Below are 72,089 nucleotides of genomic sequence, written 5' to 3' on the forward strand. Positions count from 1 at the left end.
CCTCCTTCCACTTGCCCTTCCCTAGCCCCCCTTCTTATTGATGTACAAAATAAAGATAACGTTTCTTCCAACATTGACTCTGTCTTTATTGAAAAAAACTGGGGGAGACTGGGAAAAGGAGGTGGGAGAGGGGAAGAGAAAGGCTGGGAGAGGGGAGGGCAACTAACATGATCAGGGGTTGGGAACAGGTCCCAGATGAAGAGAGGCTACAGAGACTGGGACTGTTCAGCTTAGAAAAGAGGAGATGGAGGGGGGACAGGATAGAGGTCTCTAAAAGCAGGGGTTGGGTGGAGAGGGTGCATTCAGAAAAGTTCTTCATGAGTTCCCATAAAGAAGGACTAGAGGACACCAAAGGAAAGGAATGGGTAGCAGGCTTCAAACTAGTAAGAGAAAGTTGTTCTTGACAAAGCAAATAGTTAACCTGTGGAACTCCTTGCTGCAGGAGGCTGTGAAGGCTACAACTAGAACAGAGTTTAAAGGGAAGTGAGATCAAGTCATGGAGGTTGGGTCCATGGAGTCCTATTAGCCAGAGGGTAGGAGTGGTGTCCCTGCCCAAAGTTTGTGGAAGGCTGGAGAGGGATGGCACGAGACAAATGGCTTGGTCATTGTCTTCGGTCCATCCCCTCCAGGGTCCCTAGGGTTGGCCGCTGTTGGCAGACAGGCTACTGGGCTAGATGGACCTTTGGTCTGACCCAGTACGGCCATTGTAAGCTCAGGGCTCAGTGTCGGGGGTCTCAGTGGACCCCCTTGATTTTCATGCACACCTGGTCCTGGGTGGCCAGGCTGGCAGCTCTCCTGCCCTAGCCGGCCACTTTCCTGTGCCTAGTGCGGAGATCGTGGACGAGGTCCACGATGTCCGCACTAGCCCAGGAAGGTGCCCGCCTCTTGCGGTCCAGGGCAAGCTCCCGGGAGCCGCCAGCCTGGTCCCGGCAAGAGGGGGTGGGCTGGGGGGCATCGGGTGGGTGGCTCTGTGCCGTGCCAGGTGCAGGGTCTGCTAGCTGGGTGCTGGCAGGCTTGCACCTGGCACGGGCACCGTAGCCAGCCCGTGCCCCTTTAAGGGGTCCGGGGCCGGGAGGGGGGCATAGAGTTTCCCTGGTGTTGGCCAGAGTGGCCACCAGGGAAACCTGGGGAGGGCTAGCCTCCCACTAGTTCGAACTAAAGGGCTACACAGCCCTTAGTTCGAACTAGCTAGTTCGAACTAGGCGTTAGTCCTCGTAAAATGAGGTTTACCTAGTTCGAACTAAGCGCTCCGCTAGTTCGATTCAAATTCGAACTAGCGGAGCGCTAGTGTAGCGCATAGGAAAGTTAGTTCGAACTAACGTCCGTTAGTTCGAACTAACTTTCTAGTGTAGACATACCCTAGGTTAGTTTTGGGTTTTGACTCGTCTCATTTCTCTTATGCTTTAATTTATTTCTTTGAGTAGTGAGTTCTAAAATGCTGAACCTGTTGTGGCTGGAGTAATTATCCCTGTGGTAATTGTTGCTCCTGGAAGTGGCTGGCATGTCACTGCAGCCCCTGAGAAAGGCAGAACAAAGGGTCTCCACATGCTGTCCTTGCCTGCAGACACTTCTCCTATAGCTCCCATTGATCAATAGTCGGGATCCGTGGGCAGTAGCAGCTGTGGGCTTAGTGCCTTTTAGATGAGGGGCAGCACATGGCACCATTGCTGTACATGCCAGCTGCTTTCAGGAGTGGTGCAGAGCTACTAAACCCCACTGCTCCACCACCTGGAAGTCATCTCATTTAAATGGTGCCCAGCCAGAGTCTGCTTCCTGAATCTCTGTCCCAGCCTTGAACCTCCTACTATGCCCAACCTCCTGCCCCAGACATGAGTTCCCCTGATCCCAAACTCCTTTCAGAGCTTGCACCTGAAACCTCTCCTGGACCTCAATTCCCCATTTTTGGACCGGGGCCCACAATCCAAACTCCTTGGTCCAAGACCAGAGCCTGCACCCCAATTCCATACCCCAGCCAGGTAAAAGTGAGTGAGGATGGGGATGTAGGGGGATAGATTGAGCAGAGTGAGACCTCAGAGAAGGGGTGGGAAGGAAGTGGGGCAAGGATATTTGGGTTTGAGGTAGAGTGTATATTGCACTTAAATTGAAAAAGTGATCTTGTGGTTAAAAAGGTTGGAGACCACTGTCCTAAGAGCTCACAAGTGGATCGCATAACAATTTGCTCCAGTATCTGGGTATCAAAGTGAGGCTGACTTGTCTGTAATTCCGCAGGGCTGCCAATTAAGGCCCTGATTCAGCAAAGGATTTAAACCTGTTCTCAATCTTACATATCTGCACAAACCCCATCCATATTTAGCAAAGCATTGAAGTCATTGTAAGGTTATGAATTTTAATGGGACTTAAGCATGTTTTTAACATTAAATATGTTCTCAAATGTTTTGTAGAATCTGGGCCTATAACCAGGCCTGAAAAGGGTGGCACTCTTATGCATTTGTATCAAACAAAGTAGAGAACAAGGTCAGCAGGCAAATGAAACAGAAAAAAATCTTCAGCAAACCAACCCTATGCATGGAGTTTGAGCTTCCTGTTAGCAGAGCGCATTGAGGCTATGGCTACACTGCCAGGTTTTTTTGGAAGAAGATATGTATATCACACTCACATTTGCATATCTTCTTCCGATTCTTTTTGCGGAAGAGGTTTTTCCGATATTTGGTCCCGTGTAAATGGAGCCAAATGGCGGGGAAAAAAACCTCTTTTACAAGACTCTGTAAACCTCGATTTATGAGGAATAAGAGGTCTTGCAAAAGAGGGTTTTTTTCTGATATTTGGCCCCGTTTACACGGGGCCAAATATCAGAAAAACCTCTTCCTCAAAAAGAATCGGAAAAAGACATGCAAATGTAAGCGCAATTTGCATATCTTCTTCTGAACCGCCCCCCCCCCCAGCAGTGTAGCCGTAGCCTCAGAGTGGCTACAAAAATAAAATTAGAATTCCACATTTAAATTAAAAGTGGGAATAATTGTTGATGAAATCTGGTGGTTTCTATCCCACCTCTTCTTTTGTTTTTGTCCAAATCTACCACAATTCATCAAAAAAATTGTTTGTGATTTCTATTTTTTTTAAACAAGCTCCAGTTTTTCGTAGGTCCTAATGTACCTTCCTGGAGTATTTGCTTCATGATTTTTATTTAGCCTAGCACCATTCCTGACTTAGTTGCTAACTGTTACTTTACCGTTACGCTCCTAAGCTAGACTGTGAGGTTGGTTGGGACTAAGAGGCTGTCTATTAGCAGAAAGTCCCTAAAGGAAATCCAGTGTCTGGGTCCATCAAGCGAGGCAGTCTAATCACTAATTCCTGCCTTTCTGCAAGAGCCTTTTCCACAATTTAAGATGAGCTGTAGTGATGCTGTGCTACATCATCAGCAAGACAGCTGTTGAAAAATGATGAATACAGAGGTTAAATGCCTTTGTTCTGTGGGGAAATATTGTCAAGGTCAACTGCTTCACTGGTAGGAACCATGTTATATAGTGCAGTTAACTTGAGTGTATTTTACTCCAGTTAGCTAGTTCTGACAGCTTACATGATTCAGTCTTGTTGTCTGCAATGCCTTCTAGGCACCCATCCCAGAATTCCCAGTACTGCCTCAAACTGCAGTGCACTGTAGATGATTATGTCAAGCATTGTGGGAGATCTCATGGGTGTTCTTGGGGAGTATGGGAGAAATTCAACTCTCAAAACTCCCGCAATTCTTGGGGAAATTCCTAAGAGTCTGTGGGCGCTGATCCATTATTCCTCCAGGATTCAGAAACCTAATATATTTTCCCAGAACAGGCCCAGATGCTTGCTGCTTCCAGAAGTGAGCAACTTCTATTGGGAAAGAAGTTCCTGATTTCCTCTCCTGGCCTGAATCCTTCGTGGAGTGGAGATCCATTTCAGGGGAACCACCTTTGCTGGATCTGATGTTTAGAGAGCAGAGCGATAAATATCTCCTGTACACATACAGAATGAGAACAGAACACTCCTAGGGGATATGAATGGCAAAAGAGAGATTTGCCCCAAACAAAATGTGAATAAAGAGTGTGTCATTGCAGCTTCCTCAGATATAGAAAAAACAATAATAAAGTACATCTTAGAGCTTGTCTACACACAAAACTTGTATGACTTGAACTACATTGGTATAGGTCAAGCAGTATAACCCCTCATGTGGACATAGTTATACTGATGCAAAGGTTATATTCAGAGGTAGGATGACCAGATGTTTCATTTTTAAAGGGACAGTCCTGTATATAAGTCCTCCTGAAGCTATCCTGACTTTTTCTTAAATTGTCCCCTATTTTCTGTCTCTCCCCTCCCATCAGTACTGGTGGGTCCTACTGCTGGCTGAATCCTTGCTCGCCAACCGTCCCCCTGCCCATGAGTGGTGGGGGTCCAGTGGTTGACGATGGGGGTGGGTTGGCAAGGCTGGTGGTCAGGCAAAGATGCAGTATGTAGAGCCTGTTGCTTCCCCTGCTGGTCCATCAGTTTAGTCCCTGCTGTGTGCCGCCTCTTGGCTCGGAGGCTCCCTCACCTCTTGTCTCGTGTCCAGCCAGCAGTGGATGCTTGCTGCAGTGGCTGGTGAGTGCAGGTGTTGGTTGGTTACGTGTCACCTCTGCAGGGCCAGCCTACAACATTTTGGCCCCTGAGGTGGGGGGCTCAAATGATGCCCCCATGTCCTCTCGCTTGGGCCAAAACGTTGAAAGGTCTCAATTCTGCCTTCTTCCTGTTCTACTCCTCTCATGGTATTGCAGAGAGAATACATATGCACCAGCAGCAGACACAATTTTCTACACTCTGGTTCCTAGTGGCGCCCCTCCACAATCTGGCACCTGAAGCGGCTGCCTCAGTTCGCCTCATGGTAAGACCAGCCCTTCACCTCTGCTGTCCAAACATTGGCTCCTCACATGCTCTCCTCCCATTGTCCTCTCCGTGCGGTGCCCCCGCACCTCCCTCTGCTCCTCCATATCCCTCTGGGGGTGCATCCCACTCCTGGCCATGTGCAGAGAACTTGGTTGGACCACTTAGCGCCTTCCTTCCTCCACTGCTTCTGACTGGCACCCAGAGAAAGCTCAAGACCTACTGGCCAGGAGGAGCCAAGCCCTGCATACGCCAAAGCCCCACACAGCACTGGCATGGGGAAGCTTCTCTGCCCCTCAGCTAAGCTCTGGAGTGGTGGAGAAGAAGCTGTTTCCAGCCTGTTCGTGCCCTGACTCTTCAGGCTCCTGGGCAAGGCCTTAGCACCCTCTTCACATGCTACTCTCACCCTAGTTCTGCTCCCAATCAGTGTGGGGCTGCTCTGTCCCCAGCACCTCTCCTGCTGAGCCATCTTTCTGACTGGGTTCTCTGAAGCCCCTGCAGGCAGGTTCCCTGGGGCCTGGTGCACAATGCAGCCTTAGGGCTTAACCCCTTCCTGCCCACACTGTAGCCAAAGCACAGGAGGTGGCTGGGTTATATCAATGGCCAGCAGCAGCTTCTCACCACAGGGGACACGCTGCTTCTAGCTGCGGGAGGGAGGGGGGGAAACAGATGGTCTCTGCAAAGAAACGGACCCCACCCCCTGTGGCTGGAAGCAGCTCAGGTCCCTTCCCTCCTGCACAGTGCTAAAGGCTGCTGCTGGCCATTTTCTGGTATGAATCCTCACAGAAATCTGGGGTGGAAGGGTGACCCTATATGCCTCCTATACATTGCCTTAAGAAGAAATGGTACTAGGTACCAGGAAAGGTGGGTCTGTCTCAGGGGCCTAGACAGGAGGAGAGCACTGGGTAGGGAGGGTTGGATCAGGTTGGTTAGCCACCCCCATCCTTGGGTGAGAGGTGTGTGGGTGTGTCATCTCTCCCCATGCAAAGCTTAAAGATGAGGTGAATAAAAAAAAGACTCCAGCCATGCAGTGTTTCTTTTTAACAAGAGCTCAGTCAATGTCATTGTGACGGGGCGAGCCGCCTCCTCCCCACAGACGCCAGCCCGCCCCGCACTGAACCCGCGGTCGCCCTGACGCTCCTGGGAACCACCCGGAGAGCGGGGATAAACTGCCGTGTCTGTTCCGCCGCCATGGCCCAGCTGACGGGCGGCACGCAGGAGGTATGGCTGGCTGAGGAGCGGGGACAGGAGAGGGGGGCGGAGCCAGTCAGCGCGGCGCCTGATGTCATCAGGGCCAGACGCCGGCGCGGGCCCTTTGAAAAGCCCCATGGAGTCGGGGACGGGGGGGGAGGAGAACGGAGCGAAGCGGAGCGGAGAGGGAAAGGTAAAGGAGAGGAACCAGGAAAGAGAGGAGCAGGGTGGTGGGAAATAGGAACAACACCAGGAGGATGGGTGAAGGCAGCACGGATAGGTGGCGATCACGGAGGTACTAGATAGGGGGTAGGAAGGAGCCCAGGGCGGGTGAGACCCGGCGAGCTGGTGCGTTTCGGGAAGGCACCCCACCAGCAGGACAGGTCTCCGTGCACCTGTCCTTAGGGCCCTGGGTTGGGGTCCGGGAGAGAGGGTGGGCCCGGACCCCCCTACCCCACCTCGGGGAACTACAGTCTAGGGAATAACCGGAGGACCAGAGAAAACAGGGAGAGGGACTGGGCTCACCTGTTACAGTCATGTACATTTGAATGTTCGTACTGCATAGTTCTGATTGATTGCCATTCAGCTCTCTTGAATACAATTCATTTTACCAGGTGGCTAACAGAGGTGACATATAAGCAGCCACCACCTGTCTGCATTCACCAGCCACAACAGCAAGCAGCCACTGCTGACTGGACATGTTACAAGAGGTGAGGAGGACCAGAGTCAAAGGGGTTGGGACAGCAGCCCTGGTAGGGGGCCCAGGTCCATCCTACTCCACCAGGTCCTGACTCAGGGCCCTGTCAGTGGGGAAGTGTTCTTCCACTTACTCAGAGGGGAATGCCACCGCAACACTCTGAGTTCACTGGGGTGGGAGATACCACTCACACACCCTCTCTGAGTCACTTCCTAGTAGATCTGGTATTGGGATGATCCACGTGGTTTCAGGGTCCTCCAGTTACATAGCACCAATCTCCCCCTGAGGCTCCAGTAGCTCTAGAGACTTGATGCAGTTCTCCCAGTCTTTAGCTCCCATCATCTGGATCTTTGCCTGGATTACCTTTGGAGCTCCTATTCCTTCCTCTCCTGCATCCTGCCAGACTGAACTGAGCTGCTCCCTTTTATACTGCTCTAGCACTTGGATCACGCCCAGTCTGGATGGGATATACACACCCCATTCCAGTCCCCCAGAATGAAAATTCAAAAAAAAAAAAAAATATTTAGAACCATCAAAACATTTCAGGTGTGGCATGTTTGATTTTAATAACAATAATATGAAATTTCCAAAACCAACAGGCTCAGATGGAATCATCTATAAAAATACTAGTCAAAGATTAATACAGCAGCATACAGAATACAGAAAAAATATATTAAATATATTATCTCCTTCTTTGTAGAAAGTGGATGGATGGCAGCTTGTTCCCTTTGCTGGCAGTCTTCCTCCCTGTATAACTTCTCAAGCCTTTTTCCTTTTATTGGGTGAGAGAAAAATTTCTTTTTGGAGAGAAAAATTATTATCCCAAAATTAATTTCACTATATGTTCTGTTTTCAATATTTCATTTTTACCAAATTACTTAGGGAATTTCTTTTATGGTTCTCGTAGTTTACATGATTGATAAAGAGATTTCTAACCCAGTTATTATTATTAAGAACATCTGTTGCAGCAAGCATTTCCTAGTAAGCGAAAAACATTTTTCAATAAGTCATTTTTTCATTCGTCACAGAAAACATCTGCAACAAATACCCTTTATCAATAGCAGGCCATAACGGGATCATAAGCACAGTTATCAATTATCCAGTCTTGCCTGTTATACTTCTGCAGACACCTTTCATTAGTTTAGAGAGGTCCTTTTTCCTGGGCATCTGGATTCGGTGGATGGGGAATAATTAGCTATAGCCAATATTTAATTACATAAATCCCTGAGTGTTGCTCACGTACTAAGTTCAGGTTAAGGACAGAGCTTTCAGCTTCCTAAGTACAGAGGAGTAAATACATAATATAAGAAGAATTTTGCTTGCATATAAAAGAACAATGAAATTTTAATACATAAAATCATAAAAAGTTAATATGTACCTGGGCTAACTGGGGCTGTACTGGACTTATACACTCTGTGGATTCAGCAGAGAATGGATTCAGCAATGGGTGAATGACTAGGAAGATACAAGCAATTCCAATCACCCCAGTCAGTGTTGAGACACTCTGCCAAAAGAAGCAGTGTTGAGGATGCTTGAGCTAAAATGCCTGGGCTCCACTCATTCTGCGGATACAAAGAGGCTGTAAGGCTCTAGGGCCTCAATATGTCACATTTCATTTACTTAATATTTTAAGGAAAACCCCCAAAACCTTTAAATATGACTACCAAATTCACAATACAATTTGTCAATTTCATGGTTATAGGATTTTAAAAATGATAAATTACTTGATATCAGCCATTTTAATCTGAAATTTCACAGTGTGGCACCTGTAGGGGTCTTGGCCCAAAAAGGGGGGGAGGGTGCATATTTTCCCCGAAGATATTGATGCAGGGTTGCGATACTGCTACCTGTACTTCTGCACTACCGCTTGTGGTGATGCAACTGCCTTCAGAGCTGGGCAACTGGAGAGTGGCACCTGCTGGTCAGGAGTCCACCTCTGAAGGCAGAGGCCCAGTTAGTAGGGGGGAAGAAATAAGTATGGCATAGTATTGTATTGCCACATTTACTTCTGTGTTGTTGCCTGCACATGTGGGCCCTCAGCAGCTACCACTGTTGGGCTGCCCAGCTCTGAAAGCAGCTGCTCAGAAGTAAGGGTGGCATGGTCTGGTATTTTTTATTTTTGCGCTGCTGCAGGTTGGATGCTGCTTTCAGAACTGGGCACTCGGTCAGTAGCTGCTGCTCTCCAGCTGCTCAGCTCTGAAGACAGTGAAGAAGTAAGGGAGGCAATACTGCAACCCACCCCAAAACAACCTTGCAACCCCCCTGCAACTCCCTATTGTGTCCGGACCCCCAGTTTGAGAAATGCGGGTCTCCCCCATGAAATCGGCATAGTGTAGAATAGAAGCACAAAAAAGACCAGATTTCACAGGAGGTAGGTGGAAGGGGGAGATTCATGGGCCATGATGCATTTTTCATGGCTGTGAATTTGTTAGGGCCCTAAAGATGATGGAAGCAGAACTGCAGATTCATTAGGTCAGCCTAGACCGTGGAGTGGGATCAACCAAAAAATACCCTCTGGCATACACAGACAAATCAGCATTGTGCTTGTGGGTTTTCCATAGCAACATAGGCAGTACCTACCTAATTTTAAGAAGTCGTGGGGTTGCTGCTACAGCTAATTCCAGATAAAACTGTTTTAGCAAGGTACAATAGAAAGGTAGCTCAGACCTGTAGCCACTGGGTGTCACCCTTTCCTTTCTATAAATATTGGTCAGGCAAGAAGTCTAGCAACCTCAGCTGAGCCTAAAAGAAGTGTGTTGCCTTTTAGTCTTTGCTTTCATTATTTGAGCCCTTACTTGTGGTGTAGGACAGCCTGTGTACAGCCATCACTTGGACTCATATTTAACCAGATAAAAACCTGATCCAGGGAATTCCCACCAGCTGAACAATTTAATTCTGAACCCAGAATTAAATGTTATGCTGCACCCACTGTATTTTTGGGCAACCTACTGCTTCTCCAGGCACTGACCCATCCCAGTCAGCTTGTTATCCTGTTCTAGTTCTGAGGTGAGTAGTCACGGGAGGAAGAAAATCCAAAGGACTGTCAGCAAGCCAGTGTAACCCAGCCTCACTGAACCAGATTCCCAGCTGGTGTAGATTGGAGTAGCTCCATTGAAGACAATGGAGAAACATCCAAAAGTGTTGACGCTGCAGAATGGGCCTTTCATTGTACTGTGATGTACAGTGCTTCTGGCCTGTTTCATGGAATCTCTGCATCTTTGCTTTAGGGCTCCGTTTGTGAGTTGCACAAAGCTTCACAAAACTGAAAAAACTACGTTTTTTTACCTGACTTCTTCTGAACTCAGTGAATGTTCCCCTTGAGTTTGGATTTTGGACAAAACTTTAACAGGGTGTGTGTTCATTCATTTCTTTGAACTGGTTCATTCCTCCCTAATTTTATTATGGCAATTTTTGCCCAGCACGATAAATACGCATCAGTAGCTTTGGATGGTCACACTGCCTCTCTTTGAATGGCATCTGTCTGCTTTGGTAACTCTGATGGCATCCATCATCCTCATAGCTGAGTATCTCATAACTACGGTACCATTGTGAAGAAAAGAAGCAATTTTTTTTCATTTTATAGAAGGGAGATTGAAGATTAATAATATTAAAGTATAGAGAAAGGTAGGAAAGAGGTCCTGGAGGCCAAACTCAGGCTGTTAGAGAAGAGATTAAAGTCCAGAATCTCCATGGTAGTATTCTCTGAAATGCTTCTAGTTCTGCACACAGAGCCATTTAGGCCGAACTGCAAGTTTTTAATGAATGAATAAGACTTTGGTGTCTGGAAGTAGGATTTAGGTTTATTAGGAACTGCAGAATGCTTTGGGAAAAGAGGAGTCTGTAGTCTGTACATGTTCTATCTAAACTGAACTGGAACTAGATTGTTGGCATGTAACATTTAAAAAGCCACACAGGGACATTTAAACTAAGAGTGAAGGGAAAGCTGACAGGTGCAGAGGAGCACACCGTTCAGACAGACAAATCCCCTGGGGGAGCATTTATTAAAGAGGATACTCTATATCCTAGTAAAGAGATACAGTAAAGACAGACCTTGATAAAGAACAGGTAGGAACTGAAGAGAAACAGTCAAATGAAAAGAGCCCCATTCAATTACATCACATGAAGGCAGACAACTAAATATTGACAACATTTTACAAGTGTTTGTATACAAATGTTAAGAAATCTACCTACTAAAATTGATGAACTTGAGTGCCTAGTATTAAATGGAAATACTGATGTTGTAGACAATACAGAACTTTTGGAATGGGAATCATCAAGAGGATACAGTAATACAAAGATGCAAAATATATTGGAATAACAGAAGTCATTCGGGTGTGGATGTGATGCCAGATGTGAACAAAAACATAGCGTCAAATATGGTAAAAATATTAAATGAATCAAACACAACTATCAAATCTCTATAGATAATTAAGGTGCTAAAACACATTCTTAAGAATGATAAAGCCGCTGTGGAGAACCTAAATGATTTTTTTGCATCAATCTTCATTGTGGAAGATGTGCAGGAGAGTCCCACATCTGAGCCCTTTTTTTAGGTGACAGATATGAGGAGCTGTCCCATCTAGAGGGATAAATATGGGAGGTTTTGAAACAAAACTGATTAATGGAGGTAATGTCACAAGGACCAGATGGTATTCACTACCGTGACCATAGTTCCCTATGCTGAATATGGGACACCTGTTAAAATATTTGTATTCAAGACAGAAAATACTCCTGAATTCTGTGGCTGGGAACTGTACAGGATGGTGACGTGGGTTGGAAAACAAATAGCCAGAAAATCACTTGTTGGACATAATGGTTCACGGTAATACTTGAGTTCTCATACATTTTTCTCTTGTTAAATGCCCTAGAATGTTTCCCCATAGCCATCAATATGGAAGAAATCTAATTTGGAAGGATTGAGTAGTTCAGTTTCCATGGCCCCATTCACTGGCTCCTCTGCTGAAGCTACTGATAAAGGAACATTTTTTGCTTATTATGACAATGGATTTAGTGATGGTGTTACCTAACCACTACGATCCAGGTTAAAATACATGAACTCTCATGTCATCGCGTGTCAGATGTCACGAGAGCTACAGTCTTGTGCACCACAGTGAGAGATGGTCTACGAATAAGCATCTTAGGTTCTACCATAATAAATAATAGTAACAACACCATAGGACACTCCTGCCATGCTTAAAGCTGAGCTCAGACTTAAGGGTTCTGCTGATCAGGGCATTGGTGCCTTCAGGATAAGCTGCAAGAGTCACATGTTTTCCCAGGCTTTTTGGGAGGGGGGTGGTTTTGTTAGGGATTATTTGGGGGGCAGGTAGAGGAAGGATATATATTATGGCTGAAGAGCTTCTGAGGGTTAGGACTGATATGTTGTGGTTGTGTTTATTTCTTAAAGATAGCAGGGATTCTGGGACTATATCTATACTGCAACGTTATTTCAGGATACTGGAGGTATCTCAAAATAGCTATTCTGCATCTTTTGAGTGTGCCCATTATTTCAAAATATAACAGGCTCGCTATTCCGATATCCCTGTAAACCTCATTCCACAAGAAGTAAGGGGCGTTTCAGAATAGCTATTTATTTCAAAATAAGTGCTCTGTATACAGCACCAAATTTTGAAATAAGCTATTTAGAAGTAACATCAAAATAAGATTCGCAATTTATGTAGCTCAAATTGCATATCTTATTTCAACTTACAGTGTAGTGTAGACGCACCCTGGGATAGCTGTTTTGTTTTAAGGCTGGAGAGCTTTTGTGATGGTAAGCCTTTTAAATATGCATCCACTAGACACAACTGATTGAATTTTAAAATAATCTTCTGTAACCGGCCTGGTCAATAATCTCAGTGCCTTTATTTTGTAATTTCTAAGTACACTTCAGCCACAAAAGCCAACATATACCAGATATTAACAACAGGCACACTAGACCAGGGCCTCAGCTGGTGTTGATAGATATTGTTCTCTGGAGCCACATTGTTTTACACCAGCTGAGAATCTATCCCTTTGTTTGCCTCAACAATAATCAATAGACCTTGCAAACCATTAATAAAACTTAACAGCATATATAGTTCACAACACTTACACACACATATTACCTCTCTCTCTTTCCTCCAGCCCTGGCAAAATCTTGTTTTGTTTATTTGCATAAAATAACTTTTCTTTCTAGCATTGCAAAAAGCTGTTTGTTTTTAAGCAAAATGTTTCTTCATTATCCAGACAAATGCCTTTTGGTGACACTGTGTCAGAAGACCTTGTGTGTTCACTTCATGTATGATCTAAATAATAAACTGCATAGAGGTGGATCAGTAATTTTGTAGCCCAGCAAAGAGAGAGCTGGTGGTTGAATCAGCCTGCCAGAGAATAGAGGAGTTGTTATTATGGGGATTAAAAAAAATGAAAATCAGACAAACAGACACTTATTTTCAAACAAACGTATTTGCCAAAGGCATCCCACGCAGTCATTGGTCCTTCTGGAGCTGGGCTGAATCATGAGGCACTGCTGTACAGAAAATGAAGACAGCTAAGAGGGAAAAATATCCTTGTTCATAGCCGACTAATGACTAGAGGCACCAAATTGCTTTGTTGTTTTCCAAACAACTGATCACCTTAATTAGATGAGTCAGGGAACATTAAGGGTGGAAGATGCACGCCAAGGAGCCCATTGGCATCTGATTCAGACTTTTCAGCTAACAGGATTATCCATCTCCTTGGGGGAGGATGTTTCTCTCATTCCCCTGTACCTCAGAGTACTGTGGTCAGCTGCGCTGTGATTTTTTCACCTTCCTTTGGAGCAATAAGTATTGGTCGCTGCTAGAGGCAAATGCCAAACATGATGGACCAGTGCTCAGACCTAGTCCTGCAAACCCTATTTTCCTTGGTTGCCTTGGTGGCACCTCAGTCCCTCCTATTCTCTGCCTCTGGCACACAGTAGTTTAGGCTCTTGAGGGCTGTCCTTCTTTGGTCTCATTTGGGTTTTGTGTGCAGACTCTGGGTGGTATTGATGGCCTCTCATAGCAGGAGGTCAACTAGATGATCTGGTGGTCCTCTCTGGTGTTAAATTCCATGAATAACATGTTGAGTATGAAGATCCAGGTCACTCTTCTATTTCTGATGATGATCACACACTAAATACACAGAAAATAATTGTTTCCCTTCGGTTTCTTTCTAAGAACATTCCTGAAACCTTCCATCTCATCCGGTTTGGCCCCTCTCCTCTTATGTAGCTCCCCATGAAAAGGGAAGCAGGCTCTGTGACACTGACTACTTCTCACACACCTCCCTTGGTGGCTGCGATGGCAACATGCTCCCATGCTGCTCGGAAAGCTTGCCTAGCATGTGTATTATTTCATCTTCTCCTTAATTCTTCCACAGGGGCACTAAATCTGAACTAATTTGAAATCTGAGGACAATAACTCAATACACTGTGGAACATTAACCAAGTGTTAAGACAGCAATTTGTTGAATGTTAGGGATGCGGCTGTATTTAGTTTCCTCTCTGGAACTGCTGATTCACGGATGGAGTGATGTTCTTCCATGCTGGGATAGATTAACTGGAGATGACAAACTTAAAAGAAAGAAATAAGGCTGTACAACAAAAAGTGCCTGATATATTATTTGTCAAATAGTACGTAAGCATGTTATTAAAAATGGCATACACACATGTACTCATGTACACACACTGGGAGAAGAATTAAGGTTGCATCTGTAACCTTAACTTGGTCCGTTCCTGATTTTCAGAGATTAAACGTGCAAATCGCAAGAGTGTGGGGGATTTGTGGGAGAGTCATGGGGTTCTCTGTTCACCGCTAGAGTGCCTCCTTCTGACTGTCTTTGGACATCAGCTCTACCAGGCTGATGCCCCTTCCTGCTATTGCACTCTATTGCTCTCTCAGGATACATGTCTACACAGCAGAGCTAAACTCAGCAGGGCTTAAACTAATTGTGTAGCTTAAGTCAAAATAGCTTATTTCAGATTTGGGCACATCTACACAGCATGTATTTTGACATAGAGCATTCTCCGACTTCCCTTAAGCCTCATAAAATGAGGGTTACAGAAGTTGAAGTAAGTTCTCCAGCTGGACATTATTTCAACATTATGTAGAAATAACAGCTTGTGTGTAGACGCGCACACTGTTATTTTGAAATAATGTCACTTATTCCGAAATAACGGTGTTGTGTAGATATATCCTCATTCTCTCTGTCTTGGGACTTAAATGCTCCTACATTGTGGTTTGGCCCTCTGGCCGGGTCACTATAATTTCCCCTGCTGAAGAGTCTGAGTTCTCTAAGTCACTTGGGACCCAGGCAGGACTGCCAGGCAGTCTTCCCATTGATTTCCCCAGTGGCTGGGAGGGAAACCAAGGTTACCTACTCCTCCGGGTTTAGATATAACAAATCCTGCATTTTTGCTCTTATATATATATATTCAACTCTGGCTCGCATGGTTCTTTTACGCAAAATTTTCCTACCCATACATTCTTCCCCTTATCCCAGAGCACCTACTTTGTAAAATAAGCCTACCCTCTAAAGCCGTGGTCACCAACCAGTAGATCGCAATCAAACAGCACGGCTAGTCGATCGCCAGGAGGTGTTCCCAGCCCCCCCCCCCCCATACTTTCCCTCAGCCCCAACAAGGAGCCGCATTTGTTTAAAATGGCGCTGCAGGATCCAGAGCAGCTGGATTTTTTAAAGGAGACACACATGGCCTTCTTCCAGTACTTCTCACAGATCCTGCCCCAAAGATCTTCATCCCTGGAGATCCCCAGGTACCAGCAGAACGGCTCCTGCCCCCTCTCCCCTGGCCAGACCTCCCACCAGCACCTTGCTCCCTCCCCCTGGCAAGACCCTGTTTTGCCAAGAGGCAATGGTTCTTCCCTTAAGGGATTCGGGGGCAATAAGCACTCAGATTGGGTAAAGGCTTAAAGATTTTACTAAGCTAATATTAGGACAAAATAAAATGCTTAATATTAGAGTAAAATACAATGAAGCAAAATACAATACTTATTAAGCCTAAGCAAACCTCAAAATAAAATGCAATACTTACTAAAACAATACAATGTTTATTAAGCCTAAGCAGATCTTAGAATAAAATGCAATGCCTACGTCCCTTCTGCTGTCAGGAACCCTCTGAAGAAGGACAGCGGATGGACCCCAGTGGCCAGTATGTAGCACCTTCTGCAGTTTCAGTCTACGCTGATGTTCCAATGTTGGGAATATCCCCGGCACTTATATACTGTTAGATCTACAGTAATCACCCCTGCTGTTTTGAGAACCTAACAAGATGGTTGATACATTGCGTATTTTCCCACACCCAGTAATTAGCTTGTTGATACTTTGCATATTTTCCCAAGCCAAATAATTAGCATTATCAGATGGGAAACATTCAGCAAAGATAGCTATGTGATCTTCCCAAGCCCTCCTGCACTCCCATACCAGGTGTATGGCCTTGGGACCTGTCCCAGAACTTGTTGAAAGTCAACAGTGCATTCCTACACTGTACCATCTTTAGCAAATAGCTAACTCTTTGAGAATAACAAAAGAACAATAAGAAGCAAAAAGCACAAATGGCTGCCTAGAGCATCCAGGACTGTAAGAAAATGCAGGCACAAAAGGAATGATTGTGGTACACCACCTAATTTCCTTGACCTCACAAACGTCTTCCGCATTTCCACTATAGACCCCCACCAGCACCCTGCCCCCTCCCACTGGCCAAACCTCCCACCAGCAACCTGCTCCTGGCTTCTGGACAGACAACCACCAGCACCCTGCTCCTGCTCCCTCCCTCCTGACCAGACACCTACCCTCAGCTTGCTCCTGTACCCTACTTTCCACCCAGATTCTGTACCCCCAGCCCTATCCTACTCAAGGACAGCCCTGTCCCTCACACTGGATCTCTAATTTTGGCTTCACTTCAGAGTGTAGAGGGGCCCACAAAATCCACTAACCCTGGAACCCAGAAGAGTTAATCTGGCCTGAGGTCTTGAACCTCATTCTGCCCCGCCCCTCCCCCCATAGGGCTGTAGTTCCAAGGGAGTGAGATGTCTCAGTAGGGGCCACATCAGTGAGGCTTTGGGGCTTTTGGAGTGTTTGTTTTTTTGCATCTCACTTGTGCGGTCCCCGACTGATTTTTCTATGGGCCAGTGGTTCCTGACCCAAAACAGGTTCCTCGCCTCTCTCATAAATAAAGAAAATGCTGAAACATTTTGTGCTGGACATAATATTTTATCTAAAAAGGAAACCGGCCAACAAGCTCCCAGTTGGGGCCCAGCCCCCATCTGGCCGCAGCATTATAACACTCCTGCACCTCCCTACACCCCAACCCTGAGCCCATTGTACACCTGACCCCCCCTGCCCTGAATCCCTCTCATCTCCAGTCTTCTGCCACAACATTCCTGCACCATCCATACCCTGCAAACCTGTGCCCTGAGCCCCTCATACACCCCAACCCAAACTCCTGCATCCCCACATCCACAAGCCTGCAGCTTGCTCAGCACCCTGACCCTCCACCTGACCCCAATACTCTCCAGCCTGGAGCCTCCTTTCTGAGCCAGCATCTCCTTCGCCACCTCCCCCTGTACCCAAATTTCCTCCCAGAGCTTCACCTCTCATCCCTTCCCACACCCAAATCCCTGATTCCCACCCCAGAGCCCGCACCTCCTATCTCAACCCACTGAGAGTGATGAAGGGCTGGGGACAGCAAATGATGGAGAGGAGGGGAATGGAGAGGGCAGGGCCTCCAGGAAGGGGTGGGGTCTTGGGGAAGGGATGGGGTAGATCTTGGCTTGCCCTGACATTTAAAAAGTGATCTTGGGTGTAAAAAGTTTGGAGACCACTGCTCTAAAGCATGTCATAAGTTTTTTAACTATCTAGAAAGACAGATCTCACAAATTTCTCATGTCTGGGGGTATGTCTACACTACAGCGCTAGTTCGAACTAACTTAGTTCGAATTAGTTAATTCGAACTAAGCTAGTTCGAACTAACGCATCTAGAACTAAAAACTAGTTCGAACTAGCGTTTTGCTAGTTCGAACTAGTAAGTCCACATTGAGTGGACTCTGAACAGGGCTTAAGGATGGCCGGAAGCAGTGCCGGCAGGGCATCAGAGGAGGACTTAGAGCGTGGAGATGCTGTCTCAGGCTAGCCGAGGGCTGCGCTTAAAGGGTCCCGACCCCCACCCCGGACACACAGTTCTAAGGGGTGCCCCGTTTGCAAAGAAGTTCTGGCTTGGAGTGCCCTGAGTGCCCACACTGGGCACATTACACCACTCGGCCATCAGCCCGGCTGCACTTGCTGCAGGCTGCCATCTGGGGAGAGGGGGCAATTGGGGGGCTGCAGGAGAGCTTCCACCCCCAGAAGCCCGCAGAGCCAGCCCAGTCCTCCCCATCGGGGGCTCGTGCCCCATTCCTCCCTCACCTCCTTCCACTTACCCTTCCCTAGCCCCCCTTCTTATTGATGTACAAAATAAAGATAACGTTTCTTCCCACATTGACTCTGTCTTTATTGAACAAAACTGGGGGAGACTGGGAAAAGGAGGTGGGAGAGGGGAAGAGAAAGGCTGGGAGAGGGGAGGGCAACTAACATGATCAGGGGTTGGGAACAGGTCCCAGATGAAGAAAGGCTACAGAGACTGGGACTGTTCAGCTTAGAAAAGAGGAGACGGAGGGGGGACAGGATAGAGGTCTCTAAAAGCAGGGGTTGGGTGGAGAGGGTGCATTCAGAAAAGTTCTTCCTGAGTTCCCATAAAGAAGGACTAGAGGATACCAAAGGAAAGGAATGGGTATCAGGCTTGAAACTAGTAAGAGAAAGTTGTTGTTCTTGACAAAGCAAATAGTTAACCTGTGGAACTCCTTGCTGCAGGAGGCTGTGAAGGCTAGAACTAGAACAGAGTTTAAAGGGAAGTGAGATCAAGTCATGGAGGTTGGGTCCATGGAGTCCTATTAGCCAGAGGGTAGGAGTGGAGTCCCTGCCCAAAGTTTGTGGAAGGCTGGAGAGGGATGGCACGAGACAAATGGCTTGGTCATTGTCTTCGGTCCATCCCCTCCAGGGTCCCTAGGGTTGGCCGCTGTTGGCAGACAGGCTACTGGGCTAGATGGACATTTGGTCTGACCCAGGACGGCCATTGTAAGCTCAGGGCTCAGTGTCGGGGGTCTCAGTGGACCCCCTTGATTTTCATGCACACCTGGTCCTGGGTGGCCAGGCTGGCAGCTCTCCTGCCCTAGACGGCCACTTTCCTGTGCCTAGTGCGGAGATCGTGGACGAGGTCCACGATGTCCGCACTAGCCCAGGAAGGTGCCCGCCTCTTGCAGTCCAGGGGAAGCTCCCGGGAGCCGCCAGCCTGGTCCCGGCAAGAGGGGGTGAGCTGGGGGGCATCGGGTGGGTGGCTCTGTGCCGTGCCAGGTGCAGGGTCTGCTAGCTGGGTGCTGGCAGGCTTTCACCTGGCACGGGCACCGTAGCCAGCCCGTGCCCCTTTAAGGGGTCCGGGGCCGGGAGGGGGGCATAGAGTTTCCCTGGTGTTGGCCAGAGTGGCCACCAGGGAAACCTGGGGAGGGCTAGCCTCCCACTAGTTCGAACTAAAGGGCTACACAGCCCTTAGTTCGAACTAGCTAGTTCGAACTAGGCGTTAGTCCTCGTAAAATGAGGTTTACCTAGTTCGAACTAAGCGCTCCGCTAGTTCGATTCAAATTCGAACTAACGGAGCGCTAGTGTAGCACCTATTAAAGTTAGTTCGAACTAACGTCCGTTAGTTCGAACTAACTTTGTAGTGTAGACATACCCTGATTCTTTTTGTATTTCAGTTTCTCCTTTAGTGGCGTGAGCAAGGGTGCATCTTCCTTTCCTAAAAACATTCTGCACTTCATCTATAATACCATTATTTTTCAACTAGGAAGTCAGTCTTTCATTCATCCATCCATATTTTACACAATTTTAAAGACAATTGGCCCGTAGGCATCCACTTTTGTTGATAGTTTCCTTGCTTTCATATTGGAATAACTTACTTCATGTTCCCACTATCTTTATGATTCCTTTTTCCCATACAGTGATAGATAACTCCAGGATAACCCTCAAACTGCTTTCAGAGATATTTAAACGTTGTGGTATGTCTAGACTATATGCCTCTGCCAACGGAGGCATGTAAAATAGGCTACCTGATATAGTCAATGAAGTGGGGATTTAAATATCCCCAGCTTCATTAAAATAAAAATGGCCACCGCGCTGTGCCGGCTCAGCTGATCATCGGCACAGTGCACAAGTCAAGACGTGGATCGGTCGACAAGGGAAGCCTTTGTCGACTGCTCCCTTCTGCCTCATGAAACGAAGTTTATAGGATCGGTCGACAAAGGCTTCCCTTGTCGACTGATCAACATCTTGACTTGCGCATTGCGCTGACAATCAGTTGAGCTGGCCCAACACGGTGGCCATTTTTATTTTAATGAAGCTGGGGATATTTAAATCCCCGCTTCACTGACTATGTCAGGTAGCCTATTTTACATGCCTCTGGAGATATTCCACAGAGATTTCAACAACCTACACCCCACCATCAACCTCAGCCTGGACCATTCTACACGAGAGATCCACTTCCTGGACACCACCGTACAAATCAACAATGGAAAATTAGACACCACTCTCTACAGAAAACCCACTGACTCATACAGTTACCTACATGCATCCAGCTCCCATCCAGAACACACCACACGATCCATCGTCTATAGCCAAGCCCTTCGATACAACCGCATCTGCTCTAACCCCACTGACAGAGACCAGAAACTTCAGGATCTCTACCAAGCATTTATAAATCTCAACTACCCACCCAGAGAAACAAAAAAGCAAATTGAAAGAGCCAGACGAATACCTAGAAACCATCTACTTCAAGACAGACCCAAGAAAACCAGCAATAGAACACCACTTGTCATCACCTACAACCCCCAACTTAAACCTGTCCAACACATTATCAATAAACTACAGCCTATATTGGAACAGGATACCATACTCAAAGAGGCTCTGGGAGACAGACCCATAGTCTCCTATAGACAACCACCTAACCTCAAGATGATTCTTACCAACCACCACAGGACATACCACACTAATACCAACCCTGGTACCTTCCCTTGCAACAAACCCCGTTGCCAGCTTTGTCCACATATTCATTCTGCTGATACCATTATTGGACCTAACCAAGTGAGTTATAAGATCAAGAACACATATTCCTGCGCATCCAGAAATATAATCTACGCTATCATGTGCCGAAAGTGTCCGTCTGCTATGTACATTGGACAAACATCTCAGACACTTCGCCAAAGGATTAATGCCCACAAAACAGATATCAGACAAGATCACAAAGAGAAAACAGTTTCTTGCCACTTTAACCAGAAAGGACACTCTCTAAATGACTTAGCCACCTGCATTCTGCTACAAAGACCTTTTACATCTGCACTTGAAAGGGAATCCTCTGAACTGTCATTCATGTTAAAATTCGACACTTACCAACAAGGACTTAACAAGTCTTTGAACTTTCTCACCCATTACCAAGACAGTTTCCCCAATTATCACCTGTAATACCATTAACTCACAAACATCCCACTCTCCCTACCTTTAATATCAGCAATTCACAGACACTTACCTTCCTTCCTCCCCCTTCCCACCCCCCCGCATCCCCCTTCTGTTCTGCAATGTGATTTGTCCTTTTCATATTTGTTCATTTTTTTAAATTGTATCCTTTGGTATATATGGTTGTGACTACTTTCTTCCACTATTTGATCTGAGGAAGTGGGTCTGGCCCACGAAAGCTCATCATCTAATAAACCATCTTGTTAGTCTTTAAAGTGCTACATTGTCCTGCATTTTGCTTCAACTACCCCAGACTAACACGGCTACATTTCTATCTCTGTTGGCAGAGGCATGTAGTCTAGACATACCCTGAGTTATCTCCACCTGGGGATGTATTATTACTGATATCAATAGTTTTCTTAAATTCTCACATATAAAATCATGTATTCAATATAGTAACTTCATGTTTGCTCCAATAACTTAATAGGACATTGATGAATCCTCTTTTAATCTGGTCAAAAACCTTACTTAGGTTTTCATCATTATTTGGAAAGTTTCATCTAAAACTTCTACTTTCTCGTTATCAGAATTTCTAACTATGTTGCCAGTCCCAATATGACCAGGGATGTGGCTACTTTTAGTCTGAGTTCAATTCACTCTTATTTGCCTGATGTCTTAATATTTTTGTTTATCTGTTCACAATACTTCCTCTAATTCTTCCTTTGATCCTTTTTCATTTCTTTGTGTGATTGCCTTACTTCTTTTATAAGCCATCAAGTCTTCGCTATTCTTTGTCATTTTTTGTGTTGTTTTTTCTTTTACTGTCATTTTGCATTTCACCTCAGAAGTGAGCTTTTATTTTTGGGTCCTTCAATGACACAAACATTGTTACAGTAATGCCTGCTAATAATCACTTTGTTATATTCTCTATGTCATCATTTTCACAGTGGTTGCTAATAAAATTCATTTACTTGTCAATATCTTCCAATTAAAATTCCAAGTGGGTAATTTTCCATAACCTTCATCCTTACCTTGCCTTTGAAAAGCAATAAACAAAGGATAATGATAACTTCCCATTCCCTCTTCATTTTATATTTCCCAGTTGAATTTACCTGCAGAATTGGCTGTTATAATTCCCAGGGTTAAGCAGGAAAAATTACCATCTGTTGTATTAAATCTAGCTGAAGTGCAGTTGTTTAAAACCCCTAGATTGTTTTCATCAATGAACTTTTCTAAGACTGCATCATTTTTATCAGTTGTCTTACTTCCCCACAATTTATTATGACTATTTAGGTCACCACCCATAATATATGGTCTTTTCATTCTTCATTATTTCTTGTAGCTCTGAGCTGCTTTCTAATTTCCCACATGGGTTATATATATTATAAATCCTTAAAGAAATATTACTCTTCTGCATTGGGATCTCAATTATATTACATTCTAGGCTTTTTCATTCTCTACTGGTATTTAGTTCAATCTCGCCCTGATGAAAATACAAACATTTCCTCCTCTTTGTAGTTTTTGATCTTGCATAAAATCAAGATACCCTGGGAATTTAAAAGCAAGCCTTTCATCTAGCCATGTTTCCTGGATACATATGGCACCTGGTTTAATTTTCATTTCCAGGATATTTTCTTTTAGTTCTTGACCTAATATTGAGATCCCTGAAATAGTCATAATTTCCATTAGTTTAACTCAAAATTGCACAAATACAGTCCATTGACAAGTTGGTAATATACAAATATTTTCATACTAAGCTTTCTGTTACTCGTTTTTTCTAATTTTTCCCAGTTTGTGATGTAGAATTTATCACTTCATAAATATCATACCATAAATGCCATATACTTCTCTTTTTCGCTACTGGTATATCATTGCTTATTCCTTCTAGTGTTCTTCATAGAATGAGGCTATGTCTGCAGTTCATCTTTTCTATGCTGAATCTGGAGGAGGCTCATGGAGGTAGACGTAGGTCAGACCTCCTCAGTACAACTAGAGTCACTCCTGATCCCCTCCACTCCCTCCTTCCCCCCAGCCCCAGCCAGGGGTTTCTAGCTGCTAGTGAGAGCCAGCGTTCAAGTGGTAGTTTAACTCATGGGCCCAGGGGGCCTGTGTCTAGGGTCCCTGAACAATTAGAAAAATGAGTGCCCCAGCCCTAGCAGAAGCCACAGAGTGGAAGTCCCGAGCCCTGGCAGGAGCCAGGTTGGGCAGAAGCTCTGAGCCTAGGATGCCTGGAGCCTGGGACGGGGAAGTTGAGGATAACAGTCCAGGCACCCTGAGCTTCAGCTGGAGCCTTGTGAACCTGACTGCCTGAGCCTAGGCAAGAGCTGTGGGTTCTGGAGCTGCGAGGGGGTGGCAGACCCTAGCCCAGACCCTGATCCTGGGCAGGATCTTCAAGGGGTAGAAGCCCTGAGTCCCACCTGGAGCCTGGGCATCCCTAGTCCTGGCAGGAACCATGGGAGGAGAGGGAATGGAAACACCGGAGCTTGAGCATCCTGAGCCCTGACAGGAGCCATGTGTGGGGATGGGTGGAAGCCCAAAGACTAGGGGGCCCTGAGCCTGGCATCAGCCACAGGGAAAGGCATCCTCTAGCCCAGGTACCCTGAGCCCAGGCAAGAGCCAGGGAAGGGGGACCATCCAGAGCCTAACTCTGGGGCTGCTGCAGCACAGAAATAAAGGTGTAGCACCCTCTCTTTTGCACTGCTTCTGGAGGAGAGTCTTATCTCTTCCCCACAGCCAGGCAGGGGAAGGACAAGTCCTGTCACTCCCCAGCTGAGCTGATTCTGGGGAGCTCAGATTTCAAGGGGCAGGGATTATTTCATGGTCCATGACACATTTTTCACATCCGTGATATTGGTAGGGCCCTTGCTATGAGGCACCAAACCTCAAGCCCAGGCTCTAGACATGAATCTATGCCCCCTCCTCCCCCCCCCCCCCGCCCCTTTGAACACTCCTTGGCCTGCGGAATGTGAGTCTCTTTCACTGATGTTGCTGGTAACCTTGCTACATCAATTGGGGAAATGGACTATTTTCTATCAGGGCTCTTGATATTCTGGGCATGTTTCTCTCATCTTTTCCCCCAGGCATAGCAATTGATATTCCACAAACTGCTGCCTCATGTGTAGTCAATCCGCTTTTACAATTTGCTTTTAAGTTTCTCCCAAAACTTGCTCACTAAGAGCTTTTGTATAATTGCTCCTCGGGATTTGGATTTCAACATAGTATCACTTCTTCTAGTCAGCTGTAGACTCTCTTTACCTCCAATACTGTCAATCCATGGAGCCAACTTAATTGGATGATCTGTACCACTTGAATGGGCTTTGCCTTGTAGTTTAATAATGATTACAGAGCTGGATCTTTACCATTTTATTTTAATTTAACTAACTCCTGTCTCTGTTTCTTTCACAGTTTTTCTCCAGAGGCTCCCTCTTAATTGAAGCAATACTTTAGCTGTAGATCTAGCAAAGGGGTTTCTTTAGTTCCCTTTACATCTTAGGTAAGTGCTCATCAGCTCTGTGAAAGGACTAGTTAGTCTGGTCCTCTAGTTATTGGCCCCATCAGGTCTTGTAGGGCTACTCCCCTGGCTGCCACCATGAACGCTACTCCAATTGGCTGGGGCGGTATGCAGTAGAGGAGGGGAAGAGGGACTTGGGCCCGCCCTCTCTCCGAGTCCCAACCCAGGCCCCTAAAGTCGAGGGGCAGCCGTGCCTCCCCCTGCGACCTGACTGACAGGGTGCTGCCCCTTAATTCATCTGTCTGCGGGCTTACCTCCCTAGCCCTGCCCTGGGCTGCTTCCTCCCACTCTCGGTTCACCAAGTTCCATGTCCATTGGGCGTCCTCTCCCGGCATCCTGGATGCACCACGCCCTTGTGTCTGCGGTCTCCCGCTCTCTGGACCTTTCTGGTCCGAGTCTCTCTTCAACTCCCTCTTTCTTTCTCTGTCTATTCGGGTATGTCTACACTACCCTGCTAGTTCGAACTAGCGGGGGTAATGTAGTCATCCGCAGTTGCAAATGAAGCCCGGGATTTGAATTTCCCGGGCTTCATTTGCATGAAGCGGGCCAGCGCCATTTTTAAATGCCGGCTAGTTCGAACCCCGTGCCGCGCGGCTACACGCAGCACGGAGTAGCTAGTTCGGATTAGGCTTCTAATCCGAACTAGCTGTACTCCTCGTTCCACAAACTAGCTACTCCGTGCCGCGTGTAGCTAGTTTAAAAATGGTGCCGTCCGGCTTCATGCAAATGAAGCCCAGGAAATTCAAATCCCGGGCTTCATTTGCAACTGCGGATGACTACATTACCCCCGCTAGTTCGAACTAGCGGGGTAGTGTAGACATACCCTTCTTCTCTTCTCTTCCCGTGTCTTTGTCCTCCCCCTGTGTCTCCTCCAGCCTCCCTTTTATATCTCTGGCCTCTGCCCTTTGGTGTCCCCACTGACCTCACCCTGCCCATGGCCCACGGGAGACATACCATGCTGCCCAGCCCCGCCTCTCCGGTCGGACCCGAGTGCGCCGGCTCTGTCAGCTGGGGTTGCGTGTGGTTGCCCGGCAACGCCGGGCAGGCCGGCCCCTTGTGCAGTGCCTCTGGCGCATGCACCGGACCTCACCCCCCGGGATTCTCCAGCCCTGTCTGGTGGGACCAGTTTATCGCCATCCTGCTGCCCTGGCCTGGCCGTGCAGGGTGACAGCTTCCACCCCACATCGCTCTGCCGCTTGTCCTCCATAAGGAGGGAAGGGCTGCAAGTGCAGGGCTCTGCCGCCCTATCACAAGCTCTCACAAGCGAAGTGTGGCTGGCTTGCAGATCTCCAGGAACTAGCGAGGTGTTGCACGAAGTGCTGAGGGTGATCAATTAGTGGTGCTTTCCCCTTTGAGCCAGTACTAATCCAACATTCTCAGCGTAGTGAGGTGTTGGAAGGCTATAGTTGGATGATTTGTCCAACTGAGGTCCTGAGTGACCAGTTATGGTCACGATAGTGAACATAAGAACATAAGTGGTAGCTGATGCTTAATATATGTGGTGACCCTCTGTCACACTGCAACCCCAGGGCCAGGGAAGCGGTCCCTTTTATTACTAGAAGCAACTAAACAAAGATATGGTCCCCTTTACCGACGTTCCCCTGTTCGGGTCTTTTAAGGGGGTAAATACATTCTGAGCACCCCTCACAGTTCACCGTTAAATCCCACTACCAGCAGCCGTACGGCCTGCCCCACCCATGTCCACAGACCAGGGTTTCTCTCTGAGCAGTAATTCAGCATGTCCGGCCATAGTTCACGGTCTATGGCTTCCCTGGCAGCGGTGATGGGCCTCCCTCCTATTTCTAGTCTTGGAGGAGGCCAAAGTATACCCACTAAGAAAAGAGAGGGGGTAGGGGGACCCGGACCCATCCCCTCACACAGGTTCCTGTTGCAAGGGGATGTGGATTGCAACTGATTTAAACACTAAGGAGAGGGGATCACCACATAGGAGTGTAAAGGGTTTGTTTATTCAATTAAACTGGGAAGGGAGGGGAATCTCACTCATACACTCAATCACCCTTACAGTGCCAGGCAGGATGATAAGGCGAGCAGAAGGCAGTTCATATTCTTTGATCTTCCCAAGTTGACTCCTAAGCTGGTCCACTGGCCAGGCGATCCGAGCAGAGGGCGTTCTGGGAGGCTCCACTTGATGGTCGACCCACTGTGTGTCTGTCCCTCTCTCCTTAAAGGATCAGCCACATGCAGCCTCTGAGTCTGGGCCTCTTGGGACCGTGTGCACTCCCTGCTGGGCCGTGTGCATTGTTGTTTACTCCTGCTGTTTACCTCAGACATTCTTCTGCACTCACTCAGGGAAGGGGTAGGGAGTTAACAGACAACACTCCAACAGTTTAGGGAACCAAATAACATCATTAACAGGTGAGAAAGAACAACCACCATTTTAACTCTCCCCTTGCTCCTCCTTTGTCTCCAACAGTCCAAGCCCAGGGACCTAAAGACAGGGTCAATTAAGCTCCTGTCTGGCTGACTGGGATTCCTCCCGAAACTCGCCAGCTCATGGGCTATCCAAACAAACCCCACCCTGGGCCACTTCCAGTCCCTGTGGTTCTCACCACTCGAACCCAAGCATTACCGCCAATTTCTACGCGTTGGTTGAGGTGGCCAGCACACCTTCCCCACTCACCACCGGGGCCTTCCTACTGGCACTCCTCCCCTTATTAGGCAGGGGACAACTTCTCTCCCCTGGGGAGATTGTCCTTTCTCCGTCGCCACCCCCTCTTTCTCTTCCTGGCGAACCCTTAAACCCTCTTGCCGCTCATCTTTCCTGGCTTCCACGCCCTCTTAGGGCATGCCCCAGGCCCCACTCTCTGGCGCCAGATGCCACACTGACCTGGCCCGAGGCTCCGCCCCTGATGCCATGCGGCCTGCTGATGACGCTCCGGGCCCTGCTCCCAAGTGCAGGCCATGGCCTGCTGGCTCACAACTGTTCCACAGCCTGGGAGCAAGTGGCGCAAATTGGCCACCGCAAACCCCACCCTCCTGTACAGAGCAGGGGTTGGGGCCACAGGAGTGCAGGGCTCAGCTGCCCCATCACACCCTATCTCCGCACACACATTTTCATCCGCCACATAAAATTAACCAACCAGCTGAATAATTTGAGGCATTTCCTACCTCAGGAAATAAATTCTGACCTCTATAAAAATGCATGGGCTGTCATTTCCATCACTGATCCAATTCTTGAAAATGAGCAGGGAGCCCTCTCTGCTCTGCTTCCTTCCTTCCCCTTCCATCATCTTGCCAGGGCATAGGCTGTGACCTCAGACATCTTCAAATTTTGAAAAACTACCGAATAGTAAATGGAAAAATAAGAAAAAAAATGGGGGTGGGAGAGAAGCAGGGAAAATTCCCAGACTGTGGACATCACTTATTTTATTGCCTTCATTGGGAAAAATGTGGGGAAGGTAAGTGGAAAAGAAAATTTTAAAACTGAATTTATTTAGAAAAAAAATCATGTTTTGCAACCTGCAGGATGAAAATGACTTTGACATTTGTCATGCATTTTTCAAAATGTTTTTGACAAGTTCCAGTTGTGACACTATATGTCAGATCTTGGTTTCTAATGGTATATCTGTTCAGAGTGACATGCAAGTAGCAAAAACAAACCCCTTAAAACTGACTCAGTGGCCGTAAGGTAATTCTCACAGCCTGTGTTAAAACATTACACTCCATTGTCCTCCATTATCTGTTTTAGTATAAACATAAAAAACGTTTGCTCTGATTTTTCCCAAGACTTGGGGGACCCCAGTGCTCCTGCTTATTCACTACTCTTCTCATTCTAGAGATCAGGGGGAGAGGGACCAAACCCCTGGTTCCAAGCATTCCAGATTGGAACTTCATGTTCAGACTGACCCAGACTGGCTTCTGTTTGGAAGCAGTTTCACACTGCCAATATAGTTAGTCTCTAATTTCTCTAGAGATATCTTCAGTCTAAATGAACCATGCAATGGGGATCTCTGGGGAAAAATTCAATAGCCTACTATATATCCCTGCTTATTCCTCATCCTTGAGATTCAGTTTAATTTTTATCTGTGCTTCAGGACACCCTCATGATAGCTCATGGACATGTAGTCCCACTTTTCTTTGGCGTTTAAGCCTTTTAAGAGCTCTTGCCTCACCTGTACCCTGTACATTGTCATTTAGCCAACTTGCTTACTAAGTTCTTTTATTTCCTCCAGATAAACTCTCTGTCTCCAAATTTCTCATCTTGTTGGTCAATAATGCACATCAGGTTCAAGCTCCTTGTGAGGCGGTATCCACCGCACCAGTGTCCTGAGAGAGATAATGTAAGCTAAGCAGGAGACCAATTAACCAGACAGGCCACAATTGAGGGTGGCCTCTCATTCAGCCCATGGTTTAAGTAATCCAGGGACTGAATGAGAAAACCTAGCTGAGGAGGAAAGAGGTAGGTTGGGTTTGTAAAGACAGGAAGTTGGCTACAGAGGGGAAATGTCAGAGAAAATATTCTGCTCAGGCCTATACAGGTAAGTAGTCTATGTCAACACCTTGGGGGTAGGAGAGTTAGAAGGCAAGACTCAGTTCTGCTCACAGGGAAGGTAGCAAGATCTAGGAGGGTACAGACCTGAGCTGGCACCGGGAGTAGAGGGTGGGTCTGGGTTCCCCTACCAGTCACTGGGGAACTGGACAAAGTGGGCAATAGAGATCAGACTTCCCTGGGACAGGGTCTGCATGCTAGAAGAAGGAAACATACATAGTGAGCAGGGCAGAGGGCCGACTCACAAAGAAGGACTACTCAGAGACCCTACAGTAGTAGGGTGTGCAGTGAGGTGAGCGGGGGAGGGAGGGTACTAGCAGGAGGCATGCCTACTGCTAAGTGCATCCTGTGACACTGATACTCACTTCTGCCCCTGCCTCCAAGCCTCTGTTATAAATGTCTCAGCAAGATGTTGGGAGAACCAAATAGGAAAAAGAAAAGATGCAGAAGTTACTTACTCAGACCTGTAAGTACCCCTGCAAATGCCTTAGGTTTGTTCTTTGGCAAAATATCCTGTTTTGTCCCTTGCATTTTCTTGTTCCTTTAGCAGAAAGCTCTAGAAAGATGACACCTGTGCCCCTCTCTTGCTACATTTTTGGGAATGGTTTTAAAGTTGATTTTCTTAGAGGGGGGCAATTTGACTTTCACAGCTTGTTCTGTTGGGGGAGAACAGTGTCACACCCTCCCAAAGGGGCCCGATTAATCACTTGATGAGATGGCTCCTTTTCTAGTGTTGGGCTGAAGTGCATCTGGTCATTTGCCTCTTGCAATCCAATCCTTGGGTATTGGTAGCACCCATCAAATTTTTGCAGGGTGGGAGGTCCTTTTGAAGAACCATACAAAGCCCCTCTGGAGCAATGCAGTTGCTACAGGCACACAGAATTTAAAGGGCATTTTGCTTGGCATACCTGACACATACAACAGCAACAATGCTCTCAGCTCCTGTCTCCACTAACGCTCAAAGGAAGAACAAAGATACAAATGAAATTCCATATACACACAAATAAGGTGGCCATGGAGAGGTATCCAACAGGCTAAGTGATATGAGATGTCCATTGTTTCTCAGACATGTTTAGAGAAATATAGAAAAAATGGCTTAAGATGCCATCTGTCTACATCATGGTCCAGGGCTGATTCAATGTCTGTTGAAATCATTGGGAGTCCTTCTGTTAAATGCAGTGCGGCTTGGCCCAGACCATGTATACAAATATGATAGGTAGAGCTGGTAGTGATGTCTATACGTTAAAGTTGCATAGCATTTTCTATCCTAAGACCCTTTAGGATTGTTTATAATTTTGATGGTTTGGGCTGGAATTGGCCAAGCTGGAATACGCTTAAGGCTGACTTCTTTTGGAAAGACTCATCTGCACTAAGCACAAGCTGTAACCTCATAGGCTCTGTGTACCAGCCAGACTCTGAATGTGCTCTCCCCGCATAGTTCCTACGTGTAGTGGTGACTAGACTGCCCAAGCACTAGCACAATCCTGAGAGCATGTACCTTATCCTAGGTTAGCAGGCCAGCAAGTAACATGAGTAAAAAATACTGATACAGACAGCAGCCTGGGAAGGAAAGGAGAATATGCATCAGTGGTTCTCAACCCTTACTGTCCTGGGACCCTATGCTCCAACAGAAACAGGTTTTCACACAGATGTGCTATATCTTTAGGGTCCATTCTTCCCACATAGCAATATAGAAGGAACAATAAACATATGGGAGGCAGGAGGAACTATGCCCCCTGAAACCGGTCCTTGAGTTTGAGCACTTGCAATGTATATTTAATTGGGTGTATACCTCAGCTCAGCAACAGCTAACTGTATGTGGAGCACTCAGGGCACCTAGTTGCCCCTCCAGTATGGCCCACCTAAAGATAAGTCACAACTTGGGAAAGGGCTGGTTGATTATTATGAGTAGATGAAGCCTCAGAGTAGAAGTGGGCTTCAGGAAGAGGGGGAAAGCACTCTGAAGTCCCTATCTTGGTAGTACCGTGTGGAGAGACTGATACAATTGAAAAGGGAGCCTGTGTGTGGGAAGCGTTGGCCCTGGGATCTGCTCCTGAGCAGAAATTGTGAAGCCAATGGTGGAGTGATCACTAACGAGGGCAGGTCCTGGACCTCCAAAGAAGCCCAGCAAAGTGTTCAACTGAGGAACAGAGCACATGGTAACTTGGGGAGGGGGGAGAAGGGGTGCAAAACTTCAAGCTTGAGGAGGGCAGAAGTGATGTAAGTTTTATTTCCAGATGTGATTTGTTGGAGGGCTGTAGGGGTAACTCAGGATCCTACCCTGAGAGAAGTGTGAACCTAGAGAGACAGAGACATTGTAAAACCTTGACCCAAGGGATGTAGCACTGCTGGGTTCTTAGTTAGCCTAACACAAGGTTTTGGAGCTAACCTGTTGGACTCTCTGTTGTCCTGGCAGCAGGGCTGGCCCTAGACCAAATGGCATCCCAGGCAAGAAGTGCCTTCAGCATGTGCCCCTCCATTTTGAATATGTTTTGAAAGTTCCACTACATTCTACTGAAGTTCAGAACATTCTAGAAGGCTAGTAAAAAATGAATCTATGTATGGAATACTTGAAACATCTTTCCTTAAACATTCTATCTTTCCCTTTTATCACTACAAAAAAAGCCCATTAGAATCCCAAGCTTGGCGCCCCCAAGCCTCACACCTCAGGTCATTGTATGGGTTGTCTACCCCTAAATCTAGCACTGCCTGCGTAAGGATTATAAGTGACCTGGCTGGGGAGTTGAGTCACAAGAAGCAGCAGAGGACTGATGTGACTGTGGATAAGGGGTGTTGGATGAGGAGAGTCTGCTGTGCCATAGGCAGCTTTGGGGGCTGAACCAGTGAAGAGCAAACTCATCTGCAGTGGGAGTGACTTTGTTGTAGTGAAGGATTTTAAATTAAATTATATTAGGAGCTAGTCCCTCAGGACTTCAAAGATGCCCTGTTTGTATACATATATAAGAGAAAAGGTGACTGTGTGTGTTGTGATGACTGTCAGGGCATCTCTCTGCTCTCTGTAGCTGGTAAGATCCTGGCCCACATCCTTTACAACCGGCTTTCACTACATGTGTTTACAAATGGTATTATTCCTAAAGCCAGTGTGGATTTTGTGCCGGTCACGGCGCTGCTGATATGATATTTACAGCCAGACAGATACAAGAGAAATGTAGAGAGCAACATCAGGACCTCCTATGTGATTTTCATCGATTTGACCAAGACATTCGACATGGTCAACAGAAACGGGCTCTGGAAAATATTTGGCCGACTTGGCTGTCCTGAAAAATCTATCAACATTGTTCGGTCTCTCCATGATGGCATGCTTGGTCACGTCTTTGACAATGGAGAGACATCAGCACCTTTTGAAATATCAAACGGTACAAAGCAAGGATGTGTCCTTGCTCCTCTCCTGTTCAACATCTACTTTGCAATTATGCTGTTAGTTGCTTTTAAGGACTGCCCGTTGGGCATACCTATTCAGTTACGAACTGATGGCAGTATTTTCAATCTCTGGAGACTTCAGGCTTGCGCTAAAGCGATTACTACAACTATTCATGATCTTCTGTTTGCTGATGACTGTGCATTGCTGGCTCATTCAGTGAAGAATGCACAGGAGCTTTTTGAGTGCTTTGTTACTTCTGCTCACCATTTTGGACTCACAGTGAGCCTCAAAAAGACAAAAGTTATGCCTCAGCCTGTCTGGAAAGAGCCCAGCACTCCAGTGGTTACTGCTGCTGGTACAGTCCTTAAGGCTGTTGACAAATTTTGCTACCTGGGAAGTGTACTGTCCTCTGGCATAAATGTGGATCATGATGTATCTGCTCGACTAGCCAAAGCCAGTGCTGACTTTGGAAAATTGACCAAATGCCTATGGAATGACCATAGTATTAAACCGCTGTCTTGGGATGGAGTTTATCAGGAAGTTGTCCTGAATGTCCTGCTATATGGCTAAGTCATGGACAATATATCGTTGTCATGTTTTGAAGTTCAATCAGTTCCATATATGTTGTCTGAAGAAGATTGCCCATGTGAATTGGTGGGACAAAATTCCTAATACGGAGGTTCTTAAGCTGTGTGGTGTCATGGGCATGGAAGCAATGCTTATGAACAATCAGTTTTGCTGGATTGGTTACGTTATGTGGAAGGATGATACACGGATACCAAAGATGGTCTTCTATGGCCAGCTTGCTCATGTCATGGAAAGTGTTCTATCAGTGGTCAGTATAAGCACTATAAAAACCTCTTAAAGGCCAATATAAAGGAATGCGGCATATCTCCCAATGATCTGGAAAGTCTAGTTCAGGACAGATTGTTCTGGTGGCAAACCATAGTACAGGCTCTTAACTGCTTTGAGAGTCAGCGTATCCAGGCATTGCAGGAAAAGCGCAGGATCTGAAAAGAACATACAGCGCCTGCAGTTGGCAGCTTTTTATGTGACATCTTAATCGGCTCTGCTGATCAAGGATTGGTTTCGTTGCTCACCAATAGCATTATAGAATATGAGATCTGTCGATCGACAGCTCAGTCCAAGAGAAGACATATTAGGATTTATTAAATTAATGTCCAAAAATGCCTGGCAAATCTTTTGTTCGTGTTTAAATTCTACAGTAATTGAAGCCTGTTGGCCAACTCATCTTACTCATTTCTGATCCCCAAGCCCTTTGTCACCAGAAATTCTCCTATCCATGTCAATAGATGCTGAATCAGGCCCACAACCAATATAGGCAGAAAACAGAGCAAATCATTTTGTGTTAAGAACACTGGATTCTGTGTCAGAAGTACAGTGGCTCGCATAGTCAGAAGATGGCAGTGTGAGTCAAGTTTACAGCAGCTGGTTCTTTGATTTCCTCAAATCTGGTCTTTCTCCTGGGCTGGTGAGCTGCCATTCCCTTCTCCCATTTGATCAGTTAGCTGCATCTGACTGCAAACTGTGGCACCTGCAAAGCCATTAGAAAGAGCCCATCAAATTTGCAAAGCCCTCTAGGAAATATTTCCTGTTCTCTCTTTTCTCTGCTATTGACTTCAGCACTGTGTAGTTGCATTATAAAGTATGCACCAGCTGGTTTTTGGTCTCAAATGTGAAGCTACCCATTATGAGACATTCATGACTGTGGCGTGTGTCTCTGCTGCAAATTGTAGATGACGTAGGCTTTCGCCCCTAGCAGCAAATGAAGGAAAGTGCATCATGAATGCATTTAAATCTATGGCATACTGGGACTTTTTCAAACTTGTGTTTACCATCGACAAGGTCTTTGCTGCTTGATGCTCTTGGAAGGAATACATTCCATTAGGAAAAATATACACAGGAATAGCTGCTCTGATGATGGAAGATTAGCTAATGTTTATCCCCACTAGGGTTGCTGAATCACATGAAGATTTCCAGTCAATGTTACTGGCTGAGCTTGCAAAAAGACAAAAGCCATACATTCAGCTGAAAGGTATTTTGATCTGTAAGTAATGGACTTTTGGACACTGAATTTGATAAATTCCAAAACATAGAAGAATTTCCCAGGAATCAGAGGCCAGAGTCTTACAGCTTTGAGGGAAAACTGGAAAAACAAAAGGAAAAAGCAGGTGGTCTGTGGAGCTCCTGCCATCTGACACCGCTTCAAACACCTCTGTAATTGTCTGTGGACTTAAAAAATGGTTGTCTCACATGAATGCCTTTCAGCATAACAATATAGCATCTCATCTCTCCTCAGCCTCACAAGCTGATATATAGGGTACCAGAGTGTTCAACTCTTGTCCAGAGTGGAAAAATAATTGTAGGGAGTTAAAAATGAAGACTCACAGGTATTGGGGTACACAGTGAGCCCCTGAGAATCAATAGGCATTGGATACCTAAACAATTTTAAAACTTGGGCAGACTGTAATATTACAAAGTTTCTTTGCACAGAAAATATTGTAGTAATTATGCCTAATCCTGTTTTTTTTTTTTTTTTTTTTTTTTTTTTTTGCATACTCCATATATCTACAGACTTCAAGACGACGGTAATTCATCCTTTTTTTTTTTTTAACTGGACCAACTTTGGCTCAAAAGCTTGTCTCCATAAAAAAGCTATTACCTCACTCACTTTGTCTCATATCCTGGGACTGACATGGCTACAGCTACACTTCAAGCCAGGAATGCAGGTTCAGTGCCAGTCCTAACTGGGGGGGGAGAGAATCAATGCAACTGTGAGAGTGAGTGATGAAAAGATGTAAACTCTTTCTAGCAAACTAGTCTCTGATTAATGGTGTTATTTGAGATTAAACGTGCAATTCCTCCCAATTTTTCAAAATAATTTAACCAACTCTATTGGGAAAACAAATTACAAAAATCCACAATTGTTTTCTCAGGCTTTTTTTCTTCTAGTGTAACCCCCCTGAATGTTGACATCTGTTGGGCTACGCTCTCTAGCACAGACTGCACCAGAGGCAAACACGGCCCTTCTGACAGGCCTAAACTTTGTTTTAGAGACAGCCTTGAGAAATAGCTATGCCACCAGAATGAACTCAGGTGATGGTATCACAGCAGGATTTGTGTAGTGATGTTCCCAGAGCTGGCTCCATCCTGGGAATCCACAAATCTCTGGGGGGAATGGCCCTTGTAGGATATGGGCATGCTTGAGAGCACAGTCTACTGGAGTCTTTTTGTGCACCTTGGCACTGCACCTGATGAACACAACCATTTTGAATGTGATAAGTAACTGAAGGCTAGATGTTGGCAAAGCTAACACGTTGTACAAAGGCCAACCACTTTACACTCAGGTTTTGGTGCTGATAGAGCACATGGAATGCCTTAGCCCCTCCAAGTCTGACTGTAAAAAGGTACAGGGTTCTGACCCACATAGAAATTCTGTATACAATCTACCAACTAATGCCAATTATAGAGGCACTTCTGGGCTGTAGATTGTTTTCCTAGAATGACATCAGTAAATCAACTGACCCAGGACAACACACAGCCTGCAGATATTTTCAACTTTCTGACATTGCTGATCCAGGTGAGATTTGAACCAGTGACCTAGCTACCAATGGAAGCATAGCTGGCAATCAATCTTCTGAGCCATCCAATCCTCTTTTATACAGTAGTCTTTCTGAATAGTCTAGGCATTCTTTTGAGAACTCAGTGTGGGCTGGAACTGCGAAGAGGTCATGAATCGTTCTGAACATCCTAGTTCAAACCTCTCACCTAAACAATAGAGTTAAGATCAGAAAATAATGAAATCCTATTTTCAATTCTCCTGTTCGTTCAATTGTCACAGCTTCAAGGAGGATGGTTTGCCATAAGTGGAATATTTAAAAGCCCAGCCAAGCGCTACTTGCCGGAAAAATAGCAATTTGTATGTGCTCCGTGCTTCTGGCCATCTTGATGCAGAGTTCACCTGCTAAATGAATCCCTTTTCTTTCATCATTCAACATTATTAACTTGAGGTCATGCTCCATAGGCATCAGAAAGCAGCACCAGTCTTCTGTCAGTCACAGCTATGCACAGAGGGATATGGAAGGAATTAGTCAGTGTAATAGACCTAGCCAGCTTGTATGCATGTTTCCATAGGACTGATGGAATGATGGCATTAGGGACAAATATGATCTTAGTGTGCTTTTAGCATAATTGAAAGGAAATTTTCATGCCATTTCAGGTCTAATATTTATAGAGTGACCTGTGAAACCTACAGGTAATACAAATGTTTTCATGCAAATTTAAAAAATCTTTTTCTTTAAAAGACAGTGACCCATTCCTTGCAGTATTGTGCACTGAAACACAATGACACTTTAAGGAAGGAAAGGAAAACTGACTGAGCTAATTTGAAGACCAAAGCTGTGGCTGGAGGGCAGAAGTCATCAGTGGTGACAGGAGAACCTGATTATTGAAAAAATCATTCAGCAGCCATAATTGAAGATAAAATAAATAACCTAAATATAAACTCTTACTTTAAAAGCGGTTGCAAAGTCAAGCCCTTAAATTAGGAAATGCCAGCATTGGGGTTGCCTGTGCACCCTTAATCTCCCCCTCCCCTAAATCCCCATCTCTAGTATGTGTGCATTGTGAGAGACTCTTTTCCCATGAGGCCCCTGATGCATTCAATACATATTTTAAAAAAACGGGGGGGGGTGGGGAAGAATCTATTATAAGCCACTGTAACAATGACCACCTCCCAAGTGATTTGAAATTGGGCCCTTCAGAGCTGCAGCACAGATATTTACTGCTTGAGCAAAAGGACTAACCCTATTGCAACTGTTATCCTCTTTGGACCGGCATATAACATACTAAACCGGTGGATTATATACTCTTCCTGTTAGGAAGGCTTATTCCCAGCAGCTGAGGCCTGCTGACAGCTTTTATGTCTCTTGTAACACTCCCCTCACCCAAATGAGTCTTTTAGATGTGATTGAATGCAGGACTCTTAGCATTATAGCAGAGACCTCCATCACTTGAACTAAAATATGTGCTTGCAATGAATGTATTTCTCATGCATTATGCAGGTCCTTACTGATAAATGATACAACCTTTATACCATACTACTCCCCACCATCTCATCTTTTGTTTATGGCACATATGTTCCTTAAAAAAACAATTTCACAAATGCTTAAGTGACTTTTAAAAATCTCTTGTTCCTATCTTTTGTGTTCCTCCTTTCTGACACTGGTCTCTGCCAGGGTCTGATATAGCATATCCAGGACTAGAGATGGTCAGGAACTTTTCAACAAACTTTTTTATTATTATTACTGAAAGATGCTGATTCATTGAATCCAGACTTTTTCCCAGGAAAGGGTGAGACATTGCTTGTATTGAAAAAAGGTGAAATGTTTTGTTTTTCAATGTTTGTTGTAGTCATGTTGGTCCCAAGAACATGATGATATTTAACTTTTTATTAAGCAAAGGGAAGTACAGTGATTCCCCCCCCCCCCCCCACCCCCAGGCCAGTAAACAGACTAGCCTCTAGAGAGATATTTTTTGTGTCCAGGAAGACAGGAATATTGATTTATTTTAATATAAATGTTGTGTGCCAACTATCCAGAACCCACTAGACAATGATTATGGCAGTGTTTGCCAGAAGCTGGAAATAAGTGACGAGGGATGGGGCACTTGTTCTGTTCATTCCCTCTGGGGCACCTGGCATTGGCCATTTCTGGAAGGCTGGATACCGGGCTGTTTGGATCTTGGTCTGACCAAATATTGCTGTTCTTATGTTTCATCTGGCATAAATCCCATGATTACCATGTATTTTACAAATGCCTATAAAGAGATGGGTCCAAAGAGGAGCTCAATCAGATGGTAACTTACCCTCATAGATGGCAGATCAAGACGGTCACTGTACTGGTTAAAGAGCAAAGGAGTTCTTCCATAATCTCCATGGGAAGGAGTTCCCTCAGCATCTCACCTGGTGTTATTTGGAAAGACCTTTGGCGAATAAAGGATGGACTGTGCTCTGCTGTCTTGTGGGGTTGATCTTAAACTGTGAGAAGGGGATTCTAAGCTTCTAGTATGAGGGAGAGGGCTATCTCCCTCCCAGGTTCCGTCTAGATTATGTCCCTTTGTCGATAAAGGACTGTAAATGAGGCACTTCGAAAATGAAAATGAAGTGGGGATTTAAATATCCCATGCTTCATTTGCATAATCGCATCATGGCACTCTTTCAAACAAGCGCCATTTCGAAAGTAAAACTGTGGTCTTACTTTCAAAATGGTGCTTGTTCAAAAGAGCGCCATGATGTGATTATGCAAATGAAGCACGGGATATTTAAATCCCCATTTCATTTGCACTTTCAAAGTGCCTTATTTACAGCCCTCTGTTGACAGAGGGATGTAATCTAGATGTAGCCTCAGTGTCTACTGCTTCCCCATGCCGTCTCACTGTTGTAGAGGAGAATACAGTCTGAGTAGAACTGGAAAGAGAGAGCCAGTTTTTCAGGAGGGACCAAGTATGGTGTGACACAAACAGGGCCAGTGGGCTACTAGAAAAACACAGGCCTTCTAGTATGTAACAATAAGTGCTCAGTGAAGATCTATTTCCCACAACTTTGCCTGCTATGCTAGAAACATAGGGCTGGAATGGATCTTGAGAGGTCATCTTTTCTAGTCCATCCCCCCTGAACTGAGGCAAGACCAAATAGAACTGGACCTTTGTCTAACCTATTCTTAAAAAAATCCCCAGTGATGGTGATTTCACCTCCTTGGGAAGCCTATTACATAAGTGTAATCCCCCTTTTCCTCCCTGGGTTACTTGGGAGCAGGTCACACTCACAGGTGTGCCTGGGCGCCTGATGGTCTTGACATAAAAGGAGATCCTGAGTACCCCAGTGGTGATGTTCTTTAGTTGGGGAAAACCTATCCGCTCCCTTGCTGCAGTTCCTTACTCATAAAGAATGTATAGTGGCGGTGCCTCCATCTGGCTGGCCTTGTACACACTTACTGGTGTGCCTTGAGAGTCTCCAGGAATAAACTAATTCCAGCAATAATCTGGATATAATTCTAGAACAACTACAAATCATATACATCTAATAGATTACATTAAAATAAACAATCTTTACTTAACTTAAATAAACAGGGTTTAACAGATTGACAAAGAATAACATTAACAAAGTGCACAACAATAATTGGAACTTATATATCTAGCATTTGCACTGCCAATATTGATCCAACCCCAGAGTGTGCACACCCCTGGATTCAGAATCCCAGACTCTTGCTTGCATGGGCGCACTTGAAGAACTGCAGCTGTAATGGAAATTCTCTGTAGGCAGTGTATATGAGAGTCCCAGCTAGGCAGCAGCTCTGTCCCAGGCAGCACTTTCCCAAAAATGCCCAATTACTTACAGTCTCATGCTGTGCCTATCAGAAGCAGCCTGCTAGATCCCAGTCCCAAAGGCATCTAGTCCCAGTCTGTAGCTGCACTCTAAGGGTATGTCTACACTACAAAGTTAATTTGAAATAACAGCCGTTATTTTGAATTAACTTCAATAGCATCTACACATGCAAACCACTATTTTGAATTGAATTCGAAATAGCAGAGTGCTTATTTCGAATTTGGTAAACCTCATTCTACGAGGAGTAACTCCAAATTTGAAATAGCTAATTGGAAATAAGGCCCTGGTGGCCACTCTGAGCCAAATCAGGAAAACTCCTCTCCTCTCCCCTGGCCCTGGGACCCTTAAAGGGATAGAGTCTGGCCACTGGGCACGTGCGAGCCAGAGGCCTGCATGCAGACAGACAGCCCTGACAGTTCTGCACCCAGTGGCCAGACGATGAGCCGGGCAGCCAGCACTAGTCCAGTGTCCTCCTCCCAGTCACCCAGGGGCCAGCCAGGGGCCGTAGATGGCGCACACCTGCCTGGACTGGTGCGGAGATCATGGACCTCATTGTGGTGTGGGGAGAGGCCCCCAATGTCCATGATCTCTGCATCAGTCAGAGGAATGCCACCATTTATGACCACATAGTGACCACCATGGACCTCAAGGGACACAGGTGCACCCAGGAGTAGGTGCGCCTGAAAATAAAGGTGCTCAGGCAGGCGTATGCCAGGGCCACCAGGAGCAGCACTGCAGCAGGGGCTGCCACCTGCCCCTACTTCCCCACCCTCAACCAAATCCAGGGGCTGGGGTAGTCTGCCTCAGCCCGGGGGGCATCTAGCCAGGAGCTGAGGGCCCTGACCTGGGCACAGCAGAGGGGCCACCACCAGCTGACCCGGCACCGGAGTCAGCAGGGTCGTCCGGAGAGGCCATACCAGGTAAGTGCCAGCACTGTCCCTTACCCGGGGGGTGGGGGGAGGTAGAGGCAGGGAGGGAGACCAGGGACCGCGTGCGTGGGCCATGCCTCCCACGGATCACGCAGCCACCTGAGGGCTGGCTGCTCCTGTCCCCACCCCTTCTGGGAGCACCAATCTTGCCCCCGGGCCTCGTGAGGGTGACGACTCCCCTGGTCAGGAGACAAGGAAAATAGTCAGTTGTTGTCCTCTTTGTAACAGTTCTTCTCCTATCTGGAGACTTGTCGTGTACGTTCCCCCCGCCTTAATCATCTCTTCTCAACTCCAAGGAAACAAAGTGGGCAAGTCTGAGTTGAGTCTTTGCAGGACTTTCCCAAGCAAGGAGCTGTGTCAATAGCTACTGCATCAATAATTCTGGAAAATGGCCCTGTTTCCTCATGATCTTTGCTATAAGGATCCTGTCTGCACCTCCTCTAAATCCATATAACTTTCTTAGCAGCTGTAGAATGGATGACAAGAGGACCTACTGCTTTAATACATATACCTGTATTATCAATGGATACCTATTTGTCTTTTTATGTAGCCTAAAACTTGCCAAAGCATAACTGCTCAAACAAACAGCTTTTCAGATGAAAATAGGTGTTTGTGCAGACAGCTCCCACCTCGCTCTTCAAGTTTTGCTTAAATACTTACATTACATATTTTTATGTTGGGCATTAAAAGTAATGTCAGTGGGAATGTGTGCCAGTGACAAACTCCATGCATGCCACCCACACTTGTTCACTGATTAGGCTAATTTTTGAAGCATGTTGTAATGATACAATTTGTCACTAGAAAGGAGCAGAGGGTATTTTTGTTGCAAAGCAGATTATAGTAATGGTAGGAGTTATGCTATTTCCTCCTAATTATGTAAGGGAGTTTTCTGTGATCCTCAGCTGATCTGAATTGGTGTTGGTCCATTGAAAGTGATGGAGTCACTTTGATTTACTCCAGCAGAGGACTCAACCCTATACATTGTCCATATAGAAGTGTGCAAGAATCTTACCATACAAGTGTTTAACATGAATAAGCAGAGGTGGGCCAATAAACAAAGCCTCAGATCGGAACAGTGTGATGTTTGAATCTGAACTTTGATCCAGGTCAGATTTATGCATAGCTTTTATGATGGGCGAAATCAAAATCTGGGGCTGAATTTTAGAATCCAGATTCTAACTTTCCATCTTAATCTCATACATAACCTGTGTCCCTGTTGGGCCCAAAGCACTGTGATACTCATTTTACAAGGACACATTTTCGTATCTTCACTGTGACTACACCAGGCTCAGATTTAAACATAAAATGCAACACTTGGAATGGATCTCCAGAAAGTCACCTACAAGGTATGTGGATGCAGCCTTTTGTAATAGTGTTGATCTCGCTGTACAGGACACAAAGGTGCACCAGCAGATTGCCATTTATAGGTACTACAGAAGGCTTTGGAGCTTCAATGGATGAAGGACCATTGAAAAACAGTCTCTAGGTCCCTCACTCCTGAATGAATTTCATTATTTTAAAATTAAGCCTCTTTTGGATCTAGACTAGACTAACTGTCAAACAACAAGGGCCTAATTCTCAGCTATTCTAAATCAGCATAGCTCCACTGAAGATGGAAGCAGAGAGAGAGAAAAAGGCATAATTTAAAAAGTAGAAGTTAAAAGCCTAATGAGGAAAATAGGAAGGAGCATAAACTGTCAAATTAAGTGTAAAAATAGCATAAGAAAAACCAAAAAGGTGTTTGAGTTTTTGCCTAGCTGTTCTTCAAAGTAATAGCAAAATATTTCAGTACATCAGAAGCAGGAAGCCTACTAAACAACCATTGGGGCCACTGAATGATTGAGACGCTACAGCAACACTTTGAGGGTACGTCTAGACTACCGCGTTTTGTCGACGGAAGTTTTGTCGACAGATACTGTCGACAAAACTTCCGTCGACAATTTGCGTCCAGACACATGGAGTTCTGTCGACAAAGCAAGCCGCTTTGTCGACAGAACTCCGTAGTCTGGATGCAACGTTACAGGCAATAACACCTTCTGTTGACAGAACTCTGTCGACAGAAGGTGTTTTGCCTCGTAAAATGAGGTTTACCAGCGTCGACAAAACCGCGGAGTTCTGTCAACGTTATGTCGACAGAACTCCGCGGTAGTGTAGATGCTGGTATTGTTTTGTCGACAAAAGTCCACTTTTGTCGACAAAACTAGGTAGTCTAGACACACCCAAAGATAAGGTCAGTGTAGAGAAACTAAACAAATTCTCTTCTTCAGTCTTCCTGGCTGAAGATGTTGGGAAAATTCCCAAACCTGAGCCATTCCCATTAGGTGACAAATCCTGAGGAATTGTCCAATATCGAGGGATCATTAGAGGAGGTTTTGGAAAAATTGATAAACTAAGTAGCATCAAGTCACTGGGACCAGATAGCATTCACTCAAGAGTTCTGAAAGGGCTCTAGAGGTGGTCCCGACAATTAGACTGGTAAGTCTAATGTCAGTACTGGGCAAATTAGTTAAAACTATAGTCAAGACTAGAATTCAGACACATCCTCAACAAATTATGTTTATCTATCTGGTTTCTGTAAAGAGAAATCATGCCTTATTAATCTACTAGAGTTCTTTGAGGGGGTCAACAAATGTGGAAAAGGGGATCCAGTGGATATAGTGTATTTAGAGTTCCAGAAAGCTTTTGACAAAGGACCTCCCCAAAGGCTCTTAAGTAAAGTAAATTGTCCTGAGATATGAGGGAAGGTCTTTTCATGGATTGATAGCTGGCTAAAAGACAGGAAACAAAGGGTAGGAAGAAATGGTCAGATTTCAGAATGGAGAGCGGTAACTAGTGGTGTCCCCCAAGGGTCTGTCCTGGGACCAATCCGATTTAACCTAATTATAAGTGATCTAGAGAAAGGGATAAACCAGTGAGGTGGCAAAATTTGCAGATGATACCAAACTGCTCAAGATAAAGACCAAAGCAGACACTGAAGAGCTTCACAAGGATTTCATAAAACTAAGTGATTGGGCAACAAAATGACAAATGAATTTCAATGTTGATAAATGTAAAGCAATGCAATGGGAGGGGGAGGGAAATAATCCCAACTACACATACAAAATAATGGGGACTAATTTTGCTATCCTCACTCGAGATCTTGGAGTCATTGTGGATAGTTCTCTGCAAATGTGCTCTGGTGTGCAACAGCAGTCAAAAAAGCAAACCATGCTAAGAATAATTTTTAAAGGGATTGAGAATGAGACAGAATATTTTATTGCCTCTATAAATCCATGATATGCCCACATTTTTAATACTGTACACAGATGTGGTTGCCTCATCTCAAAAAAGATATATTTGCATTGGAAAAGGTTCAGAAAAGGACAACGAAAATGAATAGGGGTTTGGGGTGGGTGCCATATGAAGAGAGATTGGAAAGACTGGAGCTTTTCATCTTAGAAAAGTGGAGACTAAGGAGGGATATGATTGCTATGGAGAAAGTGAATGAAGAAGAGTTATGTTACAGGAACAAGTAAATAACTAGCAGTTACCAGATGAAATTAATAGGTAGCAGGTTTAAAACAAACAAAAAGAAGCTTTTCTTTACGAAGTGCACAGTCAACCTGTGGAACTCCTTGCCAGAGGATGTTGTGAAGACCCAGACTTTAACAAGTTTAATAAAAAAAAAAAGACCTCAGTCATGGAGGAATTCCCTCAAACACAGAGAAGGTAAGCTAAGTGGTAGTTAGACTATGGCAACTGAACTTTCTCTTGAAATTGCTAGGAAATATCAATTATGATTGTGCATGTGTGAGAGATTTGGACATGGGTCCACTGGGAACTGGACAGAAACTTACCAGTGCAGTTCTCACAGCAATCAGATGGTAACAACTATATGATCCAGACAGAAAATATCTGAAGAGTTTCATATATACAAACAGTTACCATATCTTGAGAATGAATTCCTTTAAAACTCCTCAATTTAACCTTACTTACATAATCTCAAATCACTGGTGGCAGGTGTGTGATACCATTTGTCCCTCAAAATAAATCATGGGAGCTTCAACAACCACTTGTTTGACATCTCATCCCAAAGAGACATTCAGCAAACCTGGCATATTCTGGGATAGCGAATGTGGCAGACAAACGTACCATCTATCAAGTCACCCACTGCTCTTCTTTGGAAGATCTCTCATTCACGTACCAAACTGACAGCTCCAGCCCCATTGGCATTACTGAAGCATGTAGTGGATATAGTTTTAGAAGTGTAGTCTAGAAGCAAATGTGATCTGTGTTGCTGGAGAAAATAGCACCCTACAGGCCAGACTATTGGAATGCAAACATTCAGAAAATGTTTCCATACTTACCGCAGTCCCTAATCCCAGAAAAGTCTTTCCTCTAAACTACATGAGCTAAAAACATATCTTTTGTAGTACATCAAACTCATGCTTTGAATGACTAAGAAGTTTTGCATTACTTTTTAACAATAAGATATTTATGAGAGGTAGGGTCTGTACTTGAGCCTACCTTGAGGGTGTAATTGTGTGTTGCTAATGTATTGGCTGGAGCTGGTGATCCAAATGGCAGCATATGAAAGGTTGCCTAGCAAAACAGAAGGAACACAGAGCCCAATTTCAATGCATCCGATGATGAAAGAAAATCAAGGGCACTGAATGAGAAACTTGAGAACAGAACTTTAAAAGTGGGCTTACATGGCAGTACAAATAGAGAGAAGTTTCTTTTAAAAAAATCACTCATCCGTTAGACGATGCTACCAACTTAAACATGAAGACAAGAGAGATAACAAAGAAACAAATTATAAATATGGAACCAGATTATTAGCTGCTGTAAATGAATACTGATTTCAATAGAGCAGTATCCATTTACATCACCTGAGGATGAGGCCCATAAATCAGAATAGAGATATGTAAAAGGACAAAACACGGCACAGAATTCTTAATGTACATAGTCAAATTCTGCTTTCACTAGTGAAAATTCAGAATGTCAGTTGAGGTACTGTATTCTCAGTTTACAATTTGTAAATGAGAGCAGAATGTGACCTTAATGTAGGAATTTATCTATTGACATTTTATTCAGCTGTTTTGTGTGAAATATGAATGAGTCTGGATTCTGATACCAAGAAAATTAATGCTAAGCCTAGTAGAGCATTGATCCCAGGATTTTGTTTCCTCAGATAATTATAAAACAATATCGTATCTTAACAAAAATAAATGGGTTCAGCTTGCATACTTGTCTTTGGATCCAGTTCACACATTTGTATCTCAATATCAGCAGTACTCCTTTGAATTCCATAGAAACAGACACTCAGATCCTATAGGGACACAAGCCTGACTATCTACAGGTTGAATCTTGCTAGTCCAGCACCCTCAGAACTCTGATCAATGCTGAACCATGGGAGGTCAATATTGTCGAGCAGCATTACTAACACTTCCACTACTTACTGGGCTCTTAGAAGAGTTTTAGGGGGGTAAATTAAAGCTAAATGACAGCATAGAACTCAGCCAGGATTGTTGAATGTAAATAAACTTTATGGGACTGCAGGAAACGTGGCCACACTCATGATTAGTGAATATTCTGCTAAAATCTTACTGGACCACAGATGTTGCCAGACCAGAGAATGCTGGATTAGAGAGGTTCAACCTGTATTTACTTATGACCCTCATCCCCACAGATTCCGAGCATTTAGGTCAATAAGTCGGGCTTAATACTACACATGGGGTGATTTATGAATTAGCATCTTGCTACTGTTGTTGGGAAACAAAAATCTGACTGTGTGCCATAGGTGCTGCTGAATTCTATCCCTCTATCTTCCATACCTGTTAATTTTAAAAAACTGAACGTTATTTTAAAAGAGAAATCACCATAAAAGAGCATTAATTTTTCTATTCATCACTTTGGAGAAGTATATTGCCAGAAATCCATTAACAAAGTACTTCATACTGTCAGTAGTTGGCTCATCCTAGTATTGAGACAGAAAGAGAGCCCTGACTGTATGGCTACGTCTGCACCGTAGGCTTTTTGCACAAGAATGCCTGTGCAAAACTTGTGCAAAAGCTTGCGAAGCATCTACACTGTATGCTAAAATGGCCATCAGAGCTTTCTTGTGCAAGAGAGTGCCCACACTGCCATGGATGCTCTTGCACAAAAGCACATCTCTTGTGCAAAAGCACATGGCAGTGTGGACGTGCTCTTGTGCAAGACCTCTTGCTGAAATCTGTTTTTGCGCAAGAAGCCTGCAGTGTAGACCTAGGCTATTAGTGTCAGTAACAGCAAGAACAGAAATGTGGCCACTTTTTTCCTCACCAATGGGTTCATAATAATACAGATAAAAGGCTATAAGCCTATGGTGCTACTCTGATTTATACCAGCTGAGGATCTGTCCCAGTTTATTACTGTTCTTTTAAAACTTGCCACATTCCACCTATAGATGGTTGCATTTTAGTGGCAGATGTCTTACTCAGTTTGTAAAGCACTCTGGGTTCCTTTGCAAGTCACTTTGGCAATGTAAGACATTACTACCTCCATTGGAATGGAGAAGAGTTATTGTTGTGGTTGGCAGTTATTTAGAAATCAGGACAGAGATAAGATTGTGCTAAAGGCTTGGGTTGGCTGATCTGCACTTGGCTCAGGCCCAGGAATAGTGGGGACAAAGGGTGTTTGCACCACCTTTATGCCCCATCTTTCTCTAATGCTGAGGCTGGCTGCCATCAGTTTAACCCAGGAGTAACTGTTCTTCCTTGCACTTAGCTGCCAAACTCTCTAAAGGGGCATTCCAATAACTGTGGATTGCAGGAGCATAGGGCAACGCCTTATCCCCCCTGCCATGTTGGGGACCACCTTGAGGGTCCCTCATAGTGGAGGAATCCTCAGTTGGCCAATTAGACTATTTTATGACCTCTTTATGGAGCACTGTGGCCTATCAGGTCTGAGAAACAGGTCCAATGTTCAGAGGATCAGATGGCAAATTTTAATTGACCCTTGCTTTCAGCAATAACACTATGTACTCCATTCATTTGGCAGGGGCATACCTGAGCTCTGTCACTTCCTTTATGAGTGACAAAGAGGAATGCCCCCTGCATGATGACAGGTTCTGTGTTTTAGGCTATATTTACACTGTCAGTTTTTGTGGCAGAAAATATGCTAATTAGGGACTCATTAGCATGAGTTGCAACATCATTAGCATATTTTCTGCAGATTCTTTTTGTGCAAGGGGCTTTTGCATAAAAAGAAGCAGTTTGACTGCTTCCATTTTGCGCAAAGAAACCCTTTTGCGCAAAACAGAAGCGGCTACACTGATTTTTTTTTATGCAAAAACCCCTTGTGCGAAAAGCATCGGCAGAAAATATGCTAATGATGTTGTGACTCATTAGCATTAGTCCCTCATTAGCATATATTCTGCCGCAAAAACTGGCAGTGTAGACGTAGACAAAGCCAAAGAGTGTTCTATCTGCAGTGTGTTTTAGAGTTGCAAGAGAACTACTTCTCTCCCCACCCTGAATTCACATCTTGCATATGCCACTGACAGAGTAGTACATTGTGTGGTCCTCATGGCTGCTTTCCCTCCCCTTAGATGCAGGAGCTGCCTGTGGCTGGCTGCAGCAGCTGGTGCCCTAGGCGGGGCGCCGCAATCGGCGCCCCTGCCTGCATGGCCGTCAATGGCCATGACGTCATCATGGGGCGCCCCAGCGCCTCATGACATCATCATCGGGTGCCTGGGCCAGCGGCGCCCTAGGCAGCTGCCTAGCTCGCCTAGGCTGATGGGCCGCCCCTGCTTAGATGAATTTCTTGAGTGCATCAAGAGAGCCTGGATGAATCAGAGGCAGCACAGAAATTATTTCAAACAAAACAAAAGCTGGCAGTTCTTTTCCCTTTAATTTGAAGGCTTTCCTCTGAAGGGGTCTCTTGGTCTTACATGACAACATAACACAGGAGCAGTCAGGAGGCTTGTGCTAGAAACAAAACAAAAAGCAGTTTCAGATCTTTTGTCCTTCTGCCATTTCCCAAATGCAATTCACTTCAATTACCTCTTCAAACACTGCCAAGTGTTGGCTTGTAACCAGTGATCGACTGCCTTTGTAACTGTTCAGACTCCATAGTTTTGGTAGCTTGTTAGGATTATGCAATGGACTGGTGGAACAACAGTTCCTATTTTAGTGACAGTGCACAGATGACTAGGGGAGGAAGGCGTGACCTTCATAAACTGGTTACAATAGATGGAAGTCACTCAGTTGGTGCTAACTCATACAAGAATTGCATAATGTCTATGGGCCGAGTCCCCATTTCCATCCTCAACAGAACACCAGGTCCTGAGCGATGGGACACATTTCCTTTTCTGAAGCTTGGCTTTACTGGCAACTTCGTAACGAATCTCCCAAACCTCCAAGATTAGCTGCTCTGATTTGCCTGTTCTCTGTGGTCCAAATCAATATTCAGACCCTCTTTTGGTTGGCTAATTGGAGCTATCTGCCATCAGGATTCAATGGTAATTATCCTAGATCTCATCTGATTCAGCCTTAGTGGTAATTATTTCTGAATTTAGAGTGACTGACAAGTTTGCTCCTATTCTTCTAGGCATCCCTTATGTTAATATATAAATAAACAATTGGATAATTATCTTAAGACAATTAAGAAGTGTTAAGTATTACCACTGTGCTGCTGGCACTCTGCACACAGCGTTCTCAGTGTAGGTGTCCTATAATAGAGAGGAGCCAGGGCTAGACACTTCATCTAGCATAGTGTTGTGTGTGGCATAGAATACTGGTGACTGGGATTTTCAAAAGAGATTATGAGTTAGATGATTAATCCCCATTGGATCTCAATGAGATTTGGGCACTTGCTCCCTTAGGGACCTTTGAAACTCCCAGCCTCTATGGACAGAGGTAGAATCCTGCCCTGTGCTACAGTAGGTTTACATTGGGTCACTGTGCAAGGCTTCTGTAAACTATGGATGATAAAATTAAATAGGTATGGAATTGATTTGAAGAACAGCTAGCCAAAAAATTGAAAAAATAATAGCCAAATGTTTGAGTACTTCAGGAGCAGGAAGCCTGCTAAACAACCAGTGGGGCCCCTGGATGATCGAGGATGTCAAAGGAGCACTCAAAGATGATAAAGTCAATGGGGAGGAACTAAACTAATTCTTTGCTTCAGTCTTCATAGCTGAAGAGGATAGGGAGATTCCCAAACCTGAGCCATTCTTTTTCGGTGACAAATCTTGAAGAATTGGCCCAGATTGAGGTATCATTAGAGGAGGTTTTGGAACAAATGGATAAATGTAACAGTTACAAGTCACCGAGACCAGATGGCATTCACCCAAGAGTTCAAAAGAATTCAGATGTGAAATTGAGGAATCATTAACGGTGGTTTGTTACCTATCCTTTAAATCAGCTTCTGTACCTAATGACTGGAAGATAGCAAATGTGACAACAATATTTTAAAAGGGCTATAGAGGTGATCCTGGCAATTACAAACCAGTAAGTCTAACATAAATACTGGACAAATTGGTTGAAACTATAGTAAAGAATAAACTTGTCACACATAGATGAATATAATTTGTTGGGGAGGGAGAGAAGTCAACATAGTTTCTGTTGAAATCACACCTTACTAATATAATAGAGTTCTATGAGGGGGTCGATAAACATGTGTCAAGGGGGATCCAGCGGATATAATATAGTTGGATTTCCAGAGCCTTTGACAAAGGACCTCACCAAAGGCTCTTAGGTATGTTATGGGACAAGAGGGAAGGTCCTTTCATGGATTGATAACTGGTTAAAAGACAGGAAATAAAGGGTAAGTGTAAGAGACTCTCACACGGGTCTCAGTCAACTATCTACTTTATTAGGTTATCCATCACCCTCATATATCCCATAACAGTATATAATCAGGTCCTGTCTCACTGGACAGACACTCTTGGTGGTCAATCACGGTGACTGGGACACCAATATCCACTCGCCGATGGCGGAGTAGGGGGACTCGGGCCCACCCACTCTCCCGAGTCCCAGCCCAGGGCCCTAAGGTAGGGAGACTGGCTCCCTCACCTAGCAAATGGGGGATGTGTCCCTAAACTCGTTTGCATGCAGGCTTTGCAACCCCGCCCTGGGCTGCTTCCTACCCCGCCGCTTAGGTTCTACCCTCCTTTACCTTGGGAGGCGGGACGCCCCCCCTTACCACCCTGGTTGTTTCCTCCTCCTGTTCCCTCCTTTCCCCCGGTCTCTAGTGTCCGTCCTATTACCGGCGACCTGACGTCCGGCGGGTGACGTCATGTCCCTTCTCCTTCCACTCTCGCTTCCTTCCTCCCCCTCACTCGTCCCCCGGCGCTGGCTTGATGTCACGTGATGTCATCACCCGGCGCTGATGTTGTGGCTGTTCCCTGGACTCGGGTTCCCAGTGCAGCCCCTTCCCCTTCTCCAAGCAGGGCTTCCAAATCCCGCCCCGTCGCTTCTCACCTGGGGCAGCTGCTGGCCAGCCTCAGATCCTGAGCCTCCTCCAGTTCCAGGTATAGGTGGGATTTCTTCACCCTGCCACAGTAGGAATAAATGGTAAGTTTTCAGAATGGAGAGGGGTAACTAGTGGTGTCCCCCAATGGTCTGTTCTGGGAGCAGTTCTAGTCAACCTATTTATAAATTATCTGGAGAAAGAGGTAAACAGTTGAGACTGAACTGCTCAAGATAGTTAAGACCAAAGCAGACTGTGAAGAGCCTCAAAAAGATCTCACAAATCTAAGTGACTGGGCAACAAAATGGCAAAAGAAATTTAATGTTGGTAAATGTAAAGTAATGAGGAGTCCTGTGGCACCTTATAGACTAACTGAAGTGTAGGAGCATAAGCTTTCGTGGGCAAAGACCCACTTCGTCAGATGCATTTATCTAAACTTTGCCCTACTTACAGATAGTGAAGAGTCTTTTCTTGGAGAGAGACGTGATGTCTGTCCGCCTCAGTATCTGGAGAAAAACTGCTCAGGGATGAAGGAGGGAAAAATAAAAAATTCCTTTGCACCAGTTTGAAATTCCTACCTGCATTTTTATTGGCTGACTGCTACCTGGCTAAATACAATTAACCCCTTAGTCCTCAGGTTTCTGGCCATCCCTCATGGTCATGACTCTTGGGCTGGACATCGTGCTGCAGTCCATGCACATGGAACCCTGTGCAGTGTTAGTGTGCACCATGTGGACCCAGCAGGCAGCCCTCGAGCACTCCCGGGATCCTGCTCCCAGGCTCAGGGGAGGCCACACACGTGTCTGGCTGGTGGGACTCTCTTCCACCACCTCCTTGCCACGGCTGGAAGCAGGCAGCCACAAGGGTGCAGGCACGACCCCAGGCACACCGAGGAGTGCCGCACACAGCACACGGGCATGCCTGCACATGCAAGGCACCACTTGCGCCTGTGGACAACGTTGCAAGGAACAGGTGTGTGTGCAGGCCCCAAGGTGGGCCAGGCTGCTCCCGGCTCCTCTGCTGCCCATGGGGGGGATCCCACTGTGGCTGGACACTTCCCTTGCCTGCTTGTCCAGGAGGCGGGGGAAGTGGGCAGCATGGTCTCCTGGGTACCTCAGGGTCCCTGTGAGGCAAGGCCTGCCATGCAGGCCACACATAGTCTTGCTCTCGGGACACCCCCCAGTCCTCTGGCCTGAGGACTGTTGGTTGCTGCTCACAGAAGAGGGCATGGCCTCAGGGACAGTGTCTATATAGATGACTGACAGCCTCTCCCTCTTTGTATTCTCTCCAGCCAGACCAGTCGGGACTGAGCAGCAAGCCATGTCACCCAAGCCAGCAGCCAGACCTCGGGGGACTTGAAAGCATGCCAGGGTCTATGAAGACCTGATGCAGCAGCATGTCAGCATCCTGCACGACATGCAGCAGACCCTGGAGCAGAAGATCCGGGAGGACGCAAAGTGGTGGAACTGCGTGGGACCAGCTCATGCAACGGTGCAATAGCATGTGTCATCATGCGCAACGTGATGGTACACCTGGCTGCTGTTGCTGCTCCTGCCTACCACCCTCCTGCCCCCTTGCTATGCCCATTCCCCCTCCCCCTGAAATCCCTCAACCCCCTCCAGTCCCCCTTCCTGCCCACTCCCCTGTGGTCCCAGGACCCAACCCCAAGTTCAAAGAGGTCCTCTCACCTAGGTGGCACATCCAGCCGCCCTCCAACACCACTCTGAATACCCCTCACCCTCCAGGTTATGCGCCCCTCTCCCCCTTTAAAAAAAAGACAAATACAAAGTTCATTGTGTTCAAATCCAAACAGGTCTGTTTATTCTGAGGTCAGGGAAGGGGCAAAGGGAGGGGTTGTGATGGGAAAGGGATAGTGCAGCAAGCCAGAGGCTCCTGGGGTGGGGGGAGGCCCTGGGGAGAGTTACTGGGATCCTTGAGAGAAACTCTCCCTCAAGGCCTCCTGGATGCGCACCGTGCCCTGATGGGCCTGGCAGATGGCAGCTGTCTGAGGCTGTTCAAAGGGTCTCTGGTTGGTGAGTCTGGGTTGGGTGTCTGGCTGGTGAGTCTTGCCCACATGCTTAGGGTTCAACTGATCACCATATTTGGGGTCGGGAAGGAATTTTCCTCCAGGGTAGATTGGCAGAGGCCCTGGAGGTTTTTAGCATTCCTCTGTAGCATGGGGCACGAGTCACTTGCGGGAGAATTCTCTGCATCTTGGGGTCTTTAAACCATCGTTTGAGGACTTCAATATCTGAGATATAGGTGAGTAGTGGGTGGGTGAGATTCTGTGGCCTGCATTGTGCAGGGGGTCAGACTAGATGATCATAATGGTCCCTTCTGACCTTAAAGTCTACGAGTCTATGATTCTATGAGTCTCCCCTCACAGCCGGCATCTGCCTCCCCACCCCAGGAGGAAGGCCTCCCCCTTCTTCTTCACTACGTTGTGGAGAACACAACATGCCGCAGCCACCTTGGGGATGTTGTGCTCCCCCATATCAAGGCAGATCAGCAGGCATCTGAAGCACGCCTTGAGGCACCCGAGGGTGCACTTGACCTGAATCCTGGCCGGATCGAGGTGGGCATTAAATTGGTCCCTGCTGGGGTCCAGGTGGCCATTATAAGGCTTCATGAGCCATGGCATCGGGGGTAGGCCATGTTCCCCATGATGCACTGTGGCCACCAACCACTACACGTCCCCAACCTCAAAGTGGGGGAAGAATGTACCCACCTGCAGCTTCCCATACAGGCTAGAGTTCTGAAAAATGTGGGCATCATGTGCCCAGCCCGACCACCCCATAAGTGTCTGTGAACTGTCCTTGGTGGTCGACCTGGGCCTGCAGCACTATTGAAAAGTAGCCCTTGCAGTTGATACACTGGGCCACTCGATGTTGAGGTGTGCGGATCGGGATGTGGGTCACATCAATTGCTCCTGTGCTGTTTGGGAACCTCTGGGCAGCAAATTCAGCCATGATGGGGTCCAGGTCTCCCAGGCGGATGACCCTCCACAGCAGGACAGAGTTGATGGGTCTCACAACCAGCAGAAGGAGACAAACAAACACACAAAAGAGAATGAGAGAGGGAGGGCCTGAGCCCTTGGGAGGTGCCAGCCCCACTCTTCTCCCCTCCCTCAAACATCCCAGGAGCCAATTCCTATGAGGCTGCCCCTCCAACAGCAAGTCTGTGTGAGAGCAGGACAGCAGAACCCCCGGGGGATGGGGCTTCACCCCACCCCCACTCCAATCTCCCAACCCCCATTTCCCTAGGTCCCCCTTTTCCAAGACTCCCTAGCCCCCCCCCCTTTCCATGCAGGGACTGCAGCCTGAGAGTGCCTTATCTCCAGGAGGAGGGCCCCAACGGTGGACTTTCCCATGCCAAACTGGTTGCCCACCGACCAGTAGCTGTCTGGGGTGGCAAGCCTCCATATGGCAATTGCGACCTGTTTCTCCAGGGGGATGGTGGGCTGCAGGTGGGTGTCATGTCATCACAGGGCAGGGGTGAGCCAGGCACAGAGCTCCAAAAAGGTGGCCTTCCGCATGCAGAAGTTTTGGAGCTGCTGCAGGTTGTCCCACCAGTTGGAACTGGTGTCCAGCCTCCAGAAATGCTTCTCTACTGTGGGTTGTGGTTGCCAGGGTGTTGCTCCTGCACACAGGAAAAGGGTCCCAAGAATGAGCTTGGTGTCGATCTTGTGCAGGACCAGGAAGGCAACTGGCACAAAGTGCTGCAGAAACTTCAGCCTGGCCGTATGGGACCATCGCTTGCTCAGAGGCAGCTCCGGTTCCACGGCACAAACACACAAGCTGTGGTGTCCAAAAAAGCTGGGCAACCACAGCAGGCACTGCGAGAGCTTTGCTGTCCCTTGAAGAGGTAGACAAGCATGCAGCAGAAACAGAGAAACAGCTGTCCAGGGGAGTCCCTGTAAGTGTGTGTCTCAGCTAGGCTCCGGCACCAGCACTTGGCAACAACTACCGACCTAATGCCCTGCCTGAACTGGTTCTGAGTGGCCTTTTATGCGAGAGAGCATCCAGTCAGTCTGGACGCTGTCTTTCGAAAAAGCAGATCACTTTTCTGATGCAGTTTAGCAGTGTGGACATGTTCTTTCAGAAGACGTTTTGTCAGAAGATCTCTTCTGGAAAAGCTTCTTCCAAAAGAAGCCTGCAGCTAGACTAAAGGGGGCAGGGGAGGGCGGGATATGATAGAAGTCTATAAAATCATGACTGATGTGAAGAAAGTGAATAAGAAAAAGTTATTTACTTGTTCCCATAACATAAGAACTAGGGGTCACCAAATGAAATTAATAGGTAGCATGTTTAAAACAAACAAAAGGAAGTTTTCCTTCATACAGTGCATAGTCGGCCTGTGGAACTCCTTGCCAGAGGATGTGGTCAAGATTAGGACTTTAACAGGGTTCAAAAAGAGAACTAGATAAATTCATGGAGGTTGGGTCCATCAATGGCTATTAGCCAGGATGGGTAGGAATGGTGTCCCTGGCCTCTGTCAGAGGCTGGGAGTGGGTGACGAGAGCGAGATTGCTTGATGATTCCCTGTTCTGTTCACTCCCTCTGGGGCATCTGGCATCAGCCATTGTCAGCAGAAGGATACTGGGCTGGGTGGACCTTTGGTCTGGCCCAGTGTGGCCGTTCTTATGGAAACGTGAAAGTGCTGAAAAATCTCGGTGGTTACACGCTGCATGCTCTGCAGTATAAAGCTTAAGTATAAAGCCTCCCCTGGTGCATGTCTGCCAGCCCCTGCCTACCAAGCTCCAGGGACAGAGGCTTCACTGCCCTGCCACAACAAAGCTGCCTCAGCTTATGGGTTAAACAGTTACTTAGTTATCCAACACCCCTACTGTAAATGCAGTAGATTCAAGGAAATCATCAGCTGGTGCAGAGCTGCTGAAATGTCTCTTAAGCTCCCTTCCTCCCAGATGCTGATGGTTCGGGGAATGTGAAAGCAAAGGTGGTAGAATCCCCTGCTTCTGGAAAAGATGCTGGGGACATTGGCAGCCTGGCCTGATGACAGCAATTCTGGGCCCAGGAATTTGCAGTACCAGGATCAGAGTAACACAGAATTCTGGACCAGAATACAAATGGTCCCCCCTACAACGCAGTCTGCCTGACATTGGGGCGGGGCTGTGCCTGCACCGCTGGCATGTTCCCTCGTACTTTTCATACATTTTGTTATGCTCGCTGACGCATGTGCAGATGTGCACCACCAGTAGAAAGAAAAACCTATAGATATATGTTTTAAAACAACCGCAGGGATAATGACTCCAGCCAGGACTGGTTTGGGCATTTTACAACTCACCACTCAATGAATTATATTTAAGTGTAAATAAAAATTCGACAGTAGTGCACTCTGAAAGAATAATATTACAGAGACTATATGTGCATTGCAGGAAGTACCAAGTAGTAACCCAAGTACAAGCATGTGTTGGGAAGTGCATGTGACACAGACAGGGCAGTGTGTGAGAGAGACACACAAACACAGAGACAGGACCATGTGTGCATGTGAGAGAGACTGCGTGATACAGATGGGAGTGTGTATGTGTGAGTGTGTGAGTGTGTCACAGAGATGGGACTGTGTGTGTGTCTCTGTGCTGGCTGCTGGGGAAACTTGAAAGATGCCTGAGCTATATCTATAAAATACTCACTGAGAACTCTCCTCCCTCTTCTGTTCTGTGGATATGGGGTATATGGACAGAAAGAGAGAGACTGTGTGAGCTGGCTGCTGGGGAAATCTAAAAAGCAGTGCGTCATCTCTTTAAGAGCCAGGGCACTCACACTCACCATTCAAAAGAGCAGGAAACAGCTCTGACCAGAATTCTCCTGAGTCTGGCCCTCCTCCCCCCGTATCCTCTGTCCCTTGCTCTACACAGCTAGTAGTAAGCTAGTAGTAGTAGTAAGGTAGCCCCCTCACTATGAGCTCAGCATCCCCTTTCCCCTGCTCTACACAGCTAGTATGAGGGTCCCAGGAGCACTGAGCTGCAGCATCACGGAACACCTGCCGCCACAGCGAGCAGGCATGTGAATATCTCCTGCTTGGCAGGTCCCTTCAGAACCCTTTGAAATTGCCCTCTCCCCGCATCAGTGGTCCCGTTGGCAGCCAATGTAGCTGAAAGCAGCCATCAGGCTGATGTAATTTATGCTATTGCCCAACATTTGTGGTACCAGGATCAGAGTGACACAGAAATTATTTAAGGTGGCTACCTTTGTACTGCATCCTGGACATCCTTCTTTTTAGTTGCACCAGGCATTCCTCAACCTTAGCTCTGGATGTGAGGCAAGCTATAAAACCCACATAATGCATGTAACGGCACTATGCCATATAATGTAGGGGGGTAATAACTTACTAACCCCCAGATGGTGTATATCCCAAATCAATGCATGGAAGGAATCATGTTCACAAGAATCACAAATATTGGAATATAGTGATTTTTGACTCATAAACATGAGTTTCTGCACCAGAAAGTTGGTTGTAAGAGACACAGTCCTTGAAGGAGAGAACAGAAGCAAAACCTTGTGTCCAGTTTCAAATACTCACTAAGATTTGTTCAGCAACAAGCTATAGGCCAAGAATAATTCACAGAAGGTTTTCAGAGGGTAATTTTGAATAACGGTCTGAGGAGATCCTGACTGACTCAGTGACTCACAAATGGAAAAGGAAGCAGTTTGCTGAATAAATTATTCACTAGGATTTACTTGCTCTGCTCTAGTTTATCTTCCAAAGTAAATGTAATACTGGTGACAATTGCCAGTCTGGCAGCTGTAGGGATTGAAGGAGATGTCCTCAGAGGACAAGCATCATCAGTAGGGCCACTGTAGTCTGCCCCATGCATACTACCCATGTACCTGAAAGGGTTCTCTCTTCTTCTAGAGGCCTGCCAGCAGGGGTGGGGGAAAGAGGGCAATTGGCCTGGGGCCCAAGGCTGCTGGCTACCACAGCCAATATTGCAGCAGGGGCCAGAGCCCTACCCCCTTTAAATCACCAGCAGAGTGCCATGCACTCAGGGCGGCTCTAAGGGCTGCTTGGGAGGACTCTTGGTGCAGTGAGCTCTGGGTAGCACTGAGAGCTGGCTGCCCCCAACTCTACCCCTTCCACCCGAGGCCCCACCCCTTCTGGAAGCATGAAGCCAGGCTCCCTCTACCTTGCTCTGGGTCCCAGCAACCCAGTCAGCCCCACTCCCCATCTAGAGGCCAATTCATTCTCCATGGTCCATGTGGTCCATGGCCTTGGTGGTGATGCAATCAACCAGTCAACAAATGAATGCTAGTTGTGATGGTGGGGTTTGTGACGTGGATGTCTAGAGCCAAATCCTGATGGTGCTCCAGCGCCTTTGTGCCACTCTGGCAATGTGAAAGAGGTCATAAGTTGAACCCCTATATGAGCAGCTGAAGAATTCCATATGACATAGATGATTCCAAGCCACTCCCTCCCAGTGCCGGGGTCATGCCAGAGGGGAGCAGAGACGTGGCTGGAGTGACCTGGATCTTTTGAAGTGGCCTAATGATCCCTTATGGTTTGTTACAGGGTTGCCTGGTTTAGAGCAGCCGTAAACGCTGGGATAGAAATAGCAAAAAATTGCTCCAGACTGAAAGTAACAGACATCTGTCTTCCAGCTCCTTCTCCTCAGGCTCCTCCCAGTGATTTCTCTGATTGTACTCAGCTCCATCCTAAGGCCAGATGTTCATTTTGCAATACTTAGGCCACACGAGAGCCATCAACAACAAACTGCACAGATTCAAAATGGTGACCTCTTTGGAAGAGCATCTGTTTCTCCATGATCAATCTTCTGGCATGCCTTTAGAAATAAGGAGCATATTTGCTTACACTGTGATAGTATTCTGAATTTATTTAAACTCAGTGTCAGTTGAATATAGAATACTTCATTTCCTGACTTGACCCATTCTGCAGAGTGGTTGTACCGCTGTCATCTGCTACTCCAAAAGTGGCTGCATTTCAATAGCAGGTGACATATCTGGCTGCATCTCTACATTGCAAAGCACTTTGGGGTCCTTCAGGATTTAAGGTATGATACATACATATGATATTAGTATATTGTTACCCAGTCACAAAGTCATATTGTTTCATGACTTGTTCAACAGGCATAAACATTCCAAAAATACCAGACAAATGTCTTTTTATTTGACCCATTTAATGTGATGTCATAGATCATTTGCGTGTTTAACAGTTCTCAAAACATCCGTGTGCGTATACTCACAAAATAGATATCTTCTCACGCCTTTTTCCCCCCTCTTGAATGCCATGAGAAATTATTTAAGGAAGTTTTAATGAAATGCATCTGTCACTTATGAAGATAAATAAGCAGAGTATGGCTTTCCATTACTGGAAATGGCAGAATTAAATTAGAAAATTACAATCCTCAGCATCTTCCCTGACTTGTTTTTGCATAATGTGTTAGAAAATATGCCCACATCGGCAGAATGCTGCACGGCCAATGGAGCATGTCGTAAAACAAGGCTTCGTTTTATAGTTGTTTTGTTAGTTTGCAGCGGGGAATTTTCTGCCATGACTAATTTTGGTCCCATTTCTGGCTTCATGGAAGCCCAGTTAGCAGGGGAGGGTGGACCCATTTGGGCGAAATTCAGAGCAATCCCAACTTCACGTGCCTCCCACCCCTTTTAGCAGATTTTTTAGCCTTATCTAGGGGATTCTTGGCTAACTTTTCTTAACAAGTGATAAACACTCTACTAATGTAAATGGGTACAGCTGTATTAATTTCAACAGAGATTAGCCAGTTTACACCAGCATTGAATTTGACCCTGTGACTCTAGCTATTTTCCTTCAAAAAGTGAACAGATAAAGTCATGCAAACAGATTGAAGGGAACGTGCTGTTGGAGCCATAGATGCTGGAACTAGTGGTGCTGGGACTCTGGGAGTGCTGCAGCACCCCCTGGATCAGAATGGATTCCATTATATACAGGGCTTACTGTTTGGTTCAGTGTTTCTCAGTGCCCCCACTAAAAAAAGGTGTTCTAGCACCCCTGGTTGGAGCTTCATATCTAGGGCAGCAAGCCCTGGGGAAGGGCAAAAACCTACTCTACAGATTCTACACCTGCCCTCTACATACATTCTCTCTCTCTCTCTCTCTCTCTCTGTATATATGCAAAATGAGTCAGTACAATTTGGCGTGTATCCCAAAGAATACACCGGCTCATCCCAATATCTTTAGAGTGGCCTAATGCTTAGTGTTGTGATCATCATGATCAGAAGTGGCTACATGTGGGAGGGGAGGAGCAAAACATTGCCCTACAGTGTGCACCAAAACTGTTCTAGCTGGTCGGCTCTGGTTGTTGAAATACCCAGGCCTCTGTGCGGTTTTTTCTATCCTACTGACTTGTGTTGGTATAACTAGGTCACTCAGGAGTAGGATTGAAATAGGCGAGAGAGAGAGAGAGAGAGAAAAGGTGCATTATTATCCCGATTCCATAGATGTGGAATTGAAGCCCGAAGTGAGATTTAGGGCTTGTTTATGAGAATGTTTAATTTGTAGCAAGCAGGAGTGTGAAATTCGCCTGCACTAACTTGCTGTGGTCTAACCGTCCTTGTAGACCTTGCTGACATGCTCGTATATGCTTTTACAGTTCCTTTGTTCACTCTAGTCCCTTCTAATACCAGACTAGACCAAAGCATGTTAACAAACTGGTAACACCAGTGTGGTCCACTCAAAAAATCCAGCCTAGTGCCAGGTAGTTTTAACCCTCCTCAGACACACCTTGTGACAAACTGTTCATGTAGACAAGACTTAAGAGACTTTCCCAAAGCCACCTAGAGAATCTGTGGCACGGCCAAGAATTAACCCTCTTTTTTGAGTCCCAATCCAGTGCCACTGCCATAAGACTATCATTGCAAATCTGGGTGCTCATAGACTAGAACTGGAGAGGTGATTAGCAACTGGAAGTTTCACTGATGAAGACACTATCATCTGAGGGACAAAGCAAATCCATGGAGACAGTGAATCTCTCTTGTTCCTTCACAGGAAGATTTTAATTTTTGTCTTTTAAATTTTATTTTATTCTGTTGCCATTTTCAAATTATTCTGCAGGCAGGTGCCTGTGATGGGATCTAAGTACTCTGCTGTGTTCAAAGTGAACAGAATTAAACTTTTGGGGGGCTGGTACACACACAGATTGTGTGCCAGAATAGCCGCATTTGCTACAACTTATTGCCCTAAGTTTACAGTAATAAGCTGCACCAGTATTAACACTTATTACTGTAAAATGTCTGCCACTGTAGGATATTACACCATTTTACACCACTTCCAAACTAATATAATTACAGCAGTACAAAAATTGTGTGCATAATTTTCATGATTATTTATTGTTTGTATTATCATAGAGCCTAGCAGCCCATCATGGACCAGGCCCTTCCTGTGTGAGGCTTTGTACAAACACAGAACAAACAGACTGGCAAAGAAAGTAAACCAATGACTGGAGGGCTCAAGCCACAACCCTGAGGTTAGTTTGCAGTGTTTTAGCCATGTTGATCCCAGAACATTAGAGATCAAGCACGTGAAGATGATTTAGACTAGACTAACGGCATCTTGAGGGCTACCCACTGAACTATCCAGCTATGGGGCCATCGGTCCTTGGAAGGGAAGAAGCATCACCCTCAGCCTCTCTCTACCCCCCAAGATACTGTTATCCCTGTTAGCTCTACAGAGAGGGTCTGACAAGTGGTCTGTCCATCCTTTTAAATGCAGGCCCCTTCAAGGTGTTGCAAGTAGGGTCTTTATCACTAGTCACTTTTGGAAATGCAGGCCGATGTAATAACATCACGCACTAGGAAAGGATCTTTTTTTAGTCTGATGATCTCCCATTTTACATTTTTGTTTTGCTTCCTTCATGTTGAGAATGCAGCACTCCCACAGAATGTTGGACAACTAATGAGCTACCTTCCCTACTGTCTCAAGCATGAAGGTCGTGAACTCATTAGTAAGCATCTAAATGTTAATACTTGCTGAAAGTAGGATGTGCCATTAATATGCACCACAAAGCAGAGTCATCACAAGAGGAGAATACATCGTAACTATGTTAATCTCCAGACAGGTGAAAAAACTAGAGAAACTCTGTTATATGTCATCATGTTTTCAAGAAGGATTGAAAATATTTAATGAAGTCCCTAACAGAGGGTTGTGTTAATAGATTCATAGATTCCAAGGCCAGAAGATACCATTGTGATGGTGTAGTCTGATCTCCTGTATAACACAGGCTATAGAACTTGCCCAAAATTATTCTAGAGCATAGATTTTAGAAAAAAATCCCATCTGGATTTTAAAATGGTTAGTGATGAAGACTCTTGGCAAATTGTTTCAGTTGTTAATTACCAAAAGCAGCGAGGAGTCCTGTGGCACCTTATAGACTAACCGAAGTGTTGGAGCATAAGCTTTTGTGGGCAAAGACCCATTTCGTCAGATGCATGCGTCTGATAAAGTGGGTCTTTGCCCACAAAAGCTTATGCTCCAACACTTCAGTTAGTCTATCAGGTGCCACAGGACTTCTCGCCGCTTTTGCAGATTCAGACTAACATGGCTACCCCTCTGATACTTGTTAATTACCTTCACTCTTAATGTATGTCTCTGTTTATCTAGCTTCAACATCCAGCCCTGCATCATGTTGCACATTTCTCTGCTCGGCTGAAAAATCTGTTATTAAATATTTGTTCCCTATGTGCATACTTACAGGCTGTAGTCTAGCTACAACTTAGTGTTCTCTTTGTTAAGCTACATGGACTGAGTTCCTTGAATCTATTACTATAAGACATGTTTTCTAACACTTTAATAATTCTCAGGGCTTTTCTTTGAACCGTCTCCAATTTCTCAACATCTTTCTTTAATTATGGGCCTCAGAACTTCACACACTGTTCGAGCAGCTGTCGCACCAGTGCCAAATACAGAGGTAAAATAACCTCTTTACTTCTTCTGGAGATTCCCTGGTTTATGTATCCAAGGAAGAGTTTCTCTTCCAGGTGTCATGAGCTGGCAGCATAAAAATAGAGTATGTACAACATTTGTTAATCAAAAAGAGCCATCAATCAATGTTTGGTCAGAGCTAGGACTGTGAAACGCTTGCATCCATTCTTTGCCAGAGTTGAAGACAGGTGCAAAGTCTGACATGAGAACAGGATGTTTATACAGCTGGTTTTTAAAAAGTGGGAAATTTCACAAACTTTCAGAAAAAAATCTCTCCTTTTTTTTGTTACCAAAATTCTAAGTTAAAAATGTAAAAGCCAACCAGCTCTATCCTACATCTGTGAAACATTCATGAGGCACCTGCAAGGAAACAGGAAGAACTAGGGAGACCCGACCAGGAACATTTAAGGTTTTAAAGGTAGGGTGAGTTCTGGGGTTGCTTGAGAGAAAAGAGGAACTGTGGTAAGCACCACTAGGGAACACAATTGAGGTTGGCATTTATCAAACACCAGACTGCAGTGACTGTCTTCCTTCTTGCCTCATACAACCTGACCTGCAGGGCTCAGCTCACAAAACACAACATGAAATGAACCCTGCATGGTTTTCTCAGCTGTTGACTTTAGCAATCATATCATTGAGGAGTGTAGCTTTTCCAGGAGGGAACCAGGAATTTTTCTTTCTGCCTACATACTGGAGGAACTAAACAAATTTGGCCAGGGAAGTGAACATTTGGCAAAGAGGAATAGCATCCAAAATATAATAGAGATAGTATCTGGAATAAATTGCCCAGGGAGGATGTGGAATCTCCATCTCTGGAGATATTTAAGAGTAGGTTAGATAAATGTCTATCAGGGATGGTCTAGACAGTACCGGGTCCTGCCATGAGGACAGGGGACTGGACTTGATGACCTCTCGAGGACTCTTACAGTCCTAGTATTCTATGATTCTATTATTTTATTTCATGTTCTGGATTAGGCTAGTGGTCACTCTATTCTGGGATCCTGCCTCCTGCAGGAGTCAATAATTAATTCTTCAGAACAAGGTGGCTAATTCCCACTGCTAATTATGAAACCTAATCATTGCATTTATGCTTTGGGGTGGACATTCCTTACTGGCCTCAGCAGATGATAGGCTAATACTCTGAAAACTGGAGATTTGATAACCTTTACTTTAGCTGGCACAGCATTGCATGGTGTTAGTAGTCAGAAAATTACCTCCCCCCCTACCCTTATCAAACTCCAGCCTCAGTATTTAACTCAATGAACGTCTCTTCATGCTGTGCGGAGAAGTATTTCATTTTTTTTCCTAAATCTACTGCCCTTTAGTTTTATCAAGTGACTGATGGATCTCTCTGTCCTGCCACACAATCTGATCTGAGAGTCTTCTCCTCTATGGCTCATGCCACCTGGAGCAGCTTTTCCTGTATCTTGACTTTATTGGCTCTTCTCTCATTTACAAAATCTCATGTGAAAGCATCCCCTCCCACCCTTACCTCAATCCTTTCCCCTCTTTTTCTGCTCTTATTTATTCTGCTCTGCAGCTGCACCACTGGGTTCTATCAAGCATTTTGGAAATGAAGATTGCATGACAGTTGGAATACAAAAGAAAAGCTGCTTCTTTCAGTCTTTACTTATGCGAGTATCTCTGTTGAAAACAGTGGGTTGCCAGATCAGCTGTGCTTTTATACGGCAGACATTAAAATGAAGAGTGATCAGTTTCAGTAGAGCCTTCCTAATTTTAAATATTCACCTTGAGTCGAGAGCACTTGGGAGCACCACAGACCATGAAGGACAAAATTAGCTTACATCCCCAGTGTGGAGAACTAGTGACCACTTAGAGACTTTCCTTCTGTGCCCGGAAGGGGAGCCAGCACCTACCAGCTTGGCCTGGAGACACACAGTAAGCATAGTCTTGCCTCCACAGATAAATAAGCAGACATACAGGAAAGGCTGCTCCACGTAACACAAGCCATAGAAGAGAAGGCTCTCCGCTCAGATTATGTGGTGAGATAGAGAGAACAAATAGTCACTTGATGAAACTGAAGGGCGGTAGATTTAGAAAAAAATAAAATGAAATACCTCTCCACACAGCATGAAATCAGTCTATGAAATATGTTGGAGAATAGGCCATGGAGATAAATGTTCAAGCCGGAGTCTGATAAGGATTTTTTTTAATATAATTTCATGTCTACCCTTTTTCCCTTTCCTGACACTCCCCAAAGCCCTTCCTCTGGGATCCAGGTTTAAGGATTGGATGTGAGGGATGGGGGAGAGGTTGCACTGGGCAGTATGTGCAAAAGCCTGCAAGGTAAAAAGGAGAAAATAACTGCTGGGCAAGTCTAAGATTCCTTCCTTCACACTGCGAGTCTCCACCCTGAGAGGTATTCTTGCAGCCGCTGCAGTAAATGGGGTGCATTGGCCTCACTATTCCTCCTGTCAGAGTACCAGAGCCTGGCAGCTGTGGGAACCAGACAGTAATGCAGAGGCAGAGGTTCTGTATTTGTGAGGCCCATGAAACCCCCATGACCTGCAAGAATTTCAAGTGAGCTGTGGTTTGAGGGTCTGAATGCCTACGCTCTTCCATGGCAGAGTGTGACAGATAGGGTTATTTCCTGCATATTGTGGACAAGCCTTATTGAATGAATTGTAGGTATCTTGGGAGTTCATTGTACTAATGAAAAATGCTCAAGTATTGGGTTTTACACATGCAGGAGGAAGTTGTGGCCAACTGAGACCTTGAGATGTGTTATGTGCTCCCAGGGACTATGTGCCAGACAAACAAAGTTAAGTGGGGTCCCTAGGAAATACTTGGGGTGAACTGAATGCAAATTACACCCTCTGCCTATGCAAAGACTCGACCTTTCCAAGCTTTGCTCTGGGGAGGGAATCAATGTCTGGCTTGGTACGTGGTCATGGTCTGGGCAGATCCGGGGCCCAAACTGCATAAAGGAAAGATGATCAGCTTCATGGGAGGGCTTGTTCAAGTTAACTGCTTCTATGAACTGAAAAACTCCTTGGTGGGGTTTTGGGAGGGGATGTATGCCCCGTGCTGCCCCTACAAGGGTGAAACACAGCCTCAGGCAGGCAGCCAACAGGAAACAAGTGTGAGGAATAGCCAATCAAAGCCGAGCAAACTCTCTATAAAAGAAGCTGCAGAGCAGGGGAGGTCAGTTTCCTCAAGGGAGTTCAGGGAGGAGTTGGGTCCCAATAAATGAGGGAACCATCAGCACCACGGAGAGTGCAATGCTGGGCAGTTAGGTGATTGCTAGACCAAGTCCCTACAGCAAGGGCAGGAAAGTGGCCCAGGAGAGGAGAAAGGCAGAGGGAGGCTACTACTAGACTGAGGTCCCTGGGTTGGGGCCCAGAATAGAGGCTGGGCCTGCCCTCCTCTTCTCCCCACACTTATCAAGGATGAGAGTGGTCAAGTGAGACTGCAATTTGCCCCTGGAACAAGGGACTAGACTGAAGACTGCAGTGGGCCACTGAGGCAAGTGGTATGGTAGTGAACCTCTCCTCTTCTGGAAGGGGGTAGAGACAATAGAACACAGCCCAGCCAGAGGACGGTGCCTGGAAAGCGGGTGCCATGGTCCAGGGAGAGATGCAGGCCCAAAAGTGAGTGATGATGGGGAAGACACCAGCAGAGAAGGGTGCCCCACATTAATTCTCAGGCTGTCCAGGGGAAGACACCACAGGGATGAGTCCACTCTGTCATAGGCCTGAAGGAATGTTTACTAGTAGGAGACATTTTTGCTCCTCACGGGAGTGACCTCTGGTAAGCTTGTTAGTATGTGGCTAGGTTATTGTATTGTTTAACTTTTTTCTCTGTAATGCTTTTACCATAAGCATAAACGTGCTTGCTCAGAAAGGGCTGTGTGGTACCTTATAGATAGGGGCAGCTTCACTGTTTATAGCCTCCGAGGAGAAAGCAAAGCAGGCCTGTTTAGGCAGTCTGACTTGCTGGGGAACTGCCAGGGTAGGGAGGGAAAACCTCATCAGCAGGGACAGAGACCAAGAGATGTAGCAGCTGGAGAGCCAGAAGCCTGAGAGTAGATGCTCTTGCTGGACCATAGAGGGGGGATATAGCTGTAGTCATAGGTGCTGATCCCGTGGGTGCTCCAGGGCTGGAGCATCCATAGGAAAAAAACAATGGGTGCTCAGCACGCACAGGGTGTCCCATCCATCAGCTTCTCTGCCCCTGAGCACCTCCTGCCTACTGCAATCAGCTGTTCAACACTGGGCAGAAGGCACTGGGAGGTAGGTGGGGGCAAGGGCAGGGAACACTCAAGGGAGAGGGAAGAATGGGGTGGGAAGAGTTGAGGCAGGGGTGGGAAGAGGTAGGTTGCGGTGGAGCCTTGGGGAAAGGTGTGGGGGGAGGGCAGGATCTAGGGCAGAGCGGGGTCCCCCAAAGAAACAAGGGAGTTAGCACCTGGGGCTGCAGTTGTCTTGTAGTGTGACAGAAAGGAAACCCACCCCCGTCGCTAATATACCCTGCCCCAGCAGAATTCCAGGGACACTTTCAAAGGAGAGACTTCAGTTCCCTTGCATTAATATAACTGGTCGTTACGTTGGATATTTACCTCCCATGCACACCAGTAACTCAATGAAAAAGGATACATGGTGGTGGCGAGGGGGAGTTCCTGCTTGTTTAAATATGCTGTTGGGGGTGTTAACAATTATTTAAGTAAAAGGTGAAGCAAGATTTATGTGTCTGAAGGAAAGACAAATAGAAATTGTGTAAGAGCAGTTAATCTCTAGGGCCCTTCCTGCCTTCATGGGAGTGGAGGAGTTTGCTCAGCATCTCATAGGATTAGGGCCTGAGTAAAGAGCACTGATGACATGCTGACTAGATCAGTGGGGAGGGGGTGGGAAGGGACATTATTTTTGCCAAAGTGCTGAAGGCAACAGCAGCTTAAATTGGTTTTAAATTGGGAAATATAAAAAGTTTGAGAGCATTTCCTGTGCATATTAACAGAGATAATCATCTAGTGCTAATGGTGCCCGTTTGTCTTTTGTTAAGGTTGTAAAACAATCAACAAAGGATGTATCAGAGTGTTGCTGTTCAACAGGGGTTTGAAACAAAGTTCCCTTCATTTTTTAAAATTGTCCCAGAGCAGAACAAACAGTGGAATCCTGCTAACTACTGTGTGTGGGGATGAATAAGCCATCAGAGAAACTCCAGCACTTATTAAGTGAATGTACATCCAGCTCTGTCTCCCTCTCCACCTGCTCAGGTGTCTGAGACCGCTCTCCATCACAGCAAATTCATCAGGCTTCATGTAGGCACTAATGTAGTTGCTCACAGTAGGAACTCGATCACTGTCTTTCTCTTGTGTGTTTAGGAAAGGGAGACTAAACCTGATTACCAGTGATTCTCTTCGCAGACTTTGGATAGAGATGCGTGGGGTGGGGGCTGTCAGATGTTTTTGCACTCCCTGTAATCTGGGGCCACGCAGAAGGCCTCAGTGTAAATTAGAGTAACTTGATGTTTTAGGCTATGTCTACCCTAAGGACCTTACAGCAGCACATGTGTACTGCTGCAGCTGTACTGCTGTATGGTCTTCCTTTGGGCCAGTGGGAGAGAGCACTCCTGTCAGCATAATTAACTCTCCACCCCCCCCTCCCCAGCAGACCGCAGTAGTTCTATCCATGGGAGAGTGTCTCCCACTGAGCATGTGGACCATACTGGCACTTTTGGTGCTGAAACTTCTGTTGGTCAGTGGGTGTTTTTTTCACCTGGGGTTCCCGTTGGGGACCGCTTGGTCACTGCGAGTCCCACTGCCTTGGGCTGTTCTCTGTGGATCCTGGCGGGGGCCACCCAGCTGCTGCCAGCCCTGCTGCCACTGGAGGGGGTTCCCCAGCTGGGGCCACTCGGCCACCCCATCCTGCTACTAGGGCCACCCTGCTGCCGCTGAGGATTGTGGCCACCCACCTCCACCAGCCCCACTTCAGCTGGGGGTTTCCTGGTGGAGGCTTCCCAGTCACCCCAGCCCCATTGCCACTGGGGAGGACCTATGATTCCTGGCTGGGGCCACCCAGCCACAGGCAGCCCCGCTGCAGCCGGGGGTTCCCCAGATGGGGATGGGGCTCCCCGGACATGTGTCCTCACTAATGCTGGGGGGTTCCCTGGCCCAGGCAGGAACTCCCAGGCCACAGGTTCCCTGCCCACCACCTGGCCTCGTTGACGCTGGGGGTTCCAGGTCAGGATGGGAGGTCCCCAGATGCCGCCTGGCCCAGCTGGGGTTCCCCAGCTCTGGGGTTCTTTGGTCCTGCAATGTCCCTGGCCCTGCTGGACCATGGATGTTGCCAGACCAGAGTCCCGAGTTTGGGAGATTCAACCTGAAGTATAGCCAGAGTCCCAGTCTTTGTTTCCCAGGACTCCTTAAGAACCTTGAATATCAGAATAACCATAGCATAGTGTATCACAGGATCAGGACATGAGTGGTCATGCCTAGTAGTTGGATCAGGAATCAGCCCTAGTGGTTAGATCAGGAGTCAGTGGTCAGAAATCAGAGCCTAGCATCAGAATCAGGTTACCTAGGGTGAGGCCAGGATGGAAAAAAGCAGGCACAAGAGCTATCCAGCCACAGGTGAATGCTTTTTTGCTGCTACTGAAGTAGCTATTGAAGTGATGCTGTGGTTGGGTTGGAGAGTCTGTTTGCTGACTCTTCCAACCAGTCATGAAAGGTAGCCAATCTGGCAGCATACTATAGACCAGCTGCACTTGTTATGTTGACTGGAAACAGCCTGAGCTGCAGGCTCTGATTCCTGACAAGTGCATTCTGGGCAAATCCCTGGTTCACCCCTGTATTGGTGATTAGGAGCAGCACTTGGGTGGAGATCCGAGGACAACTCTATCAGCACTGGGGGGGCCCTTTGTGCAGGATGTGTGCTCAGATGGCTTTTTCTGTTCGCCATAAGGCCCCTTGATGCTGCCAAAGTGGCTTTTGAGTATGTCTACACTGCATCTAGAACCGTGCTTCCCAGCTTGAGGAGACAGACAATTGTTAGCTCTGCTCTAGCTAGCATGCTAAAAATAGCAGTGCATTCAAGGGTAGCAATGGTGGTGGCTTTAGCTCGCTGCCCGAGCAGATATCCAGGAAGTCTGGCTGGCAGAGGAGTGGCGCTTGTATTCAAATGACTAGTCCAAGTTTCTGCCCTTTCTATACCTGGTTACATTGCTGTTTTTATCATGCTGACTTGATCTGAGTTAGTGCATGTCTGTCTACCCAAGCTAGAAAGCACTCTCAGCTGCACTGTTGTAGTCCTACATTCAGTGTAACTGAAATTCCTGACCATCTTACTATAGTGTGTTACATCTTCACAGCCCTTTGCAACTAGCAGTGAAAGTTAATGCTCCTGTGTGAGAAAGTGTTATCTCCTTCTACAGAGAGGGAAATTAAAGTTTACCAGTGCCAGTGATTGGCCCAAGGCCATTCAACAAGTCAGTTTCAAGGTGGGGGTTATCATTAGAACCCTGTATTAAAATCACTATATAATTCTTCACTGTAATATCTGACTGTTGGCCATTTCTGACTTAGTCCGGATTTAAACAAATGGTTTGTTCAAAGGCTTTGCATTTCATTGCCCATCTCTCAATTCATTTAGTCCCGTTTGTGCTTTAGGGCTTAGGCGCTGAGGATTCAGAGCTTTTCCCCTTTTTTCTGACGAGTTTAAATTCAACGCAGGCTGGCAGCCAGTAGCCCAAAAGTAATTACCTACGGACCCCTGTTTCACAGCCCCTGTGAATAAAGGATGTGTGTATCTGTTCATGCACATTGGGAGGGGCGTATTTTCAGTTCAGTTCCCAGTGGACTTGCCTCTTCTAATACATTCTCATGATATTGAAGAACCAGTCAATTGACCTCTCTCATTTTTAACCTTACCTCGCTGAGAGATTAGCTGAGCCTCTGCCTTCTTGATGTGAGTTCAGGTATCAGTGCCAGAAATGAGGATCATCAACATGCATTTCATCTCACGGATGACTTGAAGGATGTCAAGAGAGACTGCACTTATTTTAGGTCACATTTCTCACTGCTCTCAAGCTTCCCCATTGTCTTAGCATCAACAGCCATTTAAATGCACTATATGCTTTCAATATCTTTCCTAACTCAGTGTAAGCAAATATTGATCATGACAGCGATAGTAATTGCATTCATGATAATAGATGGTCTGTTGGCTGCACCCAATAAGTCTGGTTTAATGACAGAAAAACAGTTGTAATTGCCTATCTGGAGAGACAAGGTTGATGTTGCAGTGGATTGGACCCTATTCATAATAGTAAAGTCAGTGGTTACATTGGCACGTTTATATTTATGTATATGACTTCCGTGGAGCCTGAAAGATGATAATGAAAGATGCATTGCAGACTATTGTCTGGGGTAGAATCTTCTGCATAGGAATAGGATTAAAAGGATGAATTGGTGGTTAAAGTACCAGCGGAATCAGGAGACTCGGTTCTATGTCTACCCCGTCACAGGTTTCCCGTAGGGCCACAGATAAATAATTGAGAGTCAAAAGTGGCTTCTAATTTTGGTGCTTCAATTTTTAGGTGCCTGCTTTTCAGTTCATGGGGTCTAATTTTCAGAGATGTTGAGCACCCATTGCAGCCCCCTCTGACTTTGCCCAGGAAAGCAGGGTGCTCTGGTGGGCATGATTGGCCTGGAAATCAGGAGACCTAGGCGTTACTCTGTGACC

General features: G+C 46.0%; 1 long non-coding RNA gene across 1 annotated transcript; it reads left to right on the forward strand.

Moving 5' to 3' along the window:
• The first annotated feature begins 6,152 nt into the window (after positions 1 to 6,152).
• LOC142827672 (uncharacterized) lies at positions 6,153 to 53,167 on the forward strand. The gene is made up of 3 exons (XR_012902381.2): positions 6,153 to 6,235; positions 6,657 to 6,752; positions 52,758 to 53,167. It is a non-coding gene; the product is annotated as an uncharacterized LOC142827672 (long non-coding RNA).
• The last annotated feature ends 18,922 nt before the right edge of the window (positions 53,168 to 72,089 follow it).

Source organism: Pelodiscus sinensis, chromosome 3 (assembly GCF_052426305.1).
Source record: "Pelodiscus sinensis isolate ZL-2025 chromosome 3, ASM5242630v1, whole genome shotgun sequence".
NCBI lineage: Eukaryota > Metazoa > Chordata > Testudines > Trionychidae > Pelodiscus > Pelodiscus sinensis.